This window comes from Mya arenaria, chromosome 2 (assembly GCF_026914265.1).
Source record: "Mya arenaria isolate MELC-2E11 chromosome 2, ASM2691426v1".
In the NCBI taxonomy this organism is placed as follows: domain Eukaryota; kingdom Metazoa; phylum Mollusca; class Bivalvia; order Myida; family Myidae; genus Mya; species Mya arenaria.
Genome location: NC_069123.1, coordinates 26,009,745 through 26,081,833, shown reverse-complemented (window position 1 = coordinate 26,081,833; position 72,089 = coordinate 26,009,745). Strand labels below are relative to the sequence as shown.

The 72,089-nt window shown below is 34.4% G+C and overlaps 3 protein-coding genes across 10 annotated transcripts; 2 read left to right on the top strand and 1 right to left on the bottom strand.

Moving 5' to 3' along the window:
* The first annotated feature begins 25,323 nt into the window (after positions 1-25,323).
* Positions 25,324-31,599, top strand: LOC128219420 (uncharacterized). Of its 8 annotated transcripts, none has more exons than XM_052927275.1 (5): positions 25,324-25,758; positions 28,006-28,083; positions 28,364-28,732; positions 29,315-29,455; positions 30,685-31,599. In XM_052927275.1, exons 2-5 carry the CDS (start codon positions 28,053-28,055, stop codon positions 30,735-30,737), a joined length of 594 nt encoding a protein of 197 aa, XP_052783235.1. In that variant the 5' UTR covers positions 25,324-25,758; positions 28,006-28,052; the 3' UTR covers positions 30,738-31,599. The 8 variants fall into 8 exon arrangements, with proteins under 8 accessions (XP_052783235.1, XP_052783243.1, XP_052783222.1 ...); XM_052927283.1 differs by having other exon boundaries at positions 27,994-28,083; XM_052927248.1 differs by lacking the exon at positions 25,324-25,758 and having other exon boundaries at positions 27,724-28,083; positions 30,685-30,782; positions 30,947-31,599.
* Positions 31,600-51,056: 19,457 nt separating this feature from the next.
* LOC128214015 (interferon-inducible GTPase 1-like) lies at positions 51,057-52,247 on the top strand. Its single transcript, XM_052920186.1, has one exon. The coding sequence runs from the start codon at positions 51,057-51,059 to the stop codon at positions 52,245-52,247; it is 1,191 nt and encodes a 396-aa protein (XP_052776146.1).
* Positions 52,248-58,144: 5,897 nt separating this feature from the next.
* LOC128214011 (neuronal acetylcholine receptor subunit alpha-9-like) lies at positions 58,145-59,623 on the bottom strand. Its single transcript, XM_052920170.1, has 2 exons — positions 59,609-59,623; positions 58,145-59,065 (listed from the first exon to the last, which is right to left on the bottom strand). The coding sequence occupies exons 1-2, from the start codon at positions 59,621-59,623 to the stop codon at positions 58,145-58,147; spliced, it is 936 nt and encodes a 311-aa protein (XP_052776130.1).
* Positions 59,624-72,089: the final 12,466 nt, after the last annotated feature.

The following is a 72,089-nucleotide window of genomic DNA, read 5'->3' as shown; positions in this document are numbered from 1 at the left end:
CGTTCAAACAGCCCGCAAAAATATCAAAGACAAAACCCGGTCAGACATCACAAACAAAGACGAAAATACAGAAATAGACAAAGCCTACGCTCTACTTACATTTGTCTAATAGAATATGGATATCTAATGAACTGTTATGACACCAAATTAATATGCCATTCTATTTAATGTGTCGATATTTCCCGATACAATCTACTACAAAACTGCCAGTATCTCTGGATTCCCCTCGTGGAGAAATCTTACTTAACCCAAAGAAAATATACCTAAAGGTTACACTACACTATTGATTTTATCACCCTGTCACATTACCATTGATTTTTATATTTTGTTATGGATATTTTTGTACGTTTGTGTTGGTTACGCTTTGTTCAACAAGGCACATAATATCTACTGCGTAGATGAATGGCCATATTTTTGAACTGGATAACGTCATACAATATTCCTCAACACTGTCGTCCAGCAGTAATGCGTCATACATGTTCAACACATTTATAACCCATGCTATATGTTAAAATAAAATAAAAAACACAGGATCGGTGGTTTTAAAACACGTTCGCACTTATCCGAACAAAATATTAAACCGAAACAATGCCATTCGACGCTAAATCAAACATAAGGTTTAAGTATCGTCTTTCTAAAAATGTGTGTTTGTATTTGTCAATTGTTTGCTTTGTATTTCATCAAAAATTTATCGACCTCTCTGACTTGCAATGACAACCTGTTAAACCCTGCCTTATCCCTGAGGATTTCAGGCGAAGACAGTCACTACTCGACCGTTTTTTTATATCTCTCAGGATAATGTCGCAGATAATGTAAAATCGAGTTCAGCATTTACAATATACAAATGTATGCTATTGTATTCGGGGTAAAACCATTTTAAAGTGATGACAAAGGAAAAAATGCACGTTATTGTTCTCTTTTGAATTTTACAATTATTTTCAAATTTTCTAGATTAAGAATTAAGAAAGCTTATCCAACTGTTAGCAGTTTCCATAATTTAAGCACATTAATTTCCTGAACTCGAGCATACTGACGCACATTATTACTTTGCTTCAAACTATCGAGTCTCTTTCTTGCTGTGGTAGAGTTAGAATTACAATATAAACTATTTTATACATAAACAGTATGTTGCTGAACGCTTAAACGTCAATGTCTTATCCAGCTGCTTTAGACAAACAAATCATTGTGAAGCTTTGCAGGCCTATCAAAGACTTACATTTAACCGTTTTGTTGAAATTTGGTTAATAGTAAATGCAGACATACTTTTTCTGAGAGACGAAATGTTAAACAGTTTCATATTTAATAACATGTATATTCACTTTAATCTATCATGTCAGTATAAAAATGTTTTTTGACGCTGATTATATCTATGAATTCTAGAATACAAATACATTACAAACGAACCGTTAATAAATCTTTCTAACGTTGAAAAAGGTAGTTGGTGTATTACGATTTTCCCCTCAATTATGTAAATCTATCATTTTAAAAGAAGTTTGTATGCTCCTCTCTCGTTCTTTATATAATTGTTTCTTCATTATTGTGCTTCGTAAGTTTATACGAACCTCGTTTGTACAGACAATTATAACTTCTTATATAATTATTTGCATTGAAAATTTGATAACAATTAAAATGTGATGGGAATTGATAATTATCACGCCTGTTATTATGTGCATGGCAAAATTGATGGTAATTGAAAAAGTGTTCATCATTTTAGAACGTTCAACTGCAAGTTAATTTTGAGTTTTTAGAGATCAGATAATCAATGGATGGAGACTGAATTTAAAGGGGAAAAAGGGAAAATATACATAAACATGTAAATTTCATAATCAATAAGTGATTTATTCTGAAATTCCGTATTTGATAAAGCAAAACTCCACGGCAAATATATAAATTTATTTATAACAATACGTTATTAAATGCTGCATTGCCAAAACCCATTGTTTACCTCCTTCGATGTGTTGTTTACCTGCAGCTATCCTCAAATCTGTTGGTTTTTACTGTATTTATTTCAAGAAAACATTATCATGATGTACACAGTTATAGCATATTCAATATTAAAAGATTGACGGAAGTAATGATACGTGAAAGGTAGACAAATCAAATATGTACAAAACAAAATATTTTCGACAGAATAGAGAAGGAAGCTATGGTAACTTATACTATGCCTCGCATCTGTCACTCTTTCAAACTGCTTGTAATGGTGTAAATGTTGTAATTAATTGTATATTTATGCTATCGTTATAATTTAATAGATAATGTGGAAGGTGAATGTCAAAAAAATAAAGTAGTAGATGGTAAAACACGCTTGGGATGTGAAAGAGAGTAATATGAAGAGCAGGACGAGGGGGAGAGGCATGGATAGGTCAGGAACGATCAGGTCACTTGTAGAGTGTTCAATTTATTCAGACTTCTTGATCAAACATCTAGCCAAACTTGAATCGATATATATTGAAGGTTAACAGCTTTAAGGTATAATATGCTTAAGTTCATTGACATTTCCCTTTCTTGTAAATGATTTTAGCAAAATCCACTGCAGATAGCATGGCGGCTTTGTCAATTTGCAATTAAATGTGTACACTTAGTAATAAAAGTTAGTAGCGGGTGCTCATTATAACGTTTTTTAAAGTTTATTTCATAATACTTTAGACAATATGTCCATGAGTATACACATTATAAAACTTATATTGTTATACAAATAAGTCAAAGGTCGTAAGACATGATGTATTAACAGCGAAAATAATACATATGAAAAGCTTTCGTAAATTCGTTATACAGTCTGTTGACATTGTTCTTCTGTATATGGGAATGAATGTCTAGCCATTGCGTATGCATATGCCACTAAATAAACCACTTCAATACTTTATGTATATTTTGTGGGCATTTTCGACAGCAGCTTTCTAAATGACCAAATCGAAGTCCGTTCGGCGATCCCATATGCGAAGGCATGACCGCAAATCATTCTGAAAATAGATCCATCGGAAGCATTGAATACAAAGTAACCTTGGTTTGAATATGACAGTTGATTGATATCAACGATAGTCAAAATAGTTTAGCATACCCGCCTTACCCCACTCCCATACCCCTCCGAAGAATGCATACAGTATTCTTTTTTATTGAAATTGTTGGTTGAAAAACCAAAGGACAAACATACTTAAAATGGTTCTGCGAATAACCTGAAGCTTAAATATTTAATCCTTCAGCGCAAACCGTATTCGATGAACCTCGTACAAATATATCGTACGTCTTGGGCAAGGTAATCATCGACTGGGTCACAGTATGATACATTTATTTTTGATGTTATTGAACGGAAAATCAATCGATAAATGTTTACTTTTAAAAAGCTACTTGAACAGCAAAACAGAGAAGAAATTCAAACAATACGACATTGGGCGTTGAAATCTTGGAATAGCATTATTTCTAAATGTTAAGAACATAGAAAGTCCGGTATTCTGTTCCTACTAGACAATAATATTATCTTGAATGAGTTTAACATTAAATGTTAAAATGCGGCTTATCTAATTACATTTATAACTGAACGAGATCACATCAAACAGTTTTGAAACCCACACAGAATAATCAGAATTGTCGCAGATGTTATATCTTGTTATATAAAAGCACGTACATTACATTCGCTACGCGTCAATTCAAGAAAATAAAGATCATTCCTTGTGCGATTCGGCTAATGACAGTTATCATGTCCTAAAAGTCTACAACACGAAATCAAACTGCAGTCTACGATGTTCGTACTTTGTATTAACTTGTGTTACGAAAGTATCATATGTTTAGAATACTAATGCATTATAAATATTATTGTTGGAAAGGAAGTTCTGTGGCGCACCGCACTGAATGTCGTTTTCTGACTTACATTGATTTCTATGCTTTCCTTTACGAATTATTGTTTGATTTATAGACTTACAATATTGGAAGTAATTGTTGCAACATTATTAGAATACGAATTTGGTTTAACAAATATGCCACTATGTAAATATTAATATGTCCTGAATTTCGTATGATAAGTCATTCACTAAGAAAATGAAGTGATATTATTTTCTACGAAGCCAATCGTTTGTCGTATCATAATTAATGATTTACCATAAAACATTTGTTTTAAGTTGGACTCTTCGTTGTCATGATCATAAATGACAGCGAATGCATCGCTAAACTTCCATTTTCATCGCTTAATGACGCTATTTAAATGTAAGAATAGCCTTGAATTGGAAACGATAAAGAAGTATCAAATTCCCGCCAAAGAAAGACTGGTCCTTTTCAATTCCATGCCTGAATACACCATATTTGGCTTCATTTGTGGAACATCCAATTTGCTTGCGTCTGAACAGTTATAGGAAAAGTAATAAAGTAAACGTCTGGCACACTTTAACCACATTGGTTGGCAACCACTTAATACAGTTAGACCTTTAAGGAGTTGTAAGTGTTAATTTACTAAATGGCTTATGTCACTCTTGATATATAATGTGACGCTAGTGTATTCAGACAGTTTGTTTTGCTCCTTATTTCATCTTACATCTGTCTATTTTTCTACTAAGTTTGTTCATAAACAACCCGTAACCATACAATTAGTAATATGCAATTTCTTTAACTTATCGTGTGCTTTGATTATGATGAATTCTCATCTTGTCTCGTTCTGTTTCTTGAGTCGAACATTAGGTTGTTAAACTAGCTTATGAATATTCAACCTCACACTTGCTCTAAACAACGTTTTGTTAGGAGATTTTAATAACAATGATACTTTGAACTATTTAAACAAAACTATATAGACTTAAGCCAGTTTTATTAAAACCTGTAGTTCGTGTAGTTAGCACAACAAAGCATTCTATAAACTGCGTAGAAGAATGATCATACATGCATTCAACTTGATGACGTATTACAATGCTTCGGAACATTGCTGTCCAATCATGCAACATAATTTTTTAACACGTGTAAAGCACATGGTTAGACTTATTATGAAGTAAATAGTGTTTAATTGAAATACATGTTTGTGATGAATGAATATCTGTTCCAAACGGTCAACCAATTAATAGTAATTTGTCGTCTAACCAAAGTTAATGGTTTGTTTCTCTGTGTTTGTATCATTCTTATACCGTCTCGTAGTTTGTTTTTGGCTATGTTTGCTATGTATATCACATTAAATTCATCAATGTCTCTCACAAGCAATGACACCCTATTAAACCCGTCTTATCCCTGAGGATTTTAGGCGAAGGCAAACACTGCTAGACCGGTATTTCATGTGTCTTGGAATAGCATCGCAGAAAATAGAATATCAGTGATTTGAATAATTAATAACAACCCGCAAGTGTACGCAAAAAGGTCGACATTTGTTTGTTGTCTTGAAAATTAAAGTACAATTTAGTACACAAATGGAAACGTCTTTTGTGACTTGCGATGACAGGCTGTGAAAGTCATCTTATCTCTTGGGATTTGAGGCGAATACCATCACTGTTCGACCGTTATTTTTGTAATTAAGAATAACGTATTACAAAATATTTTGAGGACAATATCAGTGATGATAATAAACATTAACAACGCTCAATTGAACGCCTCTCTCTAAACAGAAGAAACTGCAATTGTAATATATCAATTAACATTAATGTATTTAAAACAAACAATGTTGGAAGTGTTATAGTAACTTTAGGAAAATGAATCAACGCAATGCATGAACCCATGGATTGTACTTATATTTTGTTGGAAGAGTTCATTTAAATTAATTTTCGTATTATCCCAAGCCCGACATTACGCTTATATTTCACAAAGAGGTACTTAAAATGTTAAAATAGACATGTAACGTTATAAAATCTATTGTTGTATAAACATGATATTACCATTTTGGCAAATGTTCTTCCGAAAAAAATGTTAATCAGGGTAATTGTTTAATGTACAAAAAACATGTATGTCTAATCAATAGTAACACGGATGACCTTAGCAACTTGATGTCATAGTAAAATATTAAAACTGTCACTATATAACTTGTTTTTATTAATGATCTACATGTACGCTTGAACGTATATATGTCTTCTAGCCATATCATAGTTATGACGTCATATTTCAAGCTAACGTCATATTTACTTAAAAAGGTTCAACATAAATTATAAATCCAATCTGCCATTGTTTTCATAGTAAAACCAATGGCGAGAATATGACTCTTTTACTGGTGACATTTTCAACGGGGATAGTTCAAGGAATTGATCCAGTTTGAACTACATACTCGTTAAGGAATCTATTTGCTATTAGGAATGTTAAAACGACGAATAATACAACATTTTGTTTATACAATTATACATACTCGTATAACATGTTGCCAATGGGTTTAAACGCCACAGGTCATATCCGGCAACATTGTCCAAAACTTTATTCTTGGTTAGTATTCAATATACACCATATGTCAATCTTATGGCCATGAATCATTATTTCCATTCGCACCCAGGTCCGTTACTTATATCAAATAATCCGATTAACTTCCCCGTTCTTAGATCCAATTAAAGCCAATATTGAATACCAACCCTGAAAGTTTGAATTTGTAATTCATCAACTCATGCATTATCACATCAAATCAATTATGTCTGTATAAAAATGGTTGCTTACGTTGACTTTTTTGTACGATATCTAGAGGTCGAATTATTTTACAAATAAACAGAAGATAATTTTTTCTAGGGTTTGAAATGAGTTCAGGTATCACGATTATTTAAACAGATCCGTTAAAAAGATGTTTTTATCCATCTTTCTCGCTCGTTATATGATTGATTCCTCGTTACGTAAGTTAATACAAAACTCGTTTGCGCAGACAATTATCACGTCTAATGTAATAACTTCCATTACTCATGTATCGCTCTTGAAATTATGATGGTAATTGACACTCACGTTTGTAATGGCGTGCATGGACAAAATGATGGTAATTGAAAAACATTTATTCTTGATTTTTAACGTTCAACAATCAGTAAATTCCGTGCGTTTCGAGATCAGAGTATGTGTTGATGAAAACACACAAAGAGTTATACATTCTTATGAATACAAACTTGTACAAAAAATCTTCATCTACTATTGGTTAGCCACAGTTTGCGTTGTATTCGTGCATGACCTACTGTGGCCTTGAAATAGTGCGGTATCATTTGATAAAGAGTGCCATGTTTCTGATGATAATTACAACAAATACAGCATTCTAAATAGATTCATTCTAATGAAGACATAATTGTATAAAATATTGTTCCGACCGAACTATTGCTTAGCTGCATTGTGTTTTATTATTCTTGCATTGCGCCATCTTACCAGGAAAAAGTGCCGTAAAGTTTACTTAAAAATTACATGTTTTAGTGACAACTTAACAAAAGGTACAACATTATACATGGATACATCCTTTGGAATAAACAATTGTACAAACTATTGCTCCGAACGAACTATTGGTTATCAGCATTTTAGATTGATATTCGAACAGGTCGCAATATGACTAGGAAATAGTCACGTAGATAGATAAATAGATTTATTTCGGCAATGAGTGCATAACATGGACAATCAAAACAACATGTACAGTAAATATAAAAATATTACATACATGCACATATGACTGGTCCATGCCCTGCATACCAATACCAAGGTTAACTCAAAAAAAGGGTCACAGAAAACCCTTATATTCATTGCGATCCTTAAATGTAATGTTTTGTAAAAAGTGCAATGTTTCTGATGACAATGAAAAAGGTACAACACTCTACATGTATGCATCCTTATTAATACAAAATTCAAAAATAAATCTTCGAAAGGTTAATGATATTCTTTGCCACAGAATGTTAAATATATTCTCTGTAATAAAAGGGAACATGTCTCGAGTAAGGTAAACATTTTAAAAGACATTCGACCAGTGAAAACAAAACAAGAATTTAAACAATACGACGTAGGAAACTAGGAAAAGCTTAATTTCTAAAGGTTTAGAAAAGAGAAATTCCGGCTTTTTTCCAATTAGTTAACTTTTTTTGAAGAAGTATTACAATAAATGATCAAAAGTGATTAAATTTAATTCAGCTTAGGACTGAACGAGAGCACAGTAAACGGTTCTGCCATTCAGAATGATCAAAATTGCCGCAAATACATGTATATGTAGGGAATGAGTTTGAACATGTTTCTGATGTTCTTTATTTAAAAGATGATACTCGTTTGTGTGTTGTCAATATTGTTTCTTTAATTATCTGTAAGTTAATATAAATGGACTTTTTAGCATTATTCAAAAATAGCTGTTGTTAAAAATGAATATTTAAGTATGTAAAATTTGATATAAATCTCATGATTTTAGAATTATAAGTGCCTTACTAGAATAATTTGCAGGGGGAATTATTTCTGCAAAACGCAATATCTAGCTAGCTATGTGTCTTTTCACTACCCACAATGATTTACACCATGCTTTACTCTTTTTTTCTATTTTGGCTCTTACATTGCCATGTTGATAAATAACAGCGTAAACATTGCTCAACTTCCTATTTCCTTCGCTAAATGACACCTCTGTAATCTCTGTAATCTCAGAATGGCCTTGTATTGAGCAAGGTGAAGACAAATGATTTTTCCAAATAGATCCCCTGGAGCGCATTACATTTTGTCAGTTGGTAGAAAACTGATAAATTGTTATGGTAGAAATAAGGAATATAAATGCTTGTGTAAGAAATATTTAGTAAGAAGTTCTTAAATGGTGCTACCTTAACAAACTAACAATGCCATTCCGAGAATATGTTATCAATGCATTGCGTTTAAAAAGTACCACACAACGTTTGCGTTTCCAGGAAAGTAGAGGAACGTTTAAATTGATATAACATCCAGATGAAGATACCTTAGGTTACTTTAATAATCGGACTGTGGCAGCTATAGTGATTAATTTTGTTGTTTACAGTATCTTTACATTTCACGATAAAAATGTCATATTCGCGCCAACATAAAGTTGTACCTTACAGAACAGCACATTTTAATGCCTGAATACACCCCATTTTCCTGGACGTATGGTACGGCCAATTCGTTTACATCCGAAAAATTATTTTGATTTACTGTAAAAGCAATACAGTAAAAGCCTGTCACAATTTTGCCACACGAGTAGCCACTTAAGAAATAGGACGTAACACATTGTTCTCATTGCATGAGGTCTCTGAGGGTTTTTAAGTGTTAATTTACTGAATGCCTTAAACCACTTTTGATGTTTGACATGCATTAGAGGCGAGTGAATGAAGGCAATTTGAGTAAAATAATCCTACATTAGCTGGTTTTAGTGTCTTGCAAATATAATTAACTGAAATGCATTTCCTGATTAAGATTTTTTAAATCAAAATTAATCATTTAAACCACACATAGTAAGTATAGTCCTTTGTCATTGTATGCATACACTACTAAGTCACTGGCAATGAATCTGTGTGAATAATAAGCAATGAAAGCTCTACATGTTTGTTTTATAAATTTAACTCATCAAATATGTATTGAGACAATTTGAAACACAGCGCTAATGTGAGTGAATTCTTAGCATCTTAACACGTTTGCTTTCAAGTGTCTCACAATATTTAATGCAAATAGTGTGTCTAGCAGTGGTCCTTTTGCAATAACTTTCCCTTATCTTGGAATTATGATGAATTCACAACCTGTTCTGTACTGTCCACCTATAAATCACGCTTGATTCTGTTTCTTGGGTAGAAACCAGGACTGGTAACTATTTTGGAAGGCCAAGCTCTTAAGTGAATTGCGGAACTTTTTAATGTTACAGAGATGTTTTAATTGTGTGTCCTTTTGTCGATAAAGTATATGAATATAATTAGCTGCTTTCATCTACGCTTGAAAGAATATATATAACTTCCTGTAGGCCATTTGCCTTAATTAGATGACTGCGTTTCATCCAGTATCTAGGTTGTTTGTATTTAAAAACACGTTGTCACCTAAAACAAACATACCCTTTGCGCAAACTGAATTGGTATCATGGTCGTCAGAATTTGTCTTCAAACCAATGGAGAGAAAAACAACAACGAACAATTTGTATTTGTTGATATTTTTTTGATTTTTTGAGCCAGCGGTGAAGAGAGAACTGCAAATTAATAAATGCAACAGCATATTCCATACCCACATTCATTGTATATATATTGTAATTTAGACATAATTTGTTTAAAACATTCAAAGCTAATCTTTGCCCTCATTTTCGTCAGTTTTACATTGTATTTAATGAATGTTCCAGAATATGCTTATGTTCCTGCAAAACTTTAAAATTCAGGCAAATGTTAAAGTGATATATATGCCTCGGCACTTCTTTGTACTTATTGGAAAAGTACAACAACTCTTACACCAACGGACTAACCGTATTTACATAACCCTTTTATCAATTCAAAAGGCTTCAATTTGTACGTCTAGTCGTTGTCTAGCACTACAACACGCAATGCGTCACAACTAAACAAAAAAGCACGCCAACACGCCATTTATGGACGCCAGAACGCGTCGTGTTGTCGTTTTACCGAGTATTGAAATGTCGTTTTAGTTATAGTACACTTAATAATAATGCAATGGCGCAGACAAAGGTTTTGCATGACATGATTCAGTAACACGTGATTTATTGCCCCTTGCTTAATAACATACTTATATGTATCCTTCTCAAAGGATAAGTACGTGTCGTTTGAAAATGTATTTATATTGCTTTAATTTCCTGATCAGCTTAACTTTGCGATCAAATGCATATGCATAATTAGTTGAGTAAGACTTGTCACATGTATGTGAAGTATCACAGGTGTATGACGTGTCACAGGATCATGATGAGTTAAAGGTAACAATAGTGCAATGCCTGGATGGATTCATAACACAAGAATTTTGTTCACATAACTTACCATATGTGTCCCTCTGAACCGATAATAACGTGTTGTGTAGACATGTCTTTATGAAGCTTTTTTCAACAATATAAAGTTATGACGAGAACATATCTTACACTTTTTCAGAAGATTTTAGGCGAACACAATCTCTGCTCCACTGTTATTTTTTTGTTTCTAAGAATAACCTCACAGAGAATTTAACATCGTTTATTTGCATGAACAATAACAATCGGCAAGTGTACGAAAAAACGTCGACGTTAGTTTGTATTCTCACTCTAGTACACAAATATAAACGTCTCTGATTTGCAATGACATGCTATTAAACACATCTTAGTACACTCACAAAAATGTTACATGCTCTGACTGACTGAACTCTCCCTAAACTTGTATAACAAGGATGTTTCAATTTATAACATAGTTTATATAGAAGAAATTGTTATTGTGATTGATCAACTTACATTTATGTGCGGGAAAACAATGTTGCAAGAATATTGTTATTAGAAAATATACCAACGGCAAGAATCAACCCTTTTATAAGTACTAACATTAACTTTCAAAGAGATAATTTAGTATGTTAATACGTCCAAACTGTCCCGAACCTCACAATGCTTTAAACAATATTTATTTCAAAATAACATTTCAAGGATACACAATGTTACAGCATAATCAATGATTAAATATTTTCTGAGGTAATAATATATGAAAGGTAAACAAGTGATTATAAAATAAATCTCGACAGAATTGAAAAGGAAGCTTATATTATAATGCCTCACTTCTGTCAATTTTCATGCTGCTTATAATGTTGTAAATGTTGTTATGATTTGTGGATTTTCATTACCGTTATAATTTGATGGATGAGGTGAAAGGTAAGTGACAAATGTATGAGGGAGGAGGTGGCAAACTGCGTTGGAAGTATGGCAGAAGCCAAAGAGTGACAAACGGGCAGAAGCGGGAAGAAAGGCAGGGCGTGAATAGTTATAGAATCTGGTTTGTTCTTATTTACATTAAGGAGAGCAAAAAAGTTTATTTTTGAGAATGAAGTGCTGAACGTGATTGACTATCGTCGAGTTGATCAAGTCCGCGGCTTTTCGTTTATCCAAACAGTAAAGTGAGATAAGGTTCATAGCAGACAGTTGGGCGAATAGGTGATGCCTTTGTGCATGATTATAGGAAACATGTGAATGAGAAATGGTAGGTGTCCTCAATTTCACCATGTTGGCAATTTGTGCTATTGAAAAGGATTTTAGAGAACAAGTGTTCATTTAGAATAATACAATTCAACCGCAGCCTTGCATTTGTGACACTCAATTTTCATTCACCCTCATAGTAGAAATGAGGAACTTATTTTTTTTTTTTTTTAAGATTGTACTTGAAGGAAGGCAGTGAAAATCGGAAAATCTTGTAGACGAACTTTATCACAAATGTACCACGTACGTAATTCTTTCTAAGGTTGGAAATGAGTTTATGTATCACGAGCTTTTCTCCCTAAATTATGTTTAAAGAATGTCTATATGGATCCCTTTCGTTAGTTGGAAAACTGATTTATCATTATGATTATTATGTTACGTAAGTTAAAATAAAACTCGTTTGAGATGCAAATTATAACGTCTTATGTAATTATGTCCATTGCACATGTTATGGATCTTATTGGAAATTTTCACGTCTGTAATTATATGGATGGAAATGTGATGGTAATTGAAAGAAATATATTCCTCATTTTCGAACGTTCAACAACCAGTAAATTCCATGTTTTTAGAGATAAGATTATGTGTTGATAGAAACTTTAATTATATGGAAAACTACACAACAGTTGTAAATATTCTTATGATTACAAAATTGTACAAAGATTTTTCCGAATCAACTATTAGTTTAACATTTTGCATTTTGCTAGTGCAGGCTATACTGTGACCAGGAAATAGTGCCGTAACGTTTGGTAAAAAGTGAAATGTTTCAAATGACAATGAAAAAGGTACAACACTCTACATGTATACATCCTTATTAATACAAAACTCAAAATTAGCCTTCGACAGGTTAATGATATACTTTGCCAAAGTGTGATACATACAGTTTATGTAATACAAAGGAAGAGTTCTTGATTAAAGTAAACGTTTTCAAAAGCTACTTGATCATTGAAAACAAAACAAGAAATTAAAACCATACGACGTCGGTATCTAGGAAAATAAAATGTTTTATTTCTAAAGGTTAAGAGAAAACTTTTCTGGCATTTTGTGTTTTCCCATAGGCAATACTCTTCTTTAAAATAGTATTACATTAAATGGTTAAAGGCGTTCAAATTTATTTAAATTTACGACTCGACGAGAGAACAGTAAACGGTTCTGCCATTCAGAATAATTATGATAGCCGCAAAAATCTTTCGAAAAAGAGTTTAACACGTTAATGTGGTCCTTTATTGAAAATGGTTAATCGTCTGTGTGTTGTCAATATTGTTTTATTAATTCTCTATAACTTATTAAATATCAACTTCATGGCACCATTCTCAAAATGCTCTCGTTTAAACAAAATATGCTTTAATATGTAACATTTATTATTATTCTCATAAATATAAAAAAAAATAAGTGTTTTCCTAGAATAGTTCTGCAAAAACGCAATATCTAGCTAATGGTGTGTCTTTTCACTAGCCATTATAATTAACCATACTATACACTTTGTTTTTAGTTTGGCCCTTATCAAGTAATGTTGACAAATAACAGCGTAAACATTGCTCATCTTCCCCTTACCTTCGCTAAATGACGTCTCTGAAATCTCAGTTAATTAAACAAATTGAAGACAAATGGATTGCATTACAGTTGAAAAAGAGAGATAACATGTTTTTGTAGAGATATTGATAATAAATATTTGTGTAAACATATTTAGTAAAAAGTTCTAAAATGGTGCTTCCTTAACAAACAGACAATGCACTGCCATTTCGAGGATATATCAATGAATTGCGTTCAAAAAGTAACACACGACGTTTACATTTCCAGAAAAGTAGATGATCGTTTAAATAGAAATTACATCAAGAGGAAGATACCTTCGAACGTTCACTTAAACAATCTTACTGAGGCAGCTATAGGGATCATCCCTGTTGTTCACAGTATCTTAACATTTGACGACTAAAGTGTCTAGTATTCTCGCCAAGTTAAGGTCGTACCTTACAAAACATCACACTTTAATGCCTGAATACACCCTATTTTCCTGGACGTATAATACAGCCGATTAGCTGTAAAAGCAATAAAGTAAAAGCCTGGCAGGGTTTTGCCACGCCAGTAAGGAACCTCTTAAGAAATAGGACGTAACAAATTGTTCTTATTGTATGAGATTTCAGGGTTTCTAAGTATTTATTGACCAAATGCCTTATACCTCCATTGATATTGGATATGAGGCGAGTGTATTAAGGCAATTTGTGAGTATACTTTTTATCCTACACTAGTTGGTTTTAGTGTGTTGCAAAATCATTGCATTAATGCATTTATAGATACCATTTATTAAATTGAATTGATCACCTTAACCACATGTGAACATTATTGTTCTTCGTTCTTGTATACATCCACCACCAAGTCGACTGGCAACGATTCTAAGTTTATGATAAGTTCAGGACGCTCTTAATGTCGTAAAGATTGGTCTCATCAAACCTATACTACGACAATTTGAAACACAACGCTAAATTAGGCGCGCTCTAAGCATCTTTCAAGTGTCTCACAAGATTTCATGCAAATAGTGTGTCTAGCAGTGTTTCTTTTGCAATAACTTTCCCTTATCTTGAAATTATGATGAATTCACAATCGGTTCTGTTCCGTTAACTTGTAAATCACGCTTGATTTCGTTTCTCCGGGAGGAAAACCAGGACTTGTTGGACCTTTTAGAGGACAAGATTGTAAGTGAGAGGCCGAAACCTTTACTGTAGTAATGAATATGTTAGAAATGTGTGTCTTTTTGTTGATGAGGTGTATGAATTTTATTAGCCGCTTTCGCCTTAGCTTGGAAGGAAAGGGCTATTGAAGACATTTAACTACCTGTTGGCCATTTACATTAATTAGATGTTAGTTCTTCATTCAGTATCTAGGTTGTCGGTATTCGAAAACACAGAACCCTAACAGAACATATCATAAGCCCACTTTAAATTGGTATCATGATCGCCAGAACGTAACTTTAAAACAAAAGAGGTAAAACAGACAGCATTTATTTCTTATTTGATTTTTGAATTTTAAGAGCCAGCGGTGAAGCAAGAACTGTTATTATTTTGTAAATATCATTATTACATATCTGAATTGAACGTTAGTATATATTTAAGACGATACAGTTTCAAAAATTTTAGAGGCAAACTCTGACCTCATTTTAGACCGATTAACATTTTTAAATGAAGATTCTAGAACATGCTTATGTTCTTGAAAAACTGTTCGAAGTTGAAGCAAATGGTTAAAGTGATATTCCGCGGCACATATTTGAGCTTATCGGAGAAATTGGATTTCTCAAACACCAACGGACTAATGTTATTTACATTACCGTTTTATTTATTTTAGGCTTTAATTTGTTCCTCTAGCACTTTGACAAGCAACACGCCACAACTTGATAAATAAGCACACCGACAGGCCATTTATTGATGCCAGAACGCGTCCAGTTATCGTTTTATCGCGTATAAAAATGTCGTGTGGGAATTTAATTTTATAATAGTGCATTTAATAATAATGCAATGGCGCTGTCATAAGTTTTGCCTAGATTGATTGAAGAACACGAGAGTTATTGCTCCCTGCTTAATACTGTGGTATCATTCTGAAGAAAAAAGTACGTGTTGTTTGAATATATATTTATAAAGCTTTAATTTCCTGTTTGGCTGAATTTTGCAATCAAATGCATTTGCATTATAAGTTGTGTATGGCCTGTCACATGTATATGAAGTATCACAGGTGTGTCACGTGTCATAAGTTCACGATGTGTCACAGGTAACAATAGTGTAATGCCTGGATTGATTCATAACACAAAATTTGTGTTAACCACACTGACCGTATTCTTATATACGTCCCTCTGAACTGATTACAACGTATTGTCTATACATATATTTATGAAGCTATTTTTCAACAGTATAAAGAAAGTATAGGCAAATACCTTACAATTTATTTCAGAAGATTTCAGACGAAAAAACGACCACTGTTCCACTGTATTTTTCTTTTAGAATAATGTCGGAGAGAATACAATATCGGTGATTTGATTAAGCATTAACATGCCGCAAGTGACTCTTGTAATTGAAGTACACTTTAATACACAAATGTTAACGTCTCTGAGTTGCAATGACAGGCGATATACCATCAATCTTCTACCGTTATTTCTGTCTTTTAGAATAACGTCTCAGATAATCTTTATATTTGAGAACATTCTCGGTGATTTGAATGAAGATAAGCAACGCTCGATTGAACGCAGAAAGGTCGACTTTGATTTGTACTTTGAATTGTTGAATATTAAGCACAGTTTAGTACACTCACATACAAAAGGTTACCTGATCAGACTGATCCCTCTCTAAACTAGTGTAACAAGGATGTTTCAAATTAAAAACATAGCTTTTATGGAAGAAATTGCAATTGATCAACTAACATCATACATTGGAAAACAATGTTGCATGTGTTATGATATTACAAAATATATCGACGCCAAGAGTAAACCCCTTAAAAGTGCTTATATCAACATTCGAAGAGTTAATTCGAAGTATGTTATTCCAACCAAACTATTCTTAACCTCATAATGGTTTAAACAATAATAAACTTAAGTTAATTTCTTTTAAATAGTCCATTTGTTTTTAAAGATCAAAACAGAAAATTGACAGATAGCAGTATCTAGGTACTATGGTGTCGTAACACTGGTAACAACAATAGTTTGTAACAAAATGCATATCAATACAATTTACAAAATTGTCTCAATAGTATATCGATTCTGACGTTCGTCTTCTGGTACAGCATATTTATTGTTTCCCGCGTCAATGTTGCTATCGTCTTGTTCGTTCGCCATCAGCTGTACAATTCCTCGACAAATTGTTTCTACGTCGGGCTTGGGTATTGCGTCTTGATTACTCCACGTAACACGCGTGGTGGCAAGGAAATGCTTTCTCATCACCTTTGGCATCAGAGAAGGTTCTACCTCCTCTAGAAAAATGAGAATCACAGGTCTGTGTTCGTTAATGGCGGTTTGCACTTCATTTTTACACCACGCCTTTTTACAGAAGGCTTTGGACACACACGCTGCGAAGACGGAGCAAGTCTCAATACACGTGACAATTCCTTCAGACACGTGAATGCCTGGCCGAAAGTCGAGGTCTCCAGTTGCAATACATCTTCTATCAGATTTCAGGATCTTTTGTAGGGAACTGTTTAAAGAGGGATATATCACATTTGAAACAAACTCAACATTTTCACTGCAATACGATAGAAATATCGGTGTAAGTTTATCAGCTCTGTCCTCTTTTCTTTTCGCAATATAGAGTGCGAGCTTTCTGTCTAGCCGACTTGCAAGGTAACTTCTACACAAAAGCAAAACAAATATGCCTAAGATAATGGCAACTACTGCAGACAATGCAGAACCTACACCAATGATCATTGGTAATTTGCATTGAAACACCGCATCTGCCAATGCATTTTTGTCAATGGTAACGGAAGTTTGATACTTGCTTTCAAGACATTCAAAATTTGAAGGCTGTATGTAATTTGAAAATCTTGGATCAATAATCCATTCAATGAATTCTTTAGATTTACAAGAGCATTCGAGTGGATTTCCTTCCAACTTAATTGTAAATTCTGTTCTATATACTAAAACTGACTTCCGAAAATGGTATATATTAGATAGCACAGTGTCTTCGAAATAATGGATTTCGTTAAAACTAAGATCCGACACTTTCATTTTTTAAGATGGGTAAATTCAAAAGGTAAAGTAGAAAGTTTATTGTGGGATAAATATATGTATTCCAATTTAGTATTTGTTCTAAATATTTCAAAATGTAGTTTCGATAAACGGTTATTTGAAAGATTAATTCTGTAAAGATTGGGAGCGTCCTTTAAAAGATATTTAAATTTACTACATTTCATCAGATACAGTCTGTTGTTTGAAAGATCTATATCTTCAAAGTGCTTTATCATTGAAGTTTCAGTATATGCGAGTTCTAAAGATTTAATTCGATTATGTGAAAGATCCAGAACCTGCAGAGGTGTACCACCCGTACTGTCTAAAGGCAAGGCAACCATAGACCGATTGATATTAAGATCTGGATAGCTCAAACCAAGTACTGCTTTATTTCCCAAATTAACCAGATATGGAACAGATTCAAGTCCGCTTAGTACAATTTTCCTTGCCCATATATGTGTAAGATTTATTTGCGGCGTCACCGATAAATCACTTTCCCCAGGAATTAGCAATTTTACGTCTATAAATGAGTCAGGAAAGAATGCGTTATTTACATTAAGTTTTTTTAGAAATTTGAATGAACTGCCATTAGGGTTTAAGTACATAGCTGTCAATAGATTGGAAAAGAGAGAGCCGCTATCTTCGATATTTAGACTTTGTAGAAACGGAAACGCGTCGTAGAAAATTTCAGGATTTATTACACTGTCAATTTTGCTCAAGTCTAGCTCCTCCAGTTGACTGTTGCGGAAGCAGTTGAAAAAATCGCTTCCAAACCATCTGATTTCCGGTGTCCTGACAGATATTCGCGATATGTTAAGTCTCTTTAAATTGTTCATGCTGTTTCCCAGCAATGCCGCTGTAAAATTAGTCAACGTTACTTCAACTTGCCAGGAAAGTCAAGAACCTCAAGCTTCGTCAGTCTATGAAACGCCCCTTTATGAAGTCCGATAAGGTTTTTACTCGTCACCGATAGTTCAACCAAATTGTACAAATAGTCAGAAAATGTTGAGGGCAGTACAAACGATGGTCGATCTTGAACATGTGAATAGTTGTAACCATTAATATCAGGTCTTAGTACAAGGTGTTCTACATGTATCCATGATTTATGCTGAAATACTGTTTTATGAAAGTAAACGTTCAAGTCCACGTTGAAGATTTTAACAGTAATAACTCCATCCTGAACGTTATTTGGCACACTATCTTCGCAAAACAAAACATCATATTTTCTCAAACACTCTCCAGCACTCACAATTGTTAAGAAACAGCCTACTAATGATGTTGTTAAAATCATTTTAAAACGGGTATGTCGCTTAAATATGCTAACACACTCTAAAGTCACATGTTTCAAACATCCATGGTAGGAATCTCAGAGACGTGGTTGAAAAGCATTCTTTTAAGTAAGAATGATTTAATCCAAATGTACATTAGGGCCACTTCCTGCAATTTTGTGTCTTGTTGACAAACGTGGTCTGTTGGGCATCGATACATAAACTCGAAGACAAATATTTCGTTTATGCTTGTGTGTTTTAAATAATAACCTTTTAAACAGATTTAATCTGGTCCTAAAAATAGTGACTACAATTTATTTCGTGAGAAGTTTCAAGTGTTATTGTCATCACGGCACTTTATCATGGAGGGCAGTCACAACCGACAATATTCATCACCAGAAATGATTCATATGCACGAATTGATATGCACTACCATGCAACCGTTTAAGATTCGGACATGTTATTTAATACATTACCGAAATAACATTATCCAAATGATGGCAAACGTATTAACATTTCGTAATTCGCTGTTTTAGTTTTTATTGGCTGTTAAGGGCAATCGGTAAGAGTCACATGCATATTATATGCCTTGTTACATCTAAAAAATTTTTTTTTCGATAATTACCATATATGGTAGTGGTAATCAATGCCGTTACGATAAGTGCCATATATGGCGATGTTCTAGGAGCTTTCATAACTAGGCGGCTAGTATAAAAGCCGCTTGTACACGTGCATTCGTTGTTCAGGGATCTACGGCGTAGTACACAAAATAAAACTGGTCGCCCTGTCTCACACCATTTTAGACTTTGTACGTGTCTATACATCTTTGAATGTCTATAATATTGAACATTGAATATAAACGGTTTTGTGTCGATCTGAAAGTTGGAGAAGATGACTTTGTAGTACTGAGTGAAGTGGCGGTTTCATCAACATTTACATCAATTGCTTTTGCGATGGTTTTGTTGTTGTTGTTGTTGTTATTGTTGTTGTTGTTATTATTGTTGTTGTTGTTGTTGTTGATGTTGTTGTTGTTGTTGATGTTGGTGGTGGTGGTGGTGGCGATGTTTTTGTTTACACGATACCATGTATAAGTTTATGGACACAATTTGCCATATTAAGTAGTCATTTTTTTTTTATTATTTTTAAAGATAATAAAAACATTGAGAGAGTGATATTTTATTTTACACAACTAAAATATACTCTCCAGCACAGATAAAATATGAAGTTTAAAAACATATACATGTAACACTTGATGACAATAAAACGTGATTTCCTTTTGTAATTTTAACACTGGTTGCTTGTGTATTCCCGGCCTGATGGTTTGTATGGTTCCCGGGCATAAAGATTTTTTTCAAAACGTTGAATTTATTCGAAACCATGGAAACGTCAACTATTGAAATTTAGAGTTGTAATATATACTCCTTACATTTTATCTCGGCAATATGATCATTAAACCAGAAGGAGAAATTGATGGTGGCATATAACTGCCGTAAGATAATCTGTTAAACTTCGCGAAATGTTTCGTGTTAACCACGTTTCGTGTGAATCTTATCTTGTTAACCAGTTATTATGTTACTTATTAAGTGGAATTCGCAAACCATAACTAGTTAACCTGTTAGTGTTGTATTGCTAAAAAGGGTAATAGGTGGCAGTTCTGGGCACTTTCAAACCTGTTTTTAGTCTTACGATATATATCTTTCCAAACAGGTATCGCGAATATTAACTAGATAGCTAAATAATTATCGCGAATCTTCAGTAGTTAACACGAAACAATTCGCGAACGCTATCAGGTTATCTTACGGCAGTAATATGCAATCATGCACATTCTCATTCGACGTTTTAACTGTAGCATAGTCTTGTGTTTCTTGTGTTAATGAAGCAGCAGCCTGGAAAATTTAATGTAAAGTAATGATAAAAATACATTGATAAAGCTAGCACTCTTAGCAAAAATAATAATGCTGAAATTTATTTGAATCATTTTCCTTAATTTTATTCTAAAATAAACTTTTCATGATATGCTGATATGTTGTTGTTTTTTTTGCTATTCATCTTAATATTTATATTTTTTTGCTGTTTTATGTTTTGATACATGTTTTGTTACCTCTCATGCCCATGTGGGCCAAGAGTATAAATAAAACTTGGGATAGGTGTGGTTGATTGACGGTAGGCAGGGAATGACCAAAACACTTCACCAGCAATATCTATGTACATTACTCAACAATAACCGAACACTTCAAGTACTGTTCATGAACATCAAATTAATAATAAAACACTTATATTTCCGATTGTTTATTAAGTATCATAGCCAGTTAAATGATAAATTAAATCTGATCATTCGTTTTGTGTGCTATCACTAACATGTTTACGAACTATATCATGATCATGAAATAATGTATGCATTTATCTTTGTACAATATGTAACTCAAGATGTGTTTGTATCGTTGTATATATTTGATGTGATAGTTTACAATTACTTCGGGTGGAAATAAAGAGTGTATATGTATATATGAAGGTATAGTACAAACGGCCAGTGGTCCAATAACCAAATATGAGGTGAAATGAACTCATTGAGATTAATAAATCAACACTCTAGTCAATTAGTTAGTACACTTGTACCAGAGTCTTCTAAAAAAGCGGATTATTACCTAAAATAAGAAATTGAGAAGCTCCCTTATCTCTTAATATTTCGAAAGGAGTAGGTGGGCATGCATTAACCTTTCGCGACACAAAGCCATCGAAAAGTCTGAAAATGCCAATAACGGAATCAGACTTGGGTTATGTGACCCTAACAATTACATTGTGATCAATTCAAGAGTGTGGTTTTGGCCTCAAAGTGGTCAGCCCTGTCGGTCTGGCCTCAATGTGGTAAGACCTGTGTGTTTGGCCTCAATGTGGTAAGACCTGTGTGTTTGGCCTCAATGTGGTAAGACCTGTGGGTTTGGCCTCAAAGTGAAAAGACCTGTGGGTTTGACCTCAAAGTGGAAAGACCTGTGGGTTTGGCCTCAAAGTGGTCAGCCCTGTCGGTCTGGCCTCAATGTGGTAAGACCTGTGGGTTTGGCCTCAAAGTGGTAAGACCTATGGGTTTGACCTCAAAGTGGAAAGACCTGTGGGTTTGGCCTCAAAGTGGAAAGACCTGTGGGTTTGACCTCAAAGTGGAATGACCTGTGGGTTTGACCTCAATGTGGAAAGACCTGTGGGTTTGACCTCAAAGTGGAAAGACCTGTGGGTTTGACCTCAAAGTGGAAAGACCTGTGGGTTTGACCTCAAGGTGGTAACACCTGTTGGTTTGGCCTTAAGGTGGTAAGACCTGTAGGTTTGACCTCAAAGTGGTATGACCTGTGGGTTTAACCTCAAAGTGGAAAGACCTGTGGGCTTGACCTCAAGGTGGTTATACCTGTGGGTTTGACCTCAAAGTGGAAAGACGTTTGAGTTTTGCCTCAAAGTGGTAAGACCTGTGGGTTTGACCTCAAAGTGGAAAGACCTGTGGGTTTGACCTCAAAGTGGAAAGACCTGTGTGTTTGGCCTCAAAGTGGTCAGACCTCTGGGTATGGCCTCAAAATGGTAAAGACCTGTGGGTTCGACCTCAAAGTGGTAAGACCTGTGGGTTTGACCTCAAAGTGGTAATATCTATGGGTTTAACCTCAAAGTTGAAAGACGTTTGGGTTTGGTCCCAAAGTGGTAAGACCTGTGGGTTTTGGCCTCGAAGTGGTAAGACCTGTGGGTTTTGGCCTCGAAGTGGTAGGGTCTGTGGGTTTGGCCTCATTACGTTGTTACCGCTTCTTTTTCATGATTCGGCGCTTAAAAATGAGGTGTTTAGTTTTTTTTCAAAGATGACAAGTCGTTTGAGATAAGTTTTTTTATCCAAATGGTTTCACCGAATGACTTTTATCTGGGTGCATTTGATTGACTTGGCTCGCCAAATAAAAGTCCAGATGTATCTTAGAATTGTTTATGCTGAATGATTTATTATGACATGTTTTGGTTCAAGGATTAGCAAACGGCCAGCCCAACAGAATCTTTCGAAGCCTCAACTTGCTTCTCATCCAAAACTGACTTAATATATGGATGGATGTCGAGTTGGAACTTTTCAACAAACATCAGCTGCCGGAGCTTTTAAAAGCATATGTAAATTTTCTTAGACACATGTCTCTCTTCAGGTTCTTTTTCCACATGTCTTCCTTCACGTTCTTTTTCCATATGTCTTCCTTTACGTTCCTTTCCCACATGTCTTCCTTCACGTTCGTTTCCACATGTCTTCTTTCACGTTCGTTTTCCACATGTCTTCCTTCACATTCCTTTTCCACATGTCTTCATTTACGTTTGTTTTCCACATGTTTCTTTCACGCTCATTTTCCACATGTCTTCCTTCACGTTCCTTTTCCACGTGTCTCTCTTCACGTTCTTTTTCCACATGTCTTCCTTCACGTTCCTTTTCCACGTGTCTCTCTTCACGTTCTTTTTCCACATGTCTTCCTTCACTTTCATGTTACACATGTCTTCCTTCACGTTTGTTTTCCGCCTGTCTCTCTACACGTTCGTTTTCCGCCTGTCTCTCTTCACGTTCCTTTTCCACATTTCTTCCTTCACGTTCATTTTCCACATGTCTTCCTTAACATTCGTCTTCCACATGTATCTCTTCATTTTCCTTTTCCACATGTCTCTCTTCACGTTCGTTTTCCACATGTCTTTATTCATGTTCCTTTTCCACATGTCTTTATTCACGTTCCATTTCCACATGTCTTCCTTCACGTTCGTTTTCCACATGTCTTTATTCACGTTCCTTTCCAACATGTCTTCCTTCACGTTCGTCTTCCCCATGTCTCTCTTCACGTTCCTTTTCCACATGTCTTTATTCATGTTCCTTTTCCACATGTCTTTATTCACATTCCATTTCCACATGTCTTTATTCACGTTTTGTTTCACAAGTCCCTCTTCACGTTCCTTTCCATTAGTCTCTCTTCACGTTCGTTTTTACATGTCCCCATTTACGTTCTTTTTCACATGTCTTTTTTCGCGTTGATTTTCCACATGTCTTTATTCATGTTCCTTTTCCACATGTCTTTATTCACGTTCGTTTTCCACATGTCTTCCTTTACGTTCGTTTTCCACATGTCTTTATTCACGTTTCTTTTCCACATGTCTTCCTTCACGTTCGTCTTCCACATGTCTCTCTTCACGTTCCTTTTCCACATGTCTTCCTTCACGTTCGTTTTCCACATGTCTTTATTCATGTTCCTTTTCCACATGTTTTTATTCACGTTCCATTTCCACATGTCTTTATTCACGCTTTTTTCCACAAGTCCCTCTTCACGTTCCTTTCCAATAGTCTCTCTTCACGTTCGTTTTAACATGTCCCCATTTACGTTCTATTCCACAAGTCTCTCTTCACGTTCTTTTTCACATGCCCCCATTTACTTTCTTTTCCACAAGTCTCTCTTTACGTTCTTTTTCACATGTCCCCATTAACTTTCTTTTTCACAAGTCTCTCTTCACGTTCGTTTTAACATGTCCCCATTTACGTTCTTTTCCACAAGTCTCTCTTCACGCTCTTTTTCACATGTCCCGATTTACTTTCTTTTCCATATGTTTTTATTTACGTTCTTTTCCAAGGATAAGTTTACTCCGTGATACGAAATTGCAGAAATCATACAATTAAATTATTAAAATTAATGTTCTGGTTTGTAGTGTGGAGCGAACCCACGCCGGTAAAGTCGAGAAAACCAACGTCTTAACCACTCGATCACAAGAACATCAACAAATCTGACGGATATGTAAACCTTTATCGAATACATTAGTTTAAACTTTATTTAATTTTACAACGATTGTGAAACAAGCTATTACAACTAATAGTAATCACTCTCGTTGGCACGATGTTCCGCGAGAGTGTGGTCTTGTGTTGTGGGGGGAACCGGAATACATTGGAAGCATCATGTGATAATGCACATCAACAAATCACGCTTCGCGTTATGTACATAAACCAATTACACTACGCGTTATTTACGCATTCAAAATTGTGGACATCAATGAAAATCCTTTTACAAATATTAACATTTGTTAAAGAGTTCCAGTTGTCAGTTTCTGATATGCCACACTTTATTTTATAATATATTCTTTTAAATAAAAAGTGCAGTTTAAAAACCATGAAATAGTCACTTTAAGAACTCTGATGTATTTTTAATTATATAGGAAATCGTTGTAGTTGTAATGTATATTTCGATTCAGAACAAACAATACAACAATTATAAACAGAAACTAGTAATCATGCATCTCGATTGTATTTCTTCACTTTATTTTCCTCGAAGTCTTATACACCGTGCCCAATCGTTACGAGGTGAAGTTGTGGAGGTAATGTTGGTTAGTGGTGGGATAACGCTGGATCGTGGTCGATGTAACGTTGGTTAGTGTTGAAATAACGCTGGATCGTGGTCGAGGTAACGTTGGTTAGTGGTGGGATAACGCTGGATCGTGGTGAAGGTTACGTTGGTTAGCGGTGGGATAACGCTGGATCGTGGTGGAGGTTACGTTGGTTAGCGGTGGGATAACGCTGGATTGTGGTGGAGGTTACGTTGGTTAGTGGTGGGATAACGCTGGATCGTGGTGAAGGTTACGTTGGTTAGCGGTGGGATAACGCTGGATCGTGGTGGAGGTTACGTTGGTTAGCGGTGGGATAACGCTGGATCGTGGTGGAGGTAACGTTGGTTAGTGGTGGGATAACGCTGGATCGTGGTGGAGGTAAAGTTGGTTAGTGGTGGGATAACGCTGGATCGTGGTGGCAAACACGACCAGAGGTAAGAAATTTCATTAATGTTATCGAGAAATTGATGTGAAAAGTATGATCATCGAGCTTTAAAGCTGCACTCTCACAAATTTACAATTGTGACAAACCCTTTTTAATATTTTGTCTTGGAATGAGCCAAATTTTGCGTAAAAATCTGAAAACCAGTGATATAAGACTTCGGGCAAAACTCAGATCGCAGTTTTTCATACTTCCGTTCGAAGATTAATGTTTTATGGCTAAAGGCGTTACTAACGCCCGAAGAAAAATGTATAAAACATAAATTTTAAACATAATTATGAAAACCTGCTGGGTTGGGGGTATGTGATATACACCCCAGTGGTTTCATACCACGCTCGAGCGAATATATCTCACCGAGTACCTTTAATAATAAGATTATATTAAGATGTAATGTATTTGTTATGAAAATATTCAGTAACGCTTAAATATTGTCTCAAAATTATATTTTAAGAAATACAAAAAGTTTGTAATCAAGTTTATTTGGAATAAATACAATAACAATGTAAATATAGTTATAACATTGTTTGACAGCATATATATTTTCTCAGTAAGGTTACATTAAATTATAACTGTACAAGAAAGATGTATCACCGTCAATAAATGTAATAATAAGAAAAACAGTTTTTAACAATTTCTTGAAGGTAACTCCTCAGCACATTTGCAAATTTCTTGTTGCATCGAAGCGTCTCTTCTGAATTTAATTTTAACCTTTTTTGAGAGATTCGTCACTTGTTGTGCTTGTAAACCGTTTTTTAGTCGCCATTTTGTAACCATTGACTCAGTCGGTTACACACAACAGATTGCTTGAATAAAATGGATAGTCAATAACGTGCGTGAGTTAGCTCCCATACAGTGAAAAGATAAGCCGAGAGAGAAGTTACAAATGTAGGAGGTGAGATAGTACTGTTTACCTTGCATGTTCGCAAAAATTAGCTCGTTGTAAGACAAGAAAGAAAGAAAAGTTGTCAAAACATTTAATATGTGAGAGAGCAGAGTGCAGTTAAAAAAAAACAGCGAAAAACACGACCAAAGAATAACAAGACAGCTTCTGTCCGTAGGAAACCATCTATAGATATAGTATTTTGATATTGTTTAGTACAATTAACGTGTAAAATTGTCATTGAAGGTGACTTTTCAGAACAGAATATTGTAAAGCTGTATGATGTTGTGGACCTGTCCTATTTTGCTGGTAAACGTTGGTTGCACTGTGGTTTTAATTTCTGTCTTTTTTAGCAATTCTCCAAAATATTTCGTTTACTTTGACACTTAATCAGTACATTATTGATTTATTTAAATTATAACAACTAATATATTCATCAAATGTCCCTGATGGACGCATTTTAATGCATGTTTTTAACCTTTCTCTATTAAAAATTCCCACACGTATGCATGATAATTTATATATCAGTGTGTGTATACCACTAGATAATTTACGTCATAAATGCTTCGTCGGAAGGCAATATTTTGATTCGAATGAAGACATTAAACAAAGATAACTTTCCTATTACCACCATTTTAAATGAAACATGGCGCATTCTACGCCGCTTACGGTCTTTTACCAGAGTTTGATTGAGAGTTTAGTTTCTTAAAACACTTCGACCAACCTTTTCACAATACGGCCGTCTGACGGAGCACTGTCAAAACTGTAACGTGCGACGTATTTCCGGGCTTTGCTTATTTGCATTTTACCAACCAGGTAAACATACGTACTATGAAGGTACTTCCGTCTATAACGGAATGTTGTACTATGAACGCACATCCGCCGTGTACAGCGGACCGCTACAAAACATTATTTTGGAAACAGGTTTGTCGAAGTGTTTTATGAAACTAATGACCTTATCAAACTTCGGTAATAAAACGAAGGCGGGAGTACATATTTAATTGGCATAGACCTCCATTTTTTATTTACAATGGTGTAGTAAAGGGAAAGTTATGTTTGATTTAAGTCTTCATTTCAAGCAAAATGCTGCCTTCTGATGTAGCATGTATGACGTAATTTATCACGTGGTATACACACACTGTGTATGATAATTTATATATACAACCTTAAGAGTTGTTTAAATCTCAACGCATTTTCAGAAAACAAAGCAAGTCTCATTTTCACGCATCGCGATGAATCACTTGATTAAAAGTCCATGCAGCAGCAATGTCATAATTTATATTGCACCAGAAATCATTGTTCTCGACTGTTATTGTTTCATTTTATTTCCGCAATGTCATATAACAGTTTCTCTTTCAGTTGTGTCCATTGCACGCGTTAACCGAACCTTAAGTATATTACTCAGGATGGAAATTTTAAAAGCGTTCATTCTTCTAGGTACTAAATTTTATTTATTATTTACTATTGTTTTACTTTTTTGTTTATGTCAGATTTCTACAAGAGTGTTTACAAGTTAAAATAAAATACGTTATATGCTGACTCGGCCTCAGAACATTCGGTATCCTATAAACGTTTTCGTAAAGAATTCACGGGTAAATAAAAAACGATAAAGAATAATTGACTAAGAAATGAAATTCTTGAACCTTTCATTCGGCTATCATAGATTCCAATCAGACTTAGATACCTTTGACAAATCAACGCTTTTGCTTTCGTTTAGCATGTTCAGTGTATGCGACATGTGCAGAAGAATCGTCAGCGTGTGCAGCAGTTGCAACAGAGGAAACAAACCTCTATGGCACTCTGTCAGTGTTGACCGACCAACAACCCAATGGGACTGTGCTATTGAGGATGACCCCAAATTTTGACATGAATATAAGCGTTGTTTGGAAATACGCCTTCAAATATGACTCAGTTGCAAGTGCCAGAACAGTTACACCAAACAACACAAACTTTCGGTTGTATGAAAATGGTGCTTTATACTTGATGCTTATAAACGCAAGCATTGACTACAACGAAACTTACTTTTGGGTTGAGCAGTCGGACAGGAGAATAGTTATGTCGCCATTCATTCAGCTGATTCTGAAAGGTATTTGATTAAGTGATTAGTTGTAGCCCGGAATTATAGCTATTCTGGTTTTTCCGACCTTATCCTCCGGTACAAACATAATTAAACCGTTGTAATATACACAAGTTACTTAGGAAACAATAGTCATTGGACTGTTACATGAATTTCAATAGCTCGAAATTCACCTTTTATTTGTACCGGCATGGGAAAACCCTGTTATGTTAATTCCGGGCTATATGTTGTAGCTAGGATGAAAAGTTTGAAAATTCGAACTCTAACGAAGTGATCTCCCCTATCCTGCCTTTATACGCTCTCGTATTTCTTCAAAGAGGATGAGAGTGGTCTTGTAGTCCGGCTCTCACAAAAGAGGTTGTGGGTTCACCAGTAGTTTCCATTGCCTCTCAAAAAAGACACCAGCACTGGTTTCTAGCAAAGAGATACCCTCTAGATTGGTGCATATCAGTTTCTAGCTGTCTTCAAACCATCGACCAAAACAAATTTGTTTAAAATCAATTATGTGAATTGAACGAAGTAATACGATGCCATGAGTTTAGCATCCACTAAATAAATATAGAATAGTACGTTTAGTTATTTATTTTTCAGGTAAATGTAAAACCAATACCAACAAAGATGCAGATCATACTTTGTTTCCTCTCGTTCTATCATCGACCATTGGAATCTGCGTTGTGTTCTTTCTCTTTATAGGAACCTTGATATTCTTCATTTCTGCTATCATGAAAACGGGTAAGATTCTTTATAAATGAAACTTGCATTTAAAGCTAAGAAGATCTTTACGTGTTCGCCTGGCCGAAAATGCTTTTATGTGGGTTCGGTATGAATACGTGTCCGCCTCGCACAAACGTGGTCATGTATCGGTATAGATACATGTATGTCACACACGAGCATTTCAATGTATTGGTTCGAAATAAATATATGTCTGACTTGCACCTAAATGGCCATGTATGGGTTCGGTACAGTAACATGTCCAATTCGCACAAAAGTGGTCATGTAAGGGTTCGGTATTGTAACATGTCCGTCATGCACAAAAGTGGTATGTAGGGGTTCGGTATAGCAACATGTCCGCCTCGAACCAAAGTGGTATGTAGGGGTTCGGTATAGTAACATGTCCGTCATGCACAAAAGTGGTATGTATGGGTTCGGTAAAGTGACATGTCCGCCTCGAACCAAAGTGGTATGTAGGGGTTCGTTATAGTAACATGTCCGCCTCGCACAAAAGTGGTATGTAGGGTCCGGTATAGTAACATGTCCGCCTCGCACATAAGTGGTATGTATGGGTTCGGTATAGTAACATGTCCGTCACGCACAAAAGTGGTATGTATGGGTTCGGTATAGTAACATGTCCGTCACGCACAAAAGTGGTATGTATGGGTTCGGTATAGTAACATGTCCGTCACGCACAAAAGTGGTCATGTATGGGTTCGGTATAGTAACATGTCCGTCACGCACAAAAGTGGTATGTATGGGTTCTGTATAGTAACATGTCCGTCACGCACAAAATGGTATGTATGGGTTCGGTATAGTAACATGTCCGCCTCGCACAAAAGTGGTATGTATGGGTTCGGTATAGTAACATGTCCGCCTCGCACAAAAGTGGTATGTATGGGTTCGGTATAGTAACATGTCCGTCACGCACAAAAGTGGTATGTATGGGTTCGGTATAGTAACATGTCCGCCTCGCACAAAAGTGGTATGTATGGGTTCGGTATAGTAACATGTCCGCCTCGCATAAAAGTGGTATGTATGGGTTCGGCTCCAGCCAGGTTATCTTGGCATTCCAAAAGGACAACGTTCCTTGCTTCTACCTAACTTTAATTTAATAAGTAACAGACGCTATTTGGTTTCCAGCAGTATTTCTGTAATCGACCTTTTTATAACTTTATGTGATGCTTTTTTCGCCGGCAGTTTGCCTGGAAAGTCTTTGCATAATTCTATACTAATTTATGATTTGGCAGATTTATATCAAAGACTGGTGTTAAGAAGAAGAAGTACTAACGGGACACAATAACAAAATTACATCGCTTGTTATGAAGAAAACCTTCGTCTGGAGCTAGTAGGTACTGTTTGCAGATATAACTCCAAAAGCACCTTATTGACGAAGTTGTTTTTAAGGAATTGACTGAAAAACTTAATTGAATAATTATGTTTCAAAACTGTATCCATGCAGGTTGTTTTTGACACCTTTCAAATGCATATCGGATCACGCTCTGCTTGTAGCTTACGTAGATGACCAAGGTGTTACGGTTGTTTTCGGAGCTCATGGGAGATGACCGAGGTGTTACGGTTGTGTTCGGAGCTCATGGGAGATGACCGACGTGTTACGGTTGTTTTCGGAGCTATAGGAGATGATCGACTTGTTAAGATTTCACGAGGGCGTCAAGAACGGAGTCGAAAGATACACTTAAACATCTTATGAACAAAAGGCAACAGCGACTTCAAAATGCTACAATCAGTTAATAAACTGAGGATTCCATTGCAGAGGTCCAGATGCTATAGACACTATAAACATGAGATTTATCCACGGAACAATGTTTTTAAACTACACCATTGCTCATGAATAATTTTACATCAACATAAAACTTTCATTTGTTCTGGTTATACACGATTGGTTTGTTTGAATACCTAATAAAAGCTGAGATGTTTAAGTGTTTTTATATGGTAGATACTCAAGTCGTCGACTAATTCAACCTCATATTTTCAATTAGGAATGAACCATTGTTAAGAATGTTAGAATATGATTTCAAAAAAATCCAAACTTTATCAGTGCCTTCACTTTATAGTGACGACGCGTACCTAGTGAAAACTCGAACTCCACAAGTCGGATGTGTCGCCTAACGAATTATTTACTGTCGACATTATAGCTGTTGGATTGGCATTTTATTCATTTATAGACAATGATGTTTCCATTTAACTTTAAATGTAGGTGGCATTTGAACTGAAGTTTAAACGTTAAGCCGGACAAAAATTAACAAAAAAAATTAACAAAGGGCAATAACTATGGAAGCAAGAGTTACGATTCTTGTGCACTGTACTTGCCCTCAATGAGATATATCTACATATGAAATCTCAAGTTGATATCACTAATAGTTTACGAGATATGCCCCGGACAAGTTAACACGGGACGCGGACGCCAACAAAGGGCAATAACTCTAAAAATAGGCAAGCAAGGGTGACGGTTCTTGTGCACTGCACTTGCCTTCAATGCGATCTATCTAGCTATGAAGTTTGAAGTTGATACCTCTTATATTCTTTAAGATATACCCCGGACAAAACTTTAAGCATGAAATAAACAAAGGACAATTACTCTAAAACTAAGAAAGCAAGAGTTACTGTTATTAAGCACTGCACTTGCCCTCCATGCGATCTATCTACATATGAAGTTTCAAGTTGATAACTCTTATTTTCTACAAGATATGCCCCGGACAAAACTTTAAGCATGAAAATTAACAAAGGGCAATTACTTTAAAAATATGAAGCAAGAGTAACAGTTCTTGCACTATGCACTTGTCCTTTAGGAGATCTTTCTACAGACGAAATTTCAAGTTGATACCACTAATTGTTTACGAGATATGCCCCGGACAAGGCAAAACAGGATGCCGCCGCCGCCACCACCGCCGCCGCCGCCGACAAAAGTGACCCCTATATGTCGCCTTTTCAGGAAACACAAAAATAAACTTAGTGAAAACATGCTGTTGTTTTTAAAGTTGAATTAAAATAAAACAGTGCTTCTACACACAAAATATGAAAATAACTAAGGAACACCCACTGGTGCTGTTATATTAATTATTTATAAATGCTGCTGCAGAACTAACTCCAACTCGTGATCTCGTCGCACAGTTTCCGACATTTTACAACCACATAGTTTCTGAAAAATCAGATTGTCATCCTTAACAGAAAGTACGAACACATTGTTCGTACATATCTTCCGCAAAGGCAAGGTTCTGGAATGTCTACTATTAAACCGTTGGTAATATCGATTTTTCGCCATTTTTATGCATGCGTTTAGCAAAATTACAATTTATAACCACAGGTGACAGTATCAGTCTGGGATGGTGAACATTTTATACATAATAAGAATGTATATTTCACCGAAAGAAAAGCAAAAATAAATAGTTCGCTCGTCGCTACGCCACTTCTGTATATAGCTTTCGATATTTACTCGGTGAAAGGTATATTGCGATCTTACACTGAAAAAACCATTATGCTCTATGCATTACATGCTCTTCTGTGGTTTAAAGAGATTTATAGTAAACTAAAAAAGGATGTTTCACTGTTTCTAGCAGTATTAATTAGATATTTTTCTCTGTTTACAAACTTGACCTTGCCATCGCGCATAATCAGTTATCACAGGGCTGGGACACGATTTCAACGACGTCATTTCCGAAATGACGTTATGTGCGCAAATAATTTGGTGCTTTTCAGAAAAACCTAACTGTCATTGTTTTTCATTTTGTGGGACGTACTTTATAACACTATGTTTGCATGAACGAGCGTCTTTGGGTCGGTTTTAGCGGTGTCCGCAGTCCGTGCATGATGTATGGGCAGAAATGTTCACAGGTTTGGTTACTGTTAGTTTGTAACTAACTCAGTTTCCAGTTAAAACGTCATGCCGGTAATACACAAGCAGCAACTAGTCTCAAATTTAAAGGAAACACGTTTTTTTGTCATCAAGTGTTAAATGTATATGCATTTAAATGTCAGTACTTTATTGTTTAAAGTCCAAGTACGCAAGAGATAAGATAAGTTAAATAATTATTAAATAAGAGAAAAATAAGTGCTAATATAGCTAGAAGGGAAAACATTCATTTGAATCATATTACGCCAAAATGAAGTAAAACAAATCATTGATTAACTTAATAAAAGCAAATCGCGGCTCGATGGGATTGGTCCAAAAGTAATTAAACATTGTGGTGATACTATAACACTGTATAGTCCGGGTTTAGGGAAACTCATAATAAGTCGGCGACCTTCTCGACCAGAAGGGCGCCGACTTTAATTGATATTATCCAAAATGTCGCTTTAACCTATGCTTGCAGACGAATGATTTTGATAGTATCCACGTTGCACGATAAAATGTGAAATAACGTGTGTTTTAATGTGTACTTTAATTGATAACATGGTGTAATATAATAGCGGCCCTGAACATTCTTCTTAGCAAATGTTGATTTTAAATAACAACGTATCCCCCAAACAGAGGAAGGTTACACTGTACCATAACAATTTCATATAAAAAAAGTTATGTTTCTCAATCTCCTACGCAGTAGTCTCCCGTGGCGAGCAGCGACAAAGGGCGTTTTGAAAAACTGGCATTAAGCTTAACTGATTATTTGGAAAATGTCATTCAAAAGAATAAATTCCAGATAAATCCCTTATAATGTATAGTCTTTTTATCCCCGTCCAATTTACTCATACCACTTAAGTGTAAATACAAAACAAATACTATTGTTACAGTAGTTATCAACAATGTCTTTCGAACATATGTATACATAACATGGTGTCATTGAAGTAAATAACTTCTTTTTGGTGATCAACATGCATGTTTTTTTTTCTATTTTTATCTCGCCGACTTGTAACTATGCATCAATTAATTCTTGTTGCAGTACTGAATTAGTCAGTTTAATGACGCATGGGTTAAAGATGTTGACGTGGAAAGCTTTTTGGGGCTATATTTTTTTAAAGAAGATAAGCCTTTGATTTACCAAATTATTTTGCATAAACTAAAAATTATATCATTTTTCGGAAATAAACTTACACTTTCAATCGTATTTGTCAATTACAAGTTGGATATATACAATCTGGCTTGCTTCTTATATCAGCAGGCGTGCCGAAGGGGTCAATACTGGATCCACTGTTGTTTCCAATATATATTAATCATATAGGACTTTGTAATAATAAAATGAATATGGAACTGTTTGTTGATGATTCGACCTTGCAATAATCTGTAGCCATTCATCTAGCATTGAATTTCAACTTTAAAGTAATCTGAACTACGTCGTTGATTGGTGCAACATAAATAACATGTCTCTACATCCAAATAAATCAAAATGCATGGTAATAGGCACACACTATATATAAGACAAAGCAAACTGCTTATCTAAGTTTTACTTTCAATGAAATATCCTTAGAAAATGTAAATGTACAAAAACTGCTTGGAATGTACATATATATATATTGACCTTAAAGCTGCACTCTCACAGATTGAACGTTTTGATAACTTTTTAATTTTTTGTCTTGGAACGAGCCAATTTTTGCGTAAATCCATGGGAATCAGTTATATAAGACTGCTGACAAAAAATAAGATCGCAGATTTTTATATTTAAGTTCAAAAATTGATGTTATATGCATTTTTCTTAAACTGTTAGTAACGGTTTAAGTCATAAAACGTTAATTTTCGAATTAAAATATCAACATCTGCGATCTGGATTTTTGTCAGCAGTCTTATATTATTGGTTTGCGGATATTACGCAAAAATTTGCTCTTTCCAAGACAAAACATAAAAAAAGTTGTAAAAAATGGCAAATCTGTGAGAGTGCAGCTTTTAATGACATTCATAAAGTAACTTTGTTTGCAAAACAATAAACTTTTGGTCAGCTAAATGTACAGGCCAGTTAGAACACTTACTTTATTTTCTTAAATTTAAATTAAATCTAACAGCATATTGAATACGGCCCAAACTTGTATATAAAACAAGTAATGGTATGAACCTTTGTGACATGACAGAGATGATTTTTTGCAATGAACATTTTCCCTTAGTTCGTCTTCAAAATACGACTTAAGTTTAACTATAATACCACAAACTAATTATTTTAAAAATTAATTTTCCTACTAGGTATGAAGCACTGGCACCGGATTTTCAAACTCAAACATTTTTTTAAAAAAATCAAAAAAAATCTTATAATTCCTCAATAGAAATTATAATACCGAAAATGTGAAAAAATATTGATTTTTTTTAAACATGCACTTTGTACTGTATGTTAGTATAATATACATTTACGTACAAACAACGAAAAATGATAATACAGAATAATACATTCTAAAACCATAACATAATTGTTTGATTGTTGTTGTTTTTAAATCGCTACAATCTTAAACTGCTTATAAATATATTAGTTTTAGTTAATAATTCCCATTTTTAATTATTAAATAGCCTTGTATAATGTTTGTAAGCCAATTTTAAGACTGTGTACTGTTATGTACATAAAGGACACAAAAGCCCCTCCCATGGAATCATTGCCGAATCCAAGCCAGCATATGGACCCTCCTTTGGGCCGACATTGAATATTGTAATCGGAAATTTTTGAAAGAGATAGCCACTGTCCTCGACATAAATGACAATAATTAGTGTTAGCTTATCTCAAGTTAGTTTGTATAAACGTTCAAACGGCGTGACTTAATATTAACACGCTAAATGTTATTCTTGTAATACATTATGTTATTATCCCTCATGTGACTTACCTATGTTAAATTCTTAAATAGCAATCATTGTCATTTTCAAACTGCCACACACTGAAAGTACGGTTATGACCAGTTGACATGATACTGTCACATAGCACGCTTTACAAGCAAATCAGGACTTTTGGACGCGAGTTTTTCGTTTGCTTCCGCAGCAGCCAGCTTGAGGAGCTGGACTTGAGCAAAACTGACAGTGTATATATGTAGAGTATTTGCTTTTTGTTTGTATGCGTTTGTGTGTGCAACACTGCTCCAACATGTGCCAACATAAATCGAAGTCTTTCCCCATGCAAACATGTGTTTGTCTTTTTGTGCGGAGTGGCGTTAAGACTAGCACGTGGGTGTCAAGCCATTGAGTACATACATTAACACGAATAAGTTCATTCTATGATTATAATGATATTCGCGATTAGATAAATACTTCTCCCACTACAGATAAGTAGATCCAGAAAATTACCATGCTAGAAGTTCTTATCTTGCCCACGGACAGAGATGAAACGCCCGTATAGAACTCCTTTATAATGGTCATCACATTGTAATTACCTCCCTTGTTGAAGACTGTCGTCTGTAGCATCATAGAAACCTTGTCTTGGTGCAATATGTAGAAAGCTTACTTATTATTTCTCGCTTCAATTGTCACCATAAAAAGGTTTTCACACACCTTTCAAGAAATAATGTTTCACTTCTCTCAGAACGATTTAAAGATCGTTTTCACTATTAATATAATCTGAATCACTGCGCGCAAATCCATGACAACCACGAATTATCACATATACATACGCATTTATTTTTACTACGCACAAAAGAGTTCCAGCAAAAACAATACACTTTAACTGTATTTTGTTTAACTGAGGTGGGAGAAAAAGCATCTACCATAGCCGCTCGTGTAGGATATCTTCATCCCAACCCTCGCGCAGGGTGTTTTGCGGAAACTCGGTAAACCTCGTTTCCGCAAAACACCCGTCGCTCGGGTCGGGATGAGCCCATCTTACACTCTTGGCCATGGAAGATACTTTTATTCTCCCCCTTGACCCTGTTTAACAAACATCCGGTCTTTGATAAATAAATTGTTAACCACAAAATGTCATTTACATAAGCAACCTAAATTTACATTTAATTGAAAAATATTTCACTACAACTATTTTGCAAGCATTCATCTTGTGTTCACATTTTTTATCATTCTTCTCGCTAAATTTGACCTGTTGTTGTTGTTGTACATATATTTTGAATATTTTTGAAATGACAAATAAATATTGTTGATATTGATGCAGTTCAATGTTTCTTACCCAATAAGATTGATTTCAACGCCATACGAATAGTTGCTTAAAGACTATGAATTTTAGACAACGTAAAATCTTATTCCGTTCCGTGTTTTTTATGATATGAATACAGCACCTAATAGGACCACCAAACGTTACAGATAAAGAGAAAATAGCAACACTCTATACAACAAGAGAAAATAGCAACACACTTTACAACAAGAGAAAATAGCAACACCCTATACAACAAGAGAAAATAGCAACACTCTATACAACAAGAGAAAATAGCAACACACTTTACAACAAGAGAAAATAGCAACACATTATACAACAAGAGAAAATAGCAACACACTACACAACAAGAGAAAATAGCAACACACTTTACAACAAGAGAAAATAGCAACACTCAATACAACAAGAGAAAATAGCAACACTCTATACAACAAGAGAAAATAGCAACACTCTATACAACAAGAGAAAATAGCAACACACTATACAACAAGAGAAAATAGCAACACACTATACAACAAGAGAAAATAGCAACACACTATAAAACAAGAGAAAATAGCAACACACTTTACAACAAGAGAAAATAGCAACACTCTATACAACAAGAGAAAATAGCAACACACTACACAAAAAGAGAAAATAGCAATACACTACACAACAAGAGAAAATAGCAACACTCTATACAACAAAAGAAAATAGCAACACACTACACAACAAGAGAAAATAGCAACACACTTTACAACAAGAGAAAATAGCAACACTCAATACAACAAGAGAAAATAGCAACACTCTATACAACAAGAGAAAATAGCAACACTCTATACAACAAGAGAAAATAGCAACACACTATACAACAAGAGAAAATAGCAACACACTATACAACAAGAGAAAATAGCAACACACTATACAACAAGAGAAAATAGCAACACACTTTACAACAAGAGAAAATAGCAACACTCTATACAACAAGAGAAAATAGCAACACACTACACAAAAAGAGAAAATAGCAATACACTACACAACAAGAGAAAATAGCAACACTCTATACAACAAGAGAAAATAGCAACACACTACACAACAAGAGAAAATAGCAACACACTTTACAACAAGAGAAAATAGCAACACTCTATACAACAAGAGAAAATAGCAACACTCTATACAACAAGAGAAAATAGCAACACTCTATACAACAAGAGAAAATAGCAACACTCTATACAACAAGAGAAAATAGCAACACACTACACAACAAGAGAAAATAGCAACACTCTATACAACAAGAGAAAATAGCAACACACTATACAACAAGAGAAAATAGCAACACACTTTACAACAGGAGAAAATAGCAACACTCTATACAACAAGGGAAAATAGCAACACACTATACAACAAGAGAAAATAGCAACACTCTATACAACAAGAGAAAATAGCAACACTCTATACAACAAGAGAAAATAGCAACACTCTATACAACAAGAGAAAATAGCAACACACTATACAACAAGAGAAAATAGCAACACACTATACAACAAGAGAAAATAGCAACACTCTATACAACAAGAAAAAATAGCAATTCTCTATACAACAAGAGAAAATAGCAACACACTATACAACAAGAGAAAATAGCAACACTCTATACAACAAGAGAAAATAGCAACACACTATACAACAAGAGAAAATAGCAACACTCTATACAACAAGAGAAAATAGCAACACTCTATACAACAAGAGAAAATAGCAACACACTATACAACAAGAGAAAATAGCAACACTCTATACAACAAGAGAAAATAGCAACACTCTATACAACAAGAGAAAATAGCAACACCCTATACAACAAGAGAAAAAAGCAACACTCAATACAACAAGAGAAAATAGCAAGAGAAAATAGCAACACACTATACAACAAGAGAAAATAGCAACACTCTATACAACAAGAGAAAATAGCAACACACTATACAACAAGTATTGACTAACAGCTGTACAAAAAAATGTTCAATGGATAATTCTAAAACAAATACATAGAATAAAGAATAATGTCCCAATTACGTAAATATTGAACACAATAAATGAGTATTATTTATAGCCCACAATACTTTCAGAATATTTCATACAAAATGTTGAAATGAAATCCTCACATAACAATTTAATTAATTCGAAGGTTTTAGAAATATTCTAAAACTGGTAAAACCTTTATAAAAAAGTCTAATTTTACCCTAAAGACCCTAAAGACCAATGATTAGAGAAGTTTGCCCCTATACTGGCTAAGGTCACAAATCCGAAACACTTTTTGAGGTTTTTCACAATTATCTTGGAGAGTTTTTGTTGTAGCAAGTTAAAATTGCGTATGAAACATATTTGGTTAATGTGACAACATCTGTCAAAGTACAGATTCACGATCTCATCAATTTTATGTCGAAAATTGTTCATTTTATAGACAGTAAATCACCTTTAAATTTATGCTATGGAGGGCACAAATACCGAACACTTGCAAAGCGAAAATACATGGTCATACAATTATAATTAATAAGTTTGCTATATTAAATAAACACTTAGCTGCAAAGTTATTAATTGTTTCCGATGTTTTTCAAAACATGAAATTCAAATGTAAAGCGTGATTTCTATTTATAAATATCAGAAATGTAGGTCAACATAACTGCCAAACCTAAAGATGCGCGTGCATCATTCCCCCCGTGTGCTACATTTTGATCTTTAAGGTATAAACATTGAATGGCATTTTTTTAGAAAAATACTCAAAAAAACAAGATGAAACTTCGCAAATGTGACCAAGGCAAGCATTTGTATTGATCTAGATCATCAAATAATCGATCACGGAAAACATAGGACGCCAACCGAAATATTACTTCTTAGACAAGTACAAAGTATAATTACTCGAATTATGGTAACCATATTAATAATACTAATGTAGAGGAATGCCGGTTTCAGTTTTTTTGCTTGCTCGTCAATCTAAGAGAATAATTTTGATTTGTAATGAAGATCAAAATATTGAAGTTAGGCTTAAAAAAATATGTCTGTTTCGGGTAACCCGACCCTACCTATAAAAATGCGCCGACCCTAACTATTTTTTTCCGTTTCTGAGCAAAAAAAAATATTTGTAAGCGAATAGAGAGTTACGAAGGGCGGATAAATGCAGATTGTAATCAGAATTATTGTTTATATGATAAAACAAAGTCAGGCAATGACAGTAATGTAGGAAAGACTGCCAGGTGCAAGAAAACACTCTGAACTTACGACAGACTTTGAAAAAAAAAAATCCCTACCTACCCTACCTAGAAATTTTGGGAAGGTTACCCTAAACATACATTTTTTTTGGCCTTAAAGCCATTTCTTTTTTGTGAACTTTTAGACAAAGGAAGTTTATTTCTTTTATAAATCTATATTTTCAAAACTACTATTGATTTGAATATTTCAACAGGTAGATTCGGTGAACGATTGTTTGAAAGGTTAACTCTATAAATTTACATTAACACAGCCCAATGATAAACAAAACAAAACACAGTTTTACAATGCTAAATACTAAAACAAAAGTAATTATACTTATAATTATGCTTAACGGGAATGGCAACATGGATAAGCTTAAGTATTGGTTTTGTAACAGTCCCACTCTTTTACTTTGACGTTAGGGTTGCATCCTTTTCAAAAACAGGTAGGGTAGGTATGACGGTAAAGTTGGAAGGTAGTTGGTAGTTGGGGATTCGAATATTCAACTACTTACCAGTTGGGGATTCGAATATTCAGCTACCTGCTAGTTGCCAGTTGGGGATTTGACAAACACTGTTTTAATTCACTTTTATTCGTATATTCGCCAGTCGGAAATACGACCATTTTCAGTCGATTATCCGCGAATGTTCAACTGCAAACCAGTCAGTAGTTGGGGATTCAGTTTATGTCTTTTTGAATGGTTTTAAAGGTCATATATGGGAAAACTAATCGCCAAATGTTTCTTTATGCATGAACACATATGTATCTTTGAGACAAACACTGTTTTAATTTACTTTTATTCGTATATTCGCCAGTCGGATATTGATCCATTTCCACTCGATTATTCGCGAATGTTCAACTACTAACCAATCAGTAATTGGGGATTCAGATTATGTCTATATGCATGGATTTAAAGGTCATATATGGGAAATTAATCTCCAAATGTTTCTTTATGCATGTACACATATGTATCTTTGCGACAAACACTGTTTTAATTTACTTTTATTCGTAAACTGATATTATTCTCATGAATTTAAAGCTATAAGTGTTTTACTAAAATAATTTACTGTGGTTATTTTTCTGCAAAACGCAATATCTAGCTAATCGTGTGTCTTTTCACTAGCCACAATGATTAGCCATATTATAAGATTTGTTCTATTTCGGCTCTTATTGACATGTTGATTAATAACAGCGGATACATTGCTCAACTTCTCATTTCCACGGCAAAATGACGCCTCTGAACTCTCAGAATGGCCTTGTATTGAGCAAGTTAAAGACACATGATTTTTCCAAATAGTCCCTCTGGATTGCATTACAGTTACACTTTTGTCAGATGGTTTGTAAAATGATAAATTGTTATGGTGGAAATATCGATTATAAATGCTTGTGCAAGAAATATTTAGTAAGCCAAGTCTAGAATGGTGGTCGCTTAACAAACAAACAATGCCATGCCATTTCGAGGGTATATGATCAAAACATTACGTTCAAAACGAGAACACGCCGTTGCGTTTCCATAAAAGTAGAGGATCGTTCAAATTGATATTACATCCAGAGGAAGATACCTTCGTGCGTTGACTTTAACAATCTAACTTTTGCAGCTATATGGATTATCCCTGTTGTTCATAGCATCTTTACAACTGACGCCAAAGTGGCATATTCTCGCCGAGTTAAGGTTGTACCTTACAGAACAGGGCCCTTTAATGCCTGAATACACCCTATTTTCCTGGACGTATAATACAGCCAATTAGTTTACTTCCGGACAATTATTTTGATGAACTGTAAAATCAATAAAGTAAAAGCCTGGCACAATTTGCCACACGAGTAAGTAACCACTTAAGAAATAGGACTTAACAATTTGTTCTCATTGTATGAGATGTCAGGGTTTCTAAGTTAATTTACTGATTGCTTTATACCACTTGATATTGGACATCAGAGGCGAGTGTATTAAATCAGTCTGTGAGTATACTTGTTTCATCCTGCGTAAGCTGGTTTTAGTGTCTTATAACTATAATTGCATGGAATACATTTCCTGATTCAGTTTATATGAATTGAAATGATCATCTTCACCACATTTGAACATAGTACGTATTGTCCTTTTTCATTGTATACATCCAACAGTAATTTGACTGGCAATGCGTGTGTGTTTACGAAAGTTATGAAAGCTCTGTATGTTGTATACATTAATCTAGTCAAATATGTACTACGCCAATTTGAAACACAACGCTTATATGCGAGAATATAAATGTCTTCCATGGCCGAGAGTGTAAGATAGGTTTATTCCGACCCGAGCGTAGGGTGTTTTGCGGAAACGAGGTTCGGGATGAACCTATCTTACACGAGCGGCTCTGGTAGATGCTTTTTCTCCCACCTCAGTTAAACAAAAATAAGTAAAAATGTATTTTTTTGTTTGCTGGAACTCTTTTGCGCTTAGTGAAAATAATTGCGTAAGGATATGTGATAACTCGTGGTTGTCATGGATATGCGCGCAGTGATTCAGATTATGTTAATAGTCAAATCGGTCTTTAAAAAGTTCTAAGGAGAGTGACGCATTATTTCTTGACGAGTGCGTAAAACTGTTTTATGGTGACATTTGAAGCGAGAAATACTTAATAAGCGCTCTATATATTGCCACAAGTCAAGGTTTCCATGATGCTACAGACGACAGTCTTCAACAAGGGAGGTAATTACAATGTGGTGACCATTTAAAAGGCAAGATAAGAATTTCTAGCATGGTTTATTTATTGGATATACTTTTCCGAGGTGGGAGAAATAAGCATCTGAACACCTTTGCTCTCAATATTTATTGCACATAGTTTGTCTAGCAGTGGTCCTTTTGAAATTTCATTCCCTTATCTTGGAATTATGAGGATTCACAGTCTGTTCTACTCAGTTCGATTATAAATAACGCTGGATTCCGTTTCTTTGTTAATTTTAAGAGGCCAAGCTCTAAAGTAAGAGGCGGAAACATTTACTGTAGTCATAAAGATGTTAGAAATGTGTCTTTTTGTCGATAAAGTATATGGATATTATAAGCCGCTTTCATCTAACCGTGAAAGGAACGAGTTATTGAAGATATATTACTAACTGAAGGCCATTTGCCTTAATTAGATGCCAGCATTTTATCCAATATCTAGGCTGTCTGTATTTAAAAACACGTGGACACTTAAAACAAAAAAAAACATATACATATTATATATTAATGAAAGTTCACGAACATGCATATGCTCCTGGAAAACTGATTGAAGTTCAGGTAAACGGTAATAGTGACATGTCTCAGTACATCTTTGAACTGGTCGAAGAAAGAAAATTTCTATAACACCAATGGACTTACCTTATTTAAAAACAAAACTTTATTAATTCATAAGACTCAATTTGTTCGTCTAGCAGTCCAACACGCAACACGCCGAAACTATACAAATAAGCACGCCAACACGCCATTTATGGACGCTAGATTGCGTCGTGTTGTCGTTTTATCGCGTATGGAAATGTCGTATAAGGTGAAGTGTATTTGGTAATAGTACATTTAATAATATTGCAATGGCACAGACAAAGGTTTCGCCTGGATTGAATTAGTAACACGAGAGTTATTGCTCCTTACTTAATAACATACTTTTTGTATCCGTCTGAAGGGATACTTACGTGCTGTTTGAATATATATTTATGAAGCTTAAATGTCCTTATTAGCTTAACTTTGTCACAAGTGTATGATGCGTCACAGGACGCAATAGTGCAATGTCTGGGTTGATTCAGTAACACGAGAATTATTTCACTTTGCTTAATAGTATTCTTATAATGTGTACCTATACACCAATAACCACGTGTTGTGTAAATATATATTTGTGAAGCCTTTCTCATCAGTATAAATCAGTTTTGAGGAAATATCTTACAATAATATAAGAAATTAACTGTGCAACTAAATTCGTTTGCATAACTAGTTGTCTCTTAAAAAAAGCATTACGTTGTGTTGATTTTTTCCAATATTTCTGTGCATGTAAAACAAAGTCGACATGCTTTACACATGCAAACATGTAATACAAAAACAAAATGTGTCGCTCACCATTTATATATTACTGCAAGGACAATTTTAATACATATGGGTTTTTTTGTTGTTTTTTCTATGCATATTTGAAATTTTGTTTTATTTCCAATTCGTCTACAATAAGAACCTAATGATTTGATTTTGCTTTTCAAAACTTCCTCTGATGATTGAAAGTATAACCTTTCTTCGAAGTTATACCATCAACATACCATTCTTCAAATCAACTAGCTTAACTCCTTCTACGAAACATTTATTACGATAAGGAACCAACCATGTATATATTGCGTAAATTCATGCCTGCAATATACCGAAAAACGAATAATGGGAAGCAACTACTTATGATATTTACCTTATTCGATATTAAGAGTAGTTTCATCCTGGTTGAAAATACTAAAATACATAATTATGATTTATATTTAAGCCGCTATTTTGGGAATACTATTTTTGAATACTGAAACAAACTTCTTATATGAATTCAATTCTATATTTATATTTCCCATTCAGGAAACAAACATTGTTTAATGTAATTATGTACGAGTATTAAGCATTCGATAAATATTCCCGCCCGTTTTAAGGGCGTTCTGTAATACGGGACCCAGAATCATTTCACTAATGTGTGTGTATCCCTAAATAAAAGACATGAATCTTTTTCAAAAGTCATTGATGGACTTATAAATTTTCTCAACAAACAAAAAAGATTCAGTTTTTGTATTTATAGTATTTCTTTTTTAGTTGGATAGCATTTCTAACAATTTGTTGAACACGTGAAAAGACCACTTTAAATAATATTTGTAACATTTTCTAATTCCATATGACTTTCAAGGATGATAAGATTGCACAATCTTTTAAAACATGTATGCCTTTACGATGTAGATTGTTCAGCCATACTGCTCTTATGAAGTGTCCACAGTCAAAGGTCATCTTGTCTTAGCTGTCAGTTCCTTATTGCATGGATCACGGCAGCTCGCTCATCAGGCGGGGGCCTTCGAAATCTTATATCAGAGTATAGTTCAAGGTATGTAATGTAACAGTTGCTTTCAGCATAGACAATTGTACATTTTTCGTTTCATAAAATATAATGGCAAGCAATATTTCTATGAAAATAATGTGATTCTAAGTGATAGGTGATTCTATAAAATAGCAAATCGCTAAAGCCGGTGCCACGAGTAGTTCTCAATTTTATAGTGATCAGTTTCAATTATAGAATTTTTCACACATTTAATGTAAATTGTATTTCCAAAATTTCTATCCACTAGAATTATTTGAATAACAACTCGTTTTTATTGATCGACAAAAATAGTCTACAGTGTGTCTAGGATGGACATGCGTGAGGTAAATGTTGTGAGAAATAAAAAAAACAAAGCCATATCACAATCAGTAAAATAACGTGGGTAGAGGAAGGTGACATTTGTATCACTACGTTTTCCTGTCGTGTTGATGTAGAACTTGTTATGTAAATAATAATTTTGTTCATGCGATCTAGTTAAATGTATTTGGTTGCATACTTAGTAACATGTACCGATATGAGACAATAATAAGCTAGAAAAGGCTATTGAAAACAGCTAAACAAAATAAACGTATTTGAAAACAAATGTTATTGCATATGGACGACATTTGACTTGTAGCTTTGTCGTTAAAAGTTTTTATTAATATACGCGTTGATTTATTGATGTAAGTGCCATATGGGAAACAACTACTGCAACCTTACCTTCATTCGACAAATAGAGTATTCCTATCCGGGTTGAATACACCACAATACGTATGGTATATAAATAAATCGCCATTTTGTACAATGGGTATACTGAAACAGAGTTATCTCGACCTTTCAGATATATTGAATTAATATTTATTTTCTTTCTGATTTAACCAACAATCATTGGTCGATGTGTGAAGTATCAATTCAGTTTCGATGGCATTCTGTTATGGGGCCACCGAAAAAATGAAATGGGGAGGTTTGAGTTAAACATAATTATATACATTTGAACATACAGCAAATGATCGATTCAAACAACCCTTTGTGCTCAAATATTTAGGATATATATAATATATACATGTACTAAAATATCATCTTTTTAAATCCTCTTTGAAATTCGCAACCAGTTTTAAGTACAACATGTATAAAAAACGTAATTACTACGTTTATTAACTTCAAGGTGAAACCAATATCAGTAAAGAGTTTTTGTGTGTTTTCTTATCAAAATGTTCACCGCTTAAACTGAGAGTTAGCCATCAAAAGCAAAGGTGCCAAATATATATGATTGCTGGCTGAAACATCACGAAAATATTTTGCTCAACTAAGTTCATTATTTAAAATTGAGTGTATAATAGGAAGGGCAATTGATTATGCTTGTTAAAGATTCTTACATCCATTTCAATTATGCAATGTTCTATAACGAATAATTATTTGAGTACAAGTCAATACTTTCGAGTTATCGTTCAAATATATATTTTTTTCTAAAATTATATTTCTTTAAGATAGTTCAACAACATAATTTATTACTGAATGCGCTTTTAAAAAGCGTTAAACAATTAAGATTTTAAATAAGGCTATGGTTGTATATAATGTTGAATTGAGATTGGGAAATTACCGCAGTATTGATATTGACACTGATATGATAACCTTTCTATCTAAATAAGTATCTGTGGTAAAGTATCATCTTTTGTTTCATAATAATGAGTTTGATTTTCTGCCATTCTCTGGCAAAGTTTCAATACTTAATGAGCCGAGTTGTTAAAGCTAACCATGTCATCCTTCAAATCATTACGGCTCTGAAAGTTGAATGGATATTCTTCGATCTCTGAACCAATCGCAACAGAGATACCTGTTGCAGCTGTAAATGTTAAATTTTAAATTTATGAGCACATCATAGAAAAGTTCTCCTTTAAAAGTTAACAACGGTGTTTATAATAACGTATCTAACTTTAACATAGTTTTTAACAATCTGTCCATGGTCTAGTAAAATATTTGGACAATTAACAATATTTCACGTCCGTGTACCATGGTTTTGAACTTGAGGGAAGATAAATTAAAACCTTAAGCGTCTTCTTAATGATCCATCTGTATCGAGATAAAATAGCCATTTTGAGTTTGTTTGTATCACTTTATTTATTTCCAGTACATGTAAAGGTTATTTATTCTACTCGCGATGTTTATATTGCTGTTATTTAACATTCGCCTAATGCATGCAAAGATATAAATTTTATTACCGTTAAAACATGCATACTTTAAATAAATGATCTTTCGTCTCGAGTAAATGTTTTTGTTTCGTTATTCTCTTCTTTTTGCAGCCTCATTATAATATGTAATGACTCGATTGTTCAGAACTTTGCTAAAGTTAACAACGGCAAAACGTCATCGTTGTTAACTTTAAAAGGTGAAATGTTTGCTGATGTGCTGGTTTATTTAAATAAAACAAGTACAGCTGAAACTATTGTCTCAACTCTTGTTAGGAGGACTGCAGATTATAAATATATCTGTGAACCTTACAGAACAATATTGATTTGAAAGTTAACAACGATGATGTTAATAACGTTGTTAACCTCAGCAAAGTTCTGAACAATCGGCGCATGTCCTTTGCATAACGTGCAGAACACAGTTTCAGCGACGTCATTTCTGAAATGACGTTACATGCGCATGCAAATTGGTGCTTTTTCTGGAAAAAGGGGTAATTAAATCACTTTTAACTTCAATTAAGCCAAATAATGAAAAGGAAAAAAAGTGTTTGTGACTATGCCTCTCGTGAAATATATATTTTGTTGCTCACTCGGTGAAATATATTACGATCATACACTGAAACAAACAATTGTCTTCTATTTTAATCATTGAACAAAATTAAATATGGAAACAAAAGTAAACCACAACACCTATATCTTCTTCTTTTGGTGATGCCTGCGATTAGGTAATAACTAGGCGTAAGAATCGTCTGCGTCACACTTTTGATAAGAAACATGTTTATATCTTACCGTAGATTATTCAAACTTAATATTCGGATTTGCCATGGTCAGTAGGTTTTTGATTGATTTTTAAGTCAATAGGTCAAAGGTCATAGTGACCTTTACTTGATACTTGATGGGTGTTCCAGACACGCGACACATACGATTCGCGCAATTCTGGTTTTATAATATTAGTTTTGAGTAAGGGAAAGGAAATGTTTTGTGGATCTGAAAAGGTGTATCATTAATGGATATTTTTCTTTACCCACTTGCTTAAGTATGGCTCATCACGTAAAAACAATTTTTGGAAAATCAACGTATGATATTAATTTAAGCAGCGTCTTTGGTTAAGGAAGTACACAAAATAATAGAAACTATAGAGACTAATTCCGTGTTTATAGGCACCTCTAAAAGTCCATAAGGTCAGAGAGACACTAAACAGAATACTTTCCATATTGATAATTATATGTTGATATTGCTAGAGCTAAGAACGACATTGGCATATCAAGGTTAAAAATATATGCCTGCTAAACTTGTATTTGAATTAAGCTCGCATGTTTTTAAATTTAACGTCTAGTTTATGCAATTTGTTTGCCTTTAAATATAAGCTCTTTATGAAGAGTATTATATATAAACTGCAAAATCATCGGGAATCAATAACCTTTTCAGATAATTGCTTCCTTTGAATAAAATGACATTTTGTGTCTGGTTTTATCAATTGCTTCAGTATTTGCATTTGTTCAGTCTTTTATTCATAGTGTACCCCACGTAATCCTTATGAAATATAATCGTTGATATCTTTGTTTTGAATGAACTAAACTATGATTCATCAAAATTAAGCACAACCATTTCATGAGGGATGATCAAAATGTCATGTAGACTTAATAAAACACCCGCTTTATGGAAATGCATTTCGACCATTTCTGGAGAGCATAATATATGAGAAAATGTAAACATTAATAGTAGTGATGTTCCGATGGTCGAATATAATCGAAAATAGATTTGTTGGGCTTGAAATCGGCGACATTCGACTGTATTTGGTTATAGTAATCGATCATCGACAAAAAATAATGAAAAAATATAAGTAAGTGTTGAGATGTTATCTTTAAAAAATGGCTGATGAAATGAGCAAGAAAATTAACACACCAACACTAAATAATTCAACCATAGACATAACGTAAATGCATATAATGATTAAAAGTTAAATACTGCGCCTGAATAAAATTACAATTCATGTTATATCCAGTATTTAAAAAAGAAACATTTACTTGAGTGAAACAGATTATTGATAGTAAAATTGGAACTGATTAACAACACTAATTAAATGAGATGGTGGAAGTCAGGGGGTAATGACACCGATACTCACAACGAAGGTAAGGAAACAAACTCAATTGAAAAAAAGTAATTAACATTCGAAAGTGCATTGACATATTCAAAATATAAATGATTAAACGACAAACAAATATAATTCCATTTACGGTTAAGTTAAACGCAAACACATAATATGTATTATTAGGATTTTTCGTGTCCGGCGTCGTCATACGCGTCGTCGTCGGCGTCATAAGTTCGTTTATGACCAATAATTTAAACGACTAGGTGTACATTTACAAACTTAGTATTTGTATATGACCACATCAGTTTATGACTATGTGGTAATAAGTCAAAGGACAATCCCATTGTTTAGTAATACCTTTACAAGTCTGCTTAAAAAATGAAATATTATTGGTCCTCCCAACAGTCGACAAATCCTACTCGCGTAAAAATAGTTGTATGTTAGGCCTTGATCCTTGTGCATGTTATCACCTTAGTAACAATTTTGGCTTCTTTGTTTGTCTGTTTTGTATCCACTGTTTTTAAGCAACTGTATAAAAAACAGATCTATTTATAAAACCAGGTAATCTTGCCCGCACTAGTAATGGTAGATGAATATCTGTAACTGTAGTACTTATCTAGTATTAAAAGCAATTACTTTGACCGTTTGTACATTGAACACAATACAGACCACAAATTACCGATGAGAGTAAACAGTATGACCTACATACCTATCGACTTGACCTTAATGCGTTGCACACCGTCGCAACATACGCACGGTTTCAGTTATTTTCAAAAAAGACACCACTGACAATACAAAAATGTTGTATTCGAAATATTCGTCAAACTTATTTCAGGTCACTAGTAAAAATTAAACAGTCAAAGAAGAAACAAAGTATAGTTTAGGATTCTTCAAAGGTTCCAGTTTCATAATATCACGAGAATAATATTTAAAGGAATAACCAGTCCCCATTGCAAGTGATATTTAGTAACCCGTACATTTATAACGGCCCATGCGTACAATCGACAAATACGATTTTAAGATGAGTAACTCAGAAGTTTAAATATTTCAGCGTTGTGTTTCAAGATATAAACTCTATTAAAGATGTCTGACTACGTTAGATTCCCTGAAGGTGTGGAAGAAAAAATAAAAGAAGCTTTTGCTAAAAATGGAGTAGCTGGGGTGAAAGAAGCAGCTCAAACGTATGAGAATGAATGGAAAACTATACCAGTCAATATTGCAGTTGCTGGTAGGGCAGGTACTGGCAAGTCTTCGTTTATAAACGCTGTTTTGCAGACCACGGAAAAAGGAGGAGGTGCGAGAGTGGGTATAACCGAAACCAATGATATTCAACAGTTCTGTTCGAAACGATTTCCAAATTTAACTCTGTGGGATCTACCTGGCGTTTGCACTGCTAAATTTCCGAAAGAAACGTATTTAGATCAGGTAAAATTTCAACGATATGATATGTTTATTATCTTGGCAGATACACGATTTACCGAAGGAGATTTATGGCTAGCCAGGTCAGTCAAGGACCAAGATAAAAGATTTTACATGGTTCGATCAAAACTAGATAGGGACTATGAAGATGAAGCCAATGACCAACCAGAGAACTATGATGGGAAATCAGAATCTGAAATAATGCAAATTGTCTTGCAAATCGTGAAAAATGACATTTCAAAACAATTGGCCTCTTTGGCAGAAACGGAACAGGTGTTTGGAATAAGCGTCAGGACCAAATATATTGCACATTTTGAATTCGACACTCTGATGGAAACAGTGAAGAACGATGCTCCTGCAGCCAAAAAGGCGGTATTCTTTATGACCCTTCCTGCGCTTACGGAAAATGCGATAAAAAACAAGGCATGCGTTTTAAGAAAACGAATAAGGACAGTATCGTTGCAATCTGCTGCAGGAAGTTTGGTTCCGATTCCTGGATTCAGCTTAATAGTGGATAAGAAGCTAATTGATAGAGAATGCAAGCTGTATCGCGAACAATTTCACATCGATGAAATTTCTTTGGCTGCAACTGAGCAAGAGTACAAATTTAAATTGAATGAATTTGATCATGAAATTGCCAACCAACTACGGTCATTGGTAACATTTATAAAGAAGAGAGCTCTTCATCGTTTGGAAATAACCGATGGTTTAGCAAAGCTTATACCTCTCATTGGATTGGCAACCGCCGCAGCAATATCCTGTGGAGCAACTTATATGATACTGAGTAAACTTTTAGATTCCATTGAGGAAGACGCCATCAAGATAAACAGAAAAATACTATCAAATACTACTTGATTTCAAAATATCAGATGGATAACATAAGTTATTGAGGGCCTTCCACAGTGCAAAAGTGGGTTGGCAAGGCCAAAATAATCATGTTTTATTAGTTTTAAACAACAATCTTTTTCAATGTCTTGTGAGTTCCTGATAATATAATTTCAAGTATTCAGATAATGATATTGAAGAAAAATAATGAACAATAGTGGTCCTAGTTACAATATGTAAGCATCTTTCTTAAAATAGCTAAAATCATCACAAAACCTCAAGACATTGTTGATTGGGAATTATTGACTATTGGACTCATAAACATATACATTTTGTATAAAGATATTTCCGGAGAAAAATGTAAATACCTTTTGATTGGAAATTGCATTGATATTTCATAGAGTCATGATTCCTAATTTTCTTATTGAAAGTCATATTGGATAGTAATACAATCATTATGCGTGTCGTTTTAATACTTTCATTGAGTTTTCATTTATGTAAGACATCTGCACCTAGTGGTCATGCAAATAAACATATATTTGTTTCTTGTAAAGAAGTATGTCTGTAATAAGACGTTATTGATATATGAAATAAAACAAGAAAAGCAAAAAAATCACTACGACGAAAAAATTAAAATGTTTCACCAGAAGAAAAGACTGACTTTTGGGGACAAGTCAAGTATTCAAAACAAGAAGAAAAAAAGAGTTTAAAACGTGTATATCATATTGAAATCTTTGAATCATGGATCACATTGACCTAATTGAATTATTTATGTTGTATACTTTGGTATTGAATAAATGTGTTTCATCGTTTTCTCTATACTTTCCTTTTTGTGTCTTTCCCAATTCTATGCAGTTGGAAACGTGTTCGTGGCCAACCCCTTAAAGCTGCACTCTCACAGATTTACCATTTTTACAACTTTTTTTTTGTCTATGAAAGAGGAAATTTTTTCGCGTAGTATCTGCAACCTAGTGATATAAGATTGCTGACAAAAAATCAGATCGCAGATTTTCCTATTTCCGTTCGAAAATTAATGTTTATGGCCTTAACCGTTACTAACGGTTTAAGAAAAATGCATAAAACATCAATTTTTGAACTTAAATATAAAAATCTGCGATCTATTTTTTTGTCAGCAGTCTTATATCACTGATTTCCATGGATTTTCGCAAAAATTGGCTCGTTCCAAGACAACAAATAAAAAAGTTGTCAAAACGTTCAATCTGTGAGAGTGCATCTTTAAATAATTCTCATAAAATTCGGTTAAAATTCATAATTATTCACCAAATTGAGATGACGTTCTGTGCTCACATTCTAGGTACGTCAGCTTAAGGTCAATGTCAAAGTTCAAGGTCAAAGGTTGATCCAAAAAGTTCGCGTCAGCTCCGTATCTCCTTAGCTCCTTAAGATAGTTTTGGTAAAAAATTACCACATCGAAACAACGTGCAGACTCTACACTTCATCCCAAGGTCAAGGTCACATCAAGATCACATCAAGACCAAAGGTTCTAGCCATATATTTCATATTGGCTACATCTGTCCTTAACCATAAAGGCTTTTCTTGAAGCTTGAGTAATATTTTCGCTTCATCGACCAAAATAGGGGAAATATGTTTGTTCATTTCATTACATGATGCCTGCTGTAGACGTAAAACCGCAAAGCGTGGGCATATGGCGATTAACACCGAACAATGATAACGATCTTACTTCTTCGTCCATATATAACAGAAATCCGTCAAAACACTTCCATTAGAAATTTTGAAGACGCCATTTATCTGTCGAACGTTTTCGCTTGAAGCTCTTTGGGACATGTAAAAATTTCAACACTAGATGGACAACTTTGCAAAGAGAGAGAGAGCGTTAATGGCTATGGGCATAACTTAGGCAATTTTTTTCCCATGTGAAAAGAGAGAGCGTAAATGAAATATTTCTTATAAGATTCATATTTCTGAAGCCTTTTTTTCATGAAAAGTCCCTGAAGCGAGTTTGTCCCTAGGACACTGATTTTCAACTGTTCAAAAGGTACAACCTCGGTCCTCTGATTATTTATAAAAGTACCCCTTCGTACTTGATGATTTCGATTTATTGTAATCCATATTATGTTGTAATGTAATTATCTTTGTACAGATTCGATTTAAGGGGATGACACATCATTGCTGTGAATTTGAGTATGTTATACATTTGGAACTTAATTTAAACCATTTAACAGGGTTGTCAATGTCATCAATCTAAAGATTAAACATATCTAGATTTACGGAAACGGGACGAAGTGTTTAATAAATGATGGAACCGTGACAAGTAAGGATATACTTAAATAACCTTAACGGTCCTGTCAAAAAGACCCACTCTGAAGCCGGAGCTTTGTAATAATTATATAATGTTTAACGAAATAGAACTCCGCCGCAGCTTTCATTTAAATAACTTGGAGCCGGTCCAAATTCAATGTTTTCTAAACAGGATTATTTGCATTTTGATCGGCTATAACATACTTGGTAGTTGTTATTCAAATTATCATGAATTGTGATAGCATTCCGCCGATAAAAATAACCTGGAACCGGTGTAAATTTAATTATTTCACGAAAATACTATCTGCATTGTGTTCCCATACAACACACCTTTTAGCTGTTATTCATTGAAAAATGAGTTACAACATGCATCCAAAACAATGACAATATCAGGAATTATGTGAATGAGGTCTGTCTGAGCATTTAAAGAAAACTACCGCCAACTGACTTTTTTGACAGCGATTAAGATGTTATGTACTAATTGTTTGTTCCAAACGAAAGCAGATGCAATATTGTAATCATAAGAATGGTAACAGGTAGAATGGTGTACCGGTTAACACAACACATAAGGCAAATTACTCTGACTATGTCAACAGTTTTGATTCTTTCGCTTTCCTCCCTTTGCATGCAGGCTCAAAAACAGGCCCGAAATAACGCGATCCCAAAGCTTCCCAAAAACGCTGTATTAAAGATCGCTTGCAAATTGCTGCTACCCGCTTTAAAGGCAAGGCAATAAATGTCCTCCTACGCAATATCTATTTATAATGGCCTTCGTTAAATTCTCACTCACTCACTCACTCACTCACTCACTCACTCACTCACTCACTCACTCACTCACTCACTCACTCACTCACTCACTCACTCACTCACTCACTCACTCACTCACTCACTCACTCACTCACTCACTCACTCACTCACTCACTCACTCACTCACTCACTCACTCACTCACTCACTCACTCACTCACTCACTCACTCACTCACTCACTCACTCACTCACTCACTCACTCACTCACTCACTCACTCACTCACTCACTCACTCACTCACTCACTCACTCACTCACTCACTCACTCACTCACTCACTCACTCACTCACTCACTCACTCACTCACTCACTCACTCACTCACTCACTCACTCACTCACCTCACTCAACTCAACTCAACTCAACTCAACTCAACTCAACTCACTCACTCACTCACTCACTCACTCACTCACTCACTCACTCACTCACTCACTCACTCACTCACTCACTCACTCACTCACTCACTCACTCACTCACTCACTCACTCACTCACTCACTCACTCACTCACTCACTCACTCACTCACTCACTCACTCACTCACTCACTCACTCACTCACTCACTCACTCACTCACTCACTCACTCACTCACTCACTCACTCACTCACTCACTCACTCTCTCTCTCTCTCTCTCTTCTCTCTTTCTCTCTCTCTCTCTCTCACTCACTCTCACTCACTCACTCACTCACTCACTCACTCACTCACTCACTCACTCACTCACTCACTCACTCACTCACTCACTCACTCACTCACTCACTCACTCACTCACTCACTCACTCACTCACTCACTCACTCACTCACTCACTCACTCACTCACTCACTCACTCACTCACTCACTCACTCACTCACTCACTCACTCACTCACTCACTCACTCACTCACTCACTCACTCACTCACTCACTCACTCACTCACTCACTCACTCACTCACTCACTCACTCACTCACCTCACTCACCTCACCTCAACTCACTCACTCACTCACTCACCTCAACTCACTCACCTCAACTCACCCACCCAAATTCCAAAACCAACTCACTCACCTCGCTCGCTCGCTCAAGTGCTCGCCATCTCGCCGAATTACTCATTCACTCGATCACTCATTCCGCCACCAATGAGTTTATCGATCGATCTTAAAATAATTAGAAGAAAAAAATAAATAACTAAATTTCATCAAAGATATTATATTTGTTTAAATCAAAATTTTCTGTTAACACAACACATAAGGCACATTACTCTGACTATTTCAACAGTTTTGATTCTTTCGCTTTCCTCCCTTTCCATGCAGGCGCAAAAACAGGCCCGAAATAACGCGATCCCAAAGCTTCCCAAAAACGCTGTATTAAAGATCGCTTGCAAATTACTAATACCCGCTTTAAAGGCAAGGCAATAAATGTCCTCCTACGTAATATCTATTTATTATGGCCTTTGTTAAATGATCGACGTTTGACGTCAAGTCCTTTATAACATCGCATAGTGGCTTTAACCATTATGCAGTTCGGAAATATTTAAATGTCCTTTAATAAAATTTAAAAGGACTCGATCACAGATATTTATAAATATCCTTGTTTAAGCTGCACTCTCACATATTAACCGTTTCAAATCTTTTGTTGGTTTTTGAATGAGCCATATTTTGCTTTAATGTCTGAACACCGGTGATATAAGATTGCTGACAAAATATTTGATCGCAGTTTTTAACATTTAAGCTTTAAAGTTTATATTTTATGACTATAACAGTTACTAGAGCTTGAAGAAAAAATGAAAATTTCGGCAGTTTTCCAAACAATTATGCTATATTCCATTGTGTGTTATTCTATATGACTGATTTGAAAACACTGATGACAATATCACCAGAATTCTGAGACAAAAAAAGAGAACAAAACAGTTCGGTCAATCTGTGGAAGTATAGCTTTAAAATTAACTTAAATTATATGATTTTATTGACAAACACCGAACAGCAACTGGCAAATACTCCTTAATAAACAGAATCTAAGCACTTGAGCATAAAACATACACCTTTCGAGAACATTTAAGCATGTTCTGTCGCATTTGCAAGGCATGTTGCTAATAACATGTTTAAATCTGTGATATTGTGCTTTCAAGAATTCATAATTTGTTTTTGATGTCTTGAGCTTATAAAACGTAAACAAGTCCTTTTAATGTAATACATATGTGTGATCCGATTGTGAGAAATATCTGACTGTTGCAAACTTAAGATAATAATGAATTAATTGATTAGCATAGGAAGAAGTATACACATCAAAAACGTGATGTAACAGGTGTGTTCAAGAGCATTTTTTTAGAAATGATATGATATATTCATTATGCGATGCACAATAGTGGACACTGACAACAGCAAAATATTATTGTTACAAGTATACATCTGTTACATTTGTATTCAATCTTCTTTAATAATAATAATGGTACTGATGATACTGATTGTGGTGTGAGGTGGTGGTTAACGTACATCATCGACCTCTGTTTGAACAAAACCAAAGTATCGGAAAAGTCCAATCTGGATTAAGTGGCCACCTGTCGTAAGCAGCCATTTTGACCTTTTCCTAAAAGGTTGCCACTTAATACAGGTTTGACTGTAGTTAACCATTACATATATTTTCATTAGAATATAATAAAAGAAGAAGTCCAAACTTCGAAAAAGTATTCTTTATTTTCCTGCCAACTTTTTATTGCAATTCTGGTTTTTATTAGGGCCTAAGAAACAAAAGGAAATGACGCCGACGTCAAAGACATTTTAAATGACGTCTTATTGTTAATACACTTTTAATATTCAACCCAAATGCTACTAATTATTCCTCCGGGGGGGATCTTAACTTTAAACATTTTAATGATCCCTTATATCAACTGAAGCGATATTAGCGATGACATGATTATGAAAAACAACCACGCAAGAAAAACGGTGAAGAAAAAAGCATCGAGCGTTCGTCCGACCGTGTTCCACGTGATTGTCGGCTCATTTGGAGAAGTTTTCGGCCAAAGGTTGTGTGACGGCAATTTCTTTTCGTTTAGTTCACTGTGGCTCTTTTCGTTGACGACGCCGTTTGGTAATTCTTTGGAGTCGATTAATTCAAAAAAATGTTTCTCACCTTTGACGCTGTTGTTTACAGCTGCTTTAGGAAGATTTCCATCGAGCTTCGGTCCAACCACATTTGATTTCAGCGTCTGTTTTCTGTATCTACAAAATCGAAGGCGAAGCAGACGAACAATGAATTTAACCCAGTCTGGAATTCGCTCATCCATGTCCATTTTTTTATACACACGAAGCGTAATAATTGTGCAGAAAGTAACCGCACAACTGTGAATCAGCATGTACATCATGAAGTACGCCACATGCGCAACGGGGACGGAACTCTTTGGCAAGTTGTCACCAAGTAACGTCATAAAGACGCTAAACGCCAAAAAACACGTTACAGCAAACGACATACGTTCACCGGAAGAAGCCGGAAGGATAAAAACGCATGGATCAAGTACACTGAGCAACGTCGGTGGCATAATTACGTTCAGCAGGTAGTACTCGTAGTGACGTTGAATGAGCAACGTTACTTGAACGAACGGCGTGTTTGTGGCAGAGTTTTTTCCCTGTATGGAGATGTTTTTTAATGACCATGTACTGCTTTGAATGTAGTCGGCGCCCTTATCGTTCTTTATAACTGGGTGTAACGTCACTTCCGTTTCGTCATAGCCCCACACCGCTATATTGACGTCACACGTTTGTATGTCGAACGGAAAGTTGGCAACATTTACCAAGCAGGACGCCTGTAATTTAATATTGCAAAACAAACATATAAGTCAGTTTGATATTAATGTATTGATTTTAATAGAGGTAGCTTAACACTTAATTATAAATAATTTTGAAGTACCATGTAATGGGTCGCGCGTGAAAGTATAATCACTAGCTATTCTGGTTTTTAAATAATATGCTTTTTTAAGCAAATTCCAAACCTAATTTAACGAACTGATTGTTTAAAACTTTGTTAACGTTATCAAAATTGGTGAGGGATTGTTGTTAACTTTCAAATCGTTACTGATCAGGAAGTTTAAAGTATACATGATTGATCTGTAGTATTTTAACAAGCTTAAAGACAGCTATTGCAACTTTACCTATCTTATTGTAAAACATATAAGCACGTCATAAAATTATTTACTTTTGAAAAGTTAACAACGATATAGTTTATCACGTTGTTAACTGAAACAAAGTTCTGAACAATCGGCCCATTATGTTGTTAAATCAATGCCAACATCAATAAAACGAAATTAAACTGTAAATAGTGTCATAAAGACTGTATAATTATGTCATACCTCTATTCCCGCCATTATGCTCCAGTAAACGGTCTGGTTACTGTCGATTCGGAGCCTGTCTGAAGATGCCGCCAAATCTTTAACAGTGTTTGCGGGGTTCAAGAGTAAAAACTTTGGCGTCCAGATACTGCTTGACTCCAGTGAAAACGTTTTTTACCTCCAAGTTCATGTAGGTCCCATTTTGGTAAGTTGGCAGCTGTCCAGCTTACTTCCATAGCAGCAACTAAGTCAATTTCGCCAGACATTTCGTCGAAATTCGTCAACGCGAGGAGAATAAAGTCAATGTAAATGTCAATCGTTTTTGCTTGATCCAAAACCGGCAAAATTAATGTGTTGGTGTTTTCAACAACATCAAAAATCCGTTGTCTTACCTCGAGAACGTCTAAAACAACGGAACTCGCAGGTAGTAATGGTGGTAATGGTATTGGGAATGAGGTTGCTGGCGGAAAGTTGAAGTCTGACACGGAGACCTTAAAATACGTGCACAGTGCGCACAAAAATAATTCTTGCACAAATGACCACTTCATCTTCGATATTTCAATTCGATAATGACTACATTCTCTTGAACATTCCAGAGCAACGTTGGACCAACAGCCCGGAGATACATGTATACACCTGAATCCCCGGACATTGCCATTTTGTTGACTTGTCCGCAGCGAATTACTCTAGGTTTAATAGAGCTTTATCGGATAAGGTGGATTGAATGCGACAATATACTACAACCATATACACATTCTACCTTTAATTGCATTTAATCACCGAAGAATGTTTTCCATTCATCAATGATTAATTTACAATTGGATTAAGCGCTGATTTGTGATTATGCGGTCAATGCGGACAAGAGAACACGTAGAAATGGGATTTGAAATTTAATTTATAAATGATTGCTGATTAAGTGTAGAGTACAAGTCCATTAACATGTTTACATGTTTATAATGTGTGAAGAGACAATAAAATTTCAAAGTTCAGATTGGCCATGTGAGCCGGTTGATTTCTATCGATAGAAGTTTAGCACCAATTTACCGAGTAGTAGCTCCTGAAAGGGGCGTAGCTAACTTCTATTCATGTGGATTCATAATTGTGCTATGGGGGTCCGGGGCATGCCCCCTCTGAAAATTTTGAAAACCATAGGGCAATCTTGTGCATTCTGGGCGTTTTGAGGTGCTTTTGAAAGTACTGGAAAATGGAAAGTCTTAGATCATGTAGTCAAGTACGCATACTGCAACTTTGGCTATTTTTTGTCAGAATGATGTGGATTCTGCCGCGTCCTCGCGTATAGGCAGCTACGCGCCTGCCTGCTAATAAAAGGACATTATGATTCAAAATACTTTAGATGTATGGCGCATCAAACTTGCATTTTTAACGATTAGATATATTTTCTTGTAGAAGTTTACGATTGCTTTTGACCTTGATTAAAGGCCAATCCGATGTCATTAATTTATCGCGGTGTTTTGATGCAAAGCAAATAACAACGATAATCGGTTTATATTTTAAACTGAGAGGCATCAAATATGAGTAAGTTTTAAATTTCGGATGACGCCTATTAGATAGATTATATATACGAGTTTGTATCAAAAACTGAAATGATTTCCTCCAAGTTCATAGTTTTCTTCGTTGGCCAGTATCGTACGAGCGCTTTATCTGGTTTTACATAACGAAAAAAATAATATTTATCTCGAAAATACTTCTTTGATTTATGGAAAGAATAGAACAGGGCAGAACTTTTTTTACTAGTACACTTTGAAGCCTTTTGTGTAACATTGACGTACAAATATATTACAACTGCTGTATGCGACATATATAATTGACATGTAAACGATGACCTGAAATGTGTACTATTGCAACTCAACAAAGTATAATACAAGATTATCGTATGATTATCGTATACATAAATATGTTGAAACGAACATTTTCAATAAATATGACTTTAAAAAAATTGAATTGTTTACGCAATGTAACGTCCTATACTTAATAATCAACTTACATTCTTGAGGTTACGATACATTTAAGTACGAGAAAATACCACAAATTAATTCAGATTATACCGGAGTTTAAGGTGACTCGCTTATGTTATTGTACCAAAAAATAGTTTTCCCGGTAATGCATCCGAAAACACTTATTTTATCATTATTTTACTATATGATATCAAAATAGCAGAAATGAATACAGTTGTGGCATTAAAAAAATAGTTTTGTTTTAGTGGGGTTTTAACACTCTCCATAAAAGTCAAGAAAAAAATTGGAACCGGTCCCTTAATCCCAAGGTCATTGGGGCCTTAACAAAAGTGACAGATAATTTGACCTTTTAAAAATACATTGAAAACATCACGTGGTAATGTCAATCAACCAATCACACAACAACTAACCTGTAATTAAAGTGATTATAAGCGTTGTTAACGCTAATAAAAATTGTGGTCTTTAAAGACGACATTTGAGAAAATATCAACATTTTGCTAAAGGTTTCCAGCTTTTTGTATCTTTAATCATTTTAACACTCCTAATGATAAGACACACTTTATTTCGTGATACAAAAACGTGAATTTTACAGAAACATAAGCGAGTCCCTTGAGTTTATATAATACATTTTAGTGCTAAAGGTTGATTAGCCTGTAACCATGATTATTGCCCATATTGTCCCAATTAGTTCTGTACAATTATACACGGTAAACGTGCTTTCTTAATATTTCCTTCAATACTTCGCTTTGTTATAGTTAAATGACATGAATTAAAATCTGAATGATAAAGATTGGGCGGAGTGAGTGTAGCGAACGAGCCCTTCTTAATCATTACGATTTTCATTCAGGTCATCACTGACTTACAATACAATCTTAACGATGTCGAAATCCCGCTGTTAACTTTAACAATCGAGCCAATGTACGAGTATACACTGTTTTCATAAGGGAAAATTTTATTGCTGAAGAAATAAAAAAAATAAAACAATCAGTAATAACAGAACTGAACAGACTTGAACAGATATTTTGATAAGACTTGTTTAAAGTACATCGTCTTCTTTACTACAAATGAATAATAAATAACAAACACATGGTATGTCATAGGTTATACATTATATGAATATACTTTTGAATCAATAAAAGTTGATCTTCTAATACTCAGAACTGAGTAATTCATTCATTCCACCACTTCAATATCTAATATGGTTGAAATTAGTTTATTTTCACTTTGCAGGAAACGCATTCGAGTCGATTTTTTTATAAGATTTTGTTTAATAATTGAAAAAGACAATGACCAGTCAATGCAGTATGCCTTTTACTGATAACATCAAAATTTTAAAAAGACTGGCTTTCTATGCCTTAAGCCAATATAGTTATTCATTATTAGATAAAATCATAAGTTTAGAAAGGAGCATTATTGTGGCGTTTGTATGTATACATTTGCAATGGAAAGTTGAGAAAGCATAATGAAACTAGTTCGCCACCACTGCAGTTTTATTATAAGTTTGTTTGGAATATTCGTATTTTTAGTGATAATAAAGGTAGGTCTTTCTTTATTACCTTTATTTAGTAATGGTTCATTGTTCACAATATGTTCTTGCAAAACTAGATGGTTTTATGCGGTTGCATAACCATTTATGCTAGGTTAGTACTTTCTGATCTTATATAGTAAATTTGTTTTTTTGTGGTTTACATCATATTGTGTAAACAACCCACTATCTAGGCCAGCCACTGTTGATATCTACCGCTTCACTTGATAAAATTTAATAACGGCTGATAGCTGGTGTAATGAAATAAATGTATTAAAAAACTTGAGAAATAGTGCTTTCTAATTGGACAAAATATAATGTTGACCACAAATGTTTTATAGACACAAACGTACTCGATTTTGAATACATCGCTCATGGTGAATGGTTTCATGATACATGGATATTAAATCACCCTCGTTGTTAGAGACAATGCAGTTTTATTTGCTTGTAGAAAGTTCGTTTACAACATGTAGTGAAAACCACGCTTCGTCGGTGACATTACGATTTACGTGTGGTGGGGTATTTTGTTATATCAGTCAATTGCTGTCTGAATTTCCTGGGAAGTTTGTATTACAGAGTCAGAACAAGATAGTAAAAAAAGAAGAAAGATATTGATCTGAATACATGCTTTAAAATCCAATTTAAGTTCGAACATTCGTTTTTGTCTAAGGTTTTGTACGAAAGTAAATGCTCCAGCTTTCAGTTTCCAAAAAACGTTTTGAAAATAGGATTGCCATTTCTCTAATAAACGGTAAAATGTATTTAATTTACAAAAATAAACTTTATTGATACATTTGCACTCTTTTTTAAGATCTAATTAAATTTTTGACATAATTTACAGGTTTTAACGTAAAGTATTAAATTGTTCTCAATGGGAAGTAACTACATATCCAAAATCAATAAATACACATTGTCTTAACAAACATCAATTTTGACTGTTAAACCTTTAACTACTTACTAAATAATGCAATTATGGAAAATATTAACTACTGATATCAAGACTGTAACCGTGAAGAACCATTGTTTTCGGCATTTACTCATCTCTTTTTGAATATTTAAACAATTATATTATCAATTGTGGTAAATCTTGTTGGGAGGTAGAGTGCATCTTTAAAAAAAATATGTTCACTCCTTCGCGTGCAAGACACCTTTTCTGCTTTTATATTGGCCAGGTAAGTCAACAAACATTTAATAAATGGTAATAATTTATTCATTTTTAAAAAGGTGTCAAACTTTTTTTCGCAAATTATGACTGCAATGTGTATTCTGGGCCGGAGGCTATTATTTATTCTCTGATAACAATATTTTAATGTGTTTTTCGGGCCATTTGCCTTTGTCATTATTCTTTTTATAACTTTTATTATCATAATTAATTTTTATTATTATTTTCATTATTATTATTAATATAATAATTATTATTATTAATATAATAATAATAATAATTATTATTATTATTATTATTATTATTATTATTATTATTATTATTATTATTATTATTATTATTATTATTAAAAGTATTTTATGTTTTATTATTATTATTATTATGATTGTTATTATTATTATTATTATTATTATTATTATTATTATTATTATTATTATTATTATTATTATTATTATTATAATTATTATTGTTTATTATTATTATTATTATTATTATTATTAGTATTATTATTATTATCATTATCATTATTATTATTATTATTATTATTATTATCATCATTATTATTATTATTATTATTTCTCTTCAGAACGAGAACTTCTTTCGGCTATATGTTGTCAGCAAAATGGGAAGACGGGACGTACCAAATATTGTCCGTCTAACGAACACAGAAGTTGGAAAAGAACGGCTTTATATTTACTCAGCCTTTTCTTTCTACGATGTCGAAAATGAAAATTTAAACACAACATCGAAAGAAACAGAGTCAAAAAAGCTTCAAATTTTAACTAACGGATGGAAAACAATTATAGAACCTATCATCGGAGACCACATTAAAGCCCCGTTTATTTGTTGCTTGAAATTGAAAAATAAAAACATGTTCGTTAAAGCAAAACCGCTCTTTGCTGCGATTGGATCGCCATTTTCGGTACGTTATTTTGACATTCTTGTAATGGCGTTCTAAATTAAAAATCTTCTGGAAGCATAACCTGTATCAAGGGTTTAAAACACAACAACAGCAGTTTAAAACGTGACTGAAACCAAAATTACTTGTGGTGACCAGGCAAGAAAATTGAATAGTATTGCCAAATGGCTGCATGAAATGCCGAGCTTATATATACATCGTTTACCTTTAACTGGTGCTATGGAATGAAAAGGAACGCCCTTAGCACCAATTTAAGGTTTCCGATGTATAAACAAGCTTGTTATTTTATCCATGCTTTGGAAATTATGTTTTTTGATTATTGGTGACCCATGACGATGTAATGTTGAATACAAAGGTATTGCTTTCTGATAAATAATATTACAATTATGCATTGCAGTCAAAGTTATGGTGGCTAGTATTTTATTCTTCATTTCACTTGAACCATTTTTCCTATGTTTATAGTAAAAGCAGCTAGTTGAAATAATTCGTTAGTTATTATTATTTTTATTTAAAAAAGTATTTCAAGTTCTTTCTTTACACACGAAACCTTTTCAATTGATATAAAAAAACAGCCATCAACATTTCACATTATTGTTTATCGTATGCCTTTAAGCTGCACTCTTATTGATTGACAGTTTGGACGACTTTATTTTTTGGAATGAGACAGATTTTGCGTAAATTTCTAGAAACAGTGATATAAGGCAACCGACGAAAGATCAAAACGCCGTTTTCAAACTTACGTTCGAAAATTAATGTTTATGGCTAAAACGGGTTAAAAAGGCTTTAACATTTTATTTTTTTGTGTGTTAAACATAACTTTTTGCATATTTTAGTACTTTTTGGTTGTAGATATAACTATTTTCAGTCAGGCGAGAATGGTCTAGATAAGCTATCCCTTCGGTGCGAGACTCGGTTACCACCCGGAGCTTTCGACAAGATTTCCGCATCATTCAACAGAACCTCGTGTTCCAAAGACATTATCGACTACCATGAAGTTGAACACATCGTATTTAACAAAGTATGATAATGTTACACGTAACCGCAAGTAATGAAAAAATGTTGTCTGAGTTTAAATTGTGTATGTGTCTTGGTGTCGCGACTTCCCCTGAAAAGCTACCCAATCCCTATACCCAGCGAACTTCTTGCTTTAATACTGTCATATATAGTTTTAAAAAATCTTTATGAAGAAATAAAACAAATGTTCCATAGTTTTCAACAGTAAAATGACAATTTTATATGTTTCACAGTTAATTTTAAACCGCTCTCTCTCTCTCTCTTGTTATTCAAACGGCAGCGCACACAGGACATCGACACATTTTTAACGACGTCATATTTGTAAGGTTTTTTAATTCGCACACCAGTAGAGGGCGCTTTTCTGAAGAACTACAATTAACTGTCTTTTTATCCATTTTAGGCATATACGTAATAAACAGAAAAAGTGATTGTTACAGCGTGAAAAAGCAGTTATATTAACCTGGTGATCACCAAAAGTGAAAACGAAAAAAATGATATGCGCCTTCGCCACTCGTGAAATAAAGCTTTTGGTTATCATTCGGTGAAATATAACGCGATTTTACTCTGAAACAAACAATTATTCTCTATAACTTTTGTTGTATTTCCGGTCTCTCGTTGATTGTAAGGTTGGCTTTGGTTCTTGTGTATTTAACCATAATTACAGTATGGCGTCCGATGAAGCTGCTAAGGGAGCTTCGTACGCTGATGCTGTAAACCCGTTTTGTATGCTTATATGCATGCATGGACTAACGTAACAAATAAGCAATTGTTAACGAGTTCTTTATTTTTTCACTGTATCACTATATGATAAATGAAATTATTTAACCTGGTATAGTTGTGATATAATTTTACTATAATGTTCTCATTCTCGGCACCCCAGCGTATCATAACCTATGTGATACCCTGGGCAAATTGGCTAAAGAAACTTCGTATATCTTGAATATTCATAAGCATTTCCGACCAGTGAAATAGCCGATACTATAAAGGAAAGAACATACGAATGAGTTAACTATAATAACAAAAAAACAACAACGTTGTTTGTTGGGCTCGTACCAAGAACTACAAACCATAAATGTTTCCTGATATTTAAGCCATTTCGATCAAAGAAACATCATTAACTAGTAAGATATATGCAACTTCTTAAACGACAAGCGACTACTGAAAATATATCAAATCATCTTTATGTAGTTTGCATTTACCTATGCACCAGTCAATTTTAAATACGCCCCCACCTCCAGGTCCGGAGAATAGCGGGGACTTTGACCTACGGCCCAGCTAATTCCAGGTAAAATCTCCGTTTTTCGGGGACAAACTGCTGGTAAAATCCCAGCTGTGGGCCGTGGTTACAATTGACTGGTGTATTATAAAAATGTAATCCCGCAAATCTTTGTTTCTGTTTCAGACGGACGGAATCGGAGTCTGTCCTAAGCTATCATTCGATTCCCTGAATGCCACAGTTGTCATAGAGTGGCTAGAAGCTGCAAAACTACTTGGGGGGACCCGAGTGATCACTTACACCAATAATCTCAACCCAACAACCAGAAAAGTCTTCAACTACTATCAAAACCTCGGTTTTCTCAAGACCTATGAATTTGAACCAGCTTTAAAGGGTATGAATTTATTGCTTAAGTTCTAACCTTCAAGAACTATGCTTTCGAAATAATTCTAAAAGAGTTCATCAGTTACAAGAAATGGCTATGTAAGGATAAATAAATACATTTTGTCACTTGTATGCTAAATTCAATATGATTACAATCGTTTTGCTGGTACAGCTCAAAATATTGCCAGACATCTCAACTTTCTTCAAAATAGTCTCCGCATTTTGTCAAAATATTCAAATGTAAAATTCACTGTTTGCGAGGCCAAACTAGCAATTATTTGCTATCCGCGCCCAAAGTAAATCTATTCAGCTGTCGAACATTTTTACCATTGTGGTTAAGCCTTCATGAAAAAATGAACGTCAATGTGTTTCTATGTTGTAAAGCACTGTTCAATGTAATAACATTATTTTGCTTTGTATTTCACAGACACAATACCAAGAGAAATGCACGAGAAACGTCCACAAGCTTTTCATGACGAGAAAGTCGTTATAACAGACTGTCAGGCACGCTTGTCCGATCTCACGTATGTGCTATTTTTAGATATGGACGAGTTTCTCATTCCAAAAAATACAACCGATTTACGAAATGGTTGGAGAAAAAGCCTTGTAAGTATGGACTGGCATTATTAATTTATCATTTTAAAAATTGGTCGAAGTAAAATATTTAGTTTGTAACAATAGCGTTGGGTTAGTGAATGTCGACAGAGCTTGGTTTGGATGTTCTATTTCCCTAGAACATATCAGATAATTTCAAACAGAATACCTCTAAGATCAGTTGATTAACGATTTATATTTGTTATAGTTTATCATTAGACATACATTACAATGCGCAATGCCTTACCTTATCAAACGTAAGAGAGTCTTTCGAAGGGATTGCCTTATCTATTTCCATTTCAGGATGCTACATTCAGAGATAACAAGTTAGGTGGTGTATACTACCTTACCTCTGTTCATTTAACCGGGGCGGGTAAAACTGAGCCGACAGCCGGGTTGTTCATAGAAGAATACATTAACGGCACGATTCCCTTCATAGACAGAGAAAAATACGCCATCATACCGAGCAGAACAGAGCACGGTGCATGTCGTCCTCATGCATGTAAAATGAAGGAAGGATTCGAATTGTAAGTATACTGTAAATCGTAACAGTCGCCTGTCTGCTGCAAGTCCGGAAGTAAGCGGGGTGTGATCCGATTTGTATTTAACTTCATTGTTGATTTGTCCAACTATGTACCTTATACAGCAATGTTTAGGTGAGAACACTGATTATGCATGAGAGGTTCGTTTGTTCCAAGTTAAGCTAATAGCGTTCAAAAATCTATACTGTTTAATTGGCATAACAGCTTCCTTACCCTTTCATGCACATGTATTTGTGGTGATCGAATGCCAAGGCACGAATATATATCAATCATGAAAGTCCTTCGTATGATCAAATGAGAATTATACACAATCAAATTTTAGTACATGTCTGTGCGGTAATCAAATACTTAATATGCACTTGTTTATTTCAGTGATTTAAAGCAGTCGGATGATCGAATGACAATGCACCACTATCGCAGTGCAAGGCCCGAGTGGATGTGGCCGGCAAAAATACAGAAAGAGCTAATGTTAAAGAACGTTTTCAAAAGTTGGGATAGGACTGCAGTAGAAGGTTTTAAACGTGTGCGAAGTCCAGAAGTACAGCAACTTGCTCATGCAATAAGGGAAAATGTGTATAGAGTAAAAAAGTTATTAAATATTTGAATTACCATGCTTATTTCTTATCAAGTATGTATAGCCTTAAACGAAGATTGTGTGTGAATTGATTATGTTCCGATAATATTTTCTGTTTACTTTGGTTTAAAAATTGAAATATTAAACGTTTTAATACGTGTTTTAGTATATCATTCTAATAATAGTAATAATAATAATAATAATCGCTTAAATTGTTTTCAGTTAATGTCATTGTATGCCATTGATTTTGTTTCACATATCTGAATCGCGAAGTACTGTTGGAGCAACTGTGAGGTTGAGGAATTATAATGTACTTTAAGTACCCCCTCCCTCCGACCAGAAAACTCGGCATCATTGTGCTCGGATTGCGATATCCCTAAAATAGATGGTATTATTAGGCGAAGTCTGACTTTTTATGAAATTAAATCCCGTTACAAGAGTATAATAACAGAATAATGATGTGCCCTGTATAAAGCTAAATAATTGTTGAAATTTGCTAAAAGTTCTTTTAAAGTGCAATTACTTAGAGAACATTCAGATAATTATATTAAAAGGCATTGCACGAGTCCGATCTATGGCCTGCAAGAACAGATTCATACATAGTTCTCCACTCTTAGTTATTAATTAATATTTGCCTCATTAACATTCTATTGTATATTTAGATATTAGTAAAAAACAAGACACTCATCAAATAAACGGATACACAAATAGACTTAATAATGTTTCTGTAAATTTGGAACTCTCCACTGAGCTTCATAAACTAATGTTGATAATCTGTAAATGAACTGATTAACTGTGAATTATAATTCATGAACAGTAAATGAGTATTCATGGACTCTCGTTAACTATTCATCAACATGCTCTTCTTATTAGATCAGTACTTCATGAATCTTCGTAAAGACAAATTCATTAACTGTCCATCAAAATGTCATCAAAATATGTTCATCTTTAGAATCCATAACCGAATGTTAATAATTTACAAGAGACTCCCTACCAAACACTGATCGATAATAATACGCTTATGATTTGAAATTGGTAAAGCAGAAACTTAAAATTACAAAACCTATATATCAAGTATTAAAATATTATTGCAAAGCAAACTTGGGAATCTGTAATATATACAACACTTTAATGAAAAATGTAACATAAACAAACATAGATGGATTAATTTATCATTGTTCTGCAAAATCGTCGCATTTTTCTGATAAGCTGTACGACGCTGAAGCATTTTTTTGGTCGTTGATAAAGCATTTCTAGTAAAGGGCCTTAACAGTTAGGTTTAGAATAGGTTAGAATAGGGTTTTGCCGAACGTTTGTACAGTAGGCGTTTGACTTGGCTTCAGGGGGCATGACAATAAAGTTCTTAAGAAAAAACACACGGTGGGGTTAGTCTTCTTGGCAATGTTTATGACATGTTTTATCCGCGTGAAGTCTAGATAATTAGTTACGAAAAGGTTCCTGGCTGAAGTTGTTTACGAAGGGGTTGAGCCAGCCATGGATGGTATTCTGACTTTGTCCGCGAATGGTATGATAGTTTTCATCTGAATCTGGTTACCCTTTTCTGGATTCAACAACATTTGACTGTCGCGTTCCCAATCTTGAATATGGTTTGGGTTTTATTGTAACTGTACTGTAACTATGGTCATGAATTATAACCACCTTAGTACATAGTTCCGTAAGCGCTGTCTTTCATAACTTGGAAAAATAGAATAAAATTCAATTGAAATTGCTATGTATTGCATACTGTATTTTTTGTTATTTCCTCAACTGAAGTTGGACGGGTTAATATTTATTTTGCAATATATTCAGGTTAAATACACTAGTCTTGTTTATACTCTTTACAAAATAATGCTTTATACGAACATATAACCAAAACAGAATATATTTCCGTTACAAATATATTATGAAAGGATTTAATTCCTAATACGAAATTCCTAACCGTCTAAGTGAGAGGGAATCCATTTTCAGAATACTTTACATTTCCCAAATCATGTTCAGTGCTAATGAAAATGTAAGGAGAAATTAAGATGCGCAATTTTATGGATATAAACGAAATGCAAAGTGTTAGCGTAGAACTGCAAGCGAAAAACTAATCCTTGAGTATTGTAAACTTCAGCTAAAGTTAACATCAAAAGTATCTTACAGGTGTGTCCAGGAATGCACGTGCACAGTATGCACTCGTCAAAATCTATAATAAAACACTTCTTGCCGTTTTAGCCCTCCCAAAACAAAAACAAAACTCGAAATTCATAACACAGTAAAGGTGTTTTGTTTTGACATTCCGCATACAAGTATTTGTATATAATATGTTTTATTTATTAATGCATGAGGAAAAGAGCTCATTGTTTCAATTCTTGGCATGTACTGTGATTCTTAACAGCTGTTTCACAGATTAGCAGTTTATACACTATTACATTAATTAGTTAATAGTTCATATACATTTCAGTTTTTCAGTTGTCTAAGAGACATACCAAAACGTTCTAAATAATATTTCTTTTATAACAGGGGAGGTATTCAATATGCAACTTAAGTCAACCTTATGGTCTTACATCATTGACTCCATTCTCTGTATTGGTCCGTTATTTATATCGAGCAA

What these genes read in the sequence shown, in the direction of transcription:
- LOC128219420 (XM_052927262.1), top strand. Translation starts at nt 27,879, where the DNA reads ATGAATCACTTGATTAAAAGTCCATGCAGCAGCAATGTCATAATTTAT. An exon ending in AAAAGCGTTCATTCTTCTAG is followed by an intron (nt 28,084 to 28,363) that starts GTACTAAATTTT and finishes GCTTTCGTTTAG; the next exon opens with CATGTTCAGTGTATGCGACA. An exon ending in CATTCAGCTGATTCTGAAAG is followed by an intron (nt 28,733 to 29,314) that starts GTATTTGATTAA and finishes TTTATTTTTCAG; the next exon opens with GTAAATGTAAAACCAATACC.
- LOC128214015 (XM_052920186.1), top strand. Translation starts at nt 51,057, where the DNA reads ATGTCTGACTACGTTAGATTCCCTGAAGGTGTGGAAGAAAAAATAAAA.